The following is a 66,122-nucleotide window of genomic DNA, read 5'->3' on the forward strand; positions in this document are numbered from 1 at the left end:
TACTGACAAGAGTCTGACCATTAAGACTTTATTCCGTCATCATATTTGACCGACCAAAATGAACCACCTTACACTTATCTCGGATGATCACAATTTGTCACTTCTCAGCCCAGTTTGGCATCATATGAATGTCCCGCTGTGACGTCTGACAGCCCGCCACACTATCCCCAACACATACCTGAGAAATACCTGATCGCCTACTGCGGCATGAGACAAGGCAGGTGACAGAGTTTTATGCCAGGGTACACATTGCATCTACTGATCAGAAAGTCATTAGTTTCAAATAATTATCGGAAACCATAGGACGTTCGTATGGTTTAGATTCTAAATTGGAACAAGGAGAAGTTTACCTTGGATCAGAATGTATCTGGAATGTGTGGATTTGGAGAAGATGTTTTCTGGCAAATAGGCTCTTGGTAACTTAGAGCACAAGCGGTGCTTACTTCGTTGTAGCCGGGAAAGACCTATACTGTGAATAGACAATGGGTGCAGAAGTAGACCATTAGGCCCTTCGAACCTGCACCGCCATTTTGAGATCATGGCTGATCAATTCCTATCAATACCCGGTTCCTGCCTTGTCCCCATATCCATAAGATCCTTATCTAGTTCTTTCTTGAAAGCATCCAGAGTATTGGCCTCCACTACCTGCTGAGGCAGTGCATTCCAGACGCCCACAACTCCCTGGGAGAAGAAGAATAGTGGGAAGTGTTTAAGGATAGATGGATTTTGCGGTACAAGGCTGGGGAATACACAATGTGAATAGAGGGACCCCTCCCGTCCCCTTCACTCTTCCCTCCCTTAAAAATCTCCATGTCTCCGAACCGAATTCCCTCCCCCATACTCTTATTCGCATGCGTCATCCCGTCCTCCCCTATACCCCTCTCCATTACCGTCTTCCCATACCTCCACTACGCCCCCCAGTATATCTGCACCTCACTCCGCAGCACCACTCTCTCTCTGTGATCAGAGGGATGTGTGATGAGGAAGGGGAATATTGGAGCCAGTTGTCCCACCTCCTCCTTTCCACCGGATATTGACCTCTGGGTTCTGAATATTTCCACAGCTCTGCGTGGATACCACTCCCTCTAGTGTCCGCTATATCACCAGCAATATATTCCCATTCCGGCCTCTGCCCACCCCCCCCCCCCCTTAGTGTGTGTGTGTGTGTGTGTGTGTGTGTGTGTGTGTGTGTGTGTGTGTGTGTGTGTGTGTGTGTGTGTGTGTGTGTGTGTGTGTGTGTGTGTGTGTGTGTTTGTGTGTGTTTGTGTGGTGGTAGTTGCTGACAGCAGTTTGGTTGCTCTGTTTAATGTTCTGTGGCTCAGAAGGGAATGTGCGGGAGAGCAGAGACGAGCTGTCCTGACAGAGGAATCGGTAATTAGGTTACCAAACGGAGTCTCTGTGGAGAGAACGAGAGTCCTGGATGGTATGTTGCTGGGACCCATGTTCTGTGTTGCGCAGTTTTCATAGAATCATAGAATACTTACAGCACAATACAGGCTATTCGGCCCACAGGTGTTAGCCGAACATGCCCCTGCCTTAGAAATTAATAGGCCTACCTATAGCCCTTCAATAAGCTCCATGTACCCATCTAAATGTCTCTTAAAATAACCTATTGTATCCGCCTCAACCACGGCTGCCAGTCGCCACTTCCGCGCACTCAGCACTCTCTGAGTAAAAAGCATACCCCTGACATCTCATCTTTACCTACTTTCCAGCTCCGACAACCTGTGTCCTCTTGTGGCAGCCATTCCAGCCCTGGGAGAGAAAAGCCCATGACTATCCACAAGATTAATGCCTCTCAGCATGTTTTCCACCTCTGTCATGTCACCTCTCACCCTCTGACACTCCAAGGAGAAAAAGCCGTGTTCACTTGACATATTATCATAAGGCATGCTCCCCAATCCAGGCAACATCCCTGTAAATTTTCTCTGCACCCTTTCTATGGCTTCCACATCCTTCCCGTAGTGAGGCGACCGGAACTGAGAACAGTACTCCAGGTGGGGCCTGGTCAGGGTCATATATAGCTGCCAACTTACCTCTTGGCTCTAATTTGTATTCCACGATTGATGAAGGTTAATACACCATACGCCTTATTAACCAGAGTCAATCTGGACTCGGACCCCAAAGTCTATCTGATCCAGCACAGTACCAACAGTATTACCAGTAGTACTGTCAGATTATTGAGCTACCAAACAGAACCACTTCACAAGTGTCTGGGTTGAACACCATCTGCTACTTCTCAGACCAGTTTTATATCCAATCAATGTCCCGCTGTAACGTGTGATAGCCCTCTACACTATCCACACACCACCAACCTTTGTGTCATCATCAAACCTATGAACCCATTTGTCCACTTCCTTATCCAGGTCATTTATAAAGAACACGAACAGTAAGGGTCCCAGAACAGATCCTTCAGGCACCGCACTGGTCAACGAACCCCATGCAGAATATGACCCGTACACACCAACTCTTTGCCTTTTGTGGGCAAGTCGGTTCTGTATCAATAAGGTAGATAGTGTAGTTAAGAACGCTTATTGTTGTTAGCTTTCATAAGTCGAGGGATAGAGTTTAAGAGTCGCGATGTAATAAAGCAGTTCCATAAAGCTCTGGTTAGACCACACCTGGAGTACAGTGTCCAGTTCTGATCTCCTCAATGTAAGAAGCATTAGAAAGGGTACAGAGGAGATTTATCAGTATGTTGCCTGGTTTAGAGAATAGGAATTATGATCAGAGTTTAAGGGAGCTAGGGTTTTACTCTTTGGAGAGAAGGACGATGAGAAGAGACATGATAGATGTATATAAGACATTAAGAGAAATAGAGTGGACAGCCAGCTCCTCTGCCCCAGGGCTCCACTGCTCAATACAAGAGGACAAGGGTTTAAGGTAAGGGATGGTAAGATTCAAGGGGGATATTGGAGGAAGTTATTTTACTCAGGGAGTGGTTGGTGCGCGGAATGCTCTTCCTTAGTCAGTGGTGGAGGCAGATACACGAGTGAATTTTAATATTTAATAGCATACTAGACAGATATATGGAGGAGTTTAAGGTGGTGGGTTACATGGGAGGCTGCTTTGAAGGGGCCGGCACAAAATTGTGGGCCGAAGAGCCTGAAATAGGCTGTACCAAACCGTGACAAAAAAAATACGCTCTTTGTCGTAATAGAATCAAGACTCATGCTGACACCGACACGCCATTCACCATCCCATCAACAATGCTGTTACAGTAGCACGGTCACGACATTCACCGAGACACAGATACACTCCAGACCGCGACAGTGACATGGCAGTCGCCGTGACACACACGATACTGAGGTAGACCCACAGTGTCACATCAACAATACCTCAGCTTGACACAGAAGACGCATCTCTCTGTGCCAATTTCACCACCTTCTCTGTGACACTTATCACCATGACACTGACACAACGTTCCCTGCGACCCATTCGGTAGCGTGACGCTGACTCACGTGTCACTGCAAACGCTAAACATCCTTCACCTTCTCTCTCAGTATCACAGATTCGTCAGTCTAAGGTCACCTCCGACCGAAACCGTCATGAGATAAACTCAACCGTTGAATCCAAGGCTTCTCCGTTCAACTCTGACCTATCCGATCTTAACCGAGTGCACAACGATGTCCGTCACCAGTCCAATGAGATGGAAACGAAGTACAGATCTGTCAACGAAGCCAAGGCTCAAATCTGTGAATTGTTGACCAGCAGAAGAGGTGAGGCAATATCTCCCTCTTTCACCCGCTCCTCATCACAAGGCAGGCATGGAGAGAGGAACCGTCACCCCGTGCTTGACATCAGCAGTGTGTGAAGAGATGGTATGGAGGATGATTCACTCTGTGTTTGACCCTACGAGTGTGATGGGACTGCATGGAGGGAGTTTCCCTCTTTCACTGAATCCAGGAGAGTGTGATGTGACGTTGTGGATGTGGATACATTCTGTGTCTGAACACGGGATTGTGAGACATAACATTACAGCTTCACTCTATGTCTCACTCGGGAATGTCTGATGGGACAGCATGGATCCAGCTTCACTCCGTGTCTGATAGCGGGATTGTGTGACTGGACAGTGCCCAGAGAGATTCACCCAATGTCTGACCCTTGAAGTGTGTTATGGCACCGTGGAGAGAAGGGTTCACTCTGAATCCGGGAGTGTGTGACGAGACAGTGTAGCGGAGTCTTCACTCTGTGTCTGAATCCCAGAGGGAGGGTTGGGATGGAATAGAGGAACCATCACTATGTGTCTGAAATCGGGACTGTGTGATGGGAGAGTGTGGATGGAGCTTCACTCTGTGTCTTACTCAGGGACTGTGTGAGGGGATAGTGCAGGGGGACGTTCATACGATGTGACACCGGATTGTGTGATTGGATGTTGTGACACCGGATTGTGTGATTGGATGTTGTGGAGGGAGTCTGAACCCGTCAGTGTGCCATTGGAGTGCGTGGGCGGAACATCGCTTTAGATGCGCGTGATGGGATGGTTGAGAGAGACAGGAGGTGTGTGATGTAGGGAGTTCGTAATGAGGAAGATTTACACAGTGTTAGGTCGGGTGTGTGTGATGGGAAGGTGTGGAGGGAGCTTCTCTCGTTTTCTGATCCCTGTGTTATTTGATGTCTCCGCGTAGAAACAGCATCATACTGTGCTTGACCACGGGAGTATCCAGCGGAGGTGTTTTCAGCGAGGTTATCTCTGTGTTTATCGGCAGGACTGCGTGATGGGAGAGCATGCAGTGAGCTTCACTCCATGTTTGACGCAAGGAGGGTGTGATAGTCTGGTGGAGAGAAAGCTTCAGTCTGAGGCTGACACGGCCGTGTGTGATGGGACAGTGTGGTAGGAGCATCACTCTGTGCCTGACACTGGGACAGTATAATGAGACCGTGAGACAAATGCTTCAATCTTCGACTGTCCCCGAGAGAATGAGACCTGATATTGTGGATGGAACCCAAATTTCTTCTGCCCAATCAGGAAGTGTGTGATTGAATGGTCTGCAGGGGCTTTCACTGCCTTTCACTTTCACTTCCTTTTTCGCCTGTGTTGGGACGGTGCCGAGGTAGTTTCATTGCGACTCTGATCTCGGGAAGGAGTGATGGGACGGTATGGTGGGAGGTTCACTGTCTGTCTCTGAACCCGGGAGTGTGTAATCAGACGTTGCAGAGGGAGATTCACTCTGTGTCTGACTCCGGGAGTGTGTGATGGGACGGTAAGGAGGGAACATCACTCTGTGTCTGACCCCGGGAGTGTGTGATGGGACGGTGTGGTGGGAGGTTCACTCTGTGTCTGACTCCGGGAGTGTGTGATGGGACGGTATGGAGGGATCATCACTCTGTGTCTGACCCCGGGAGTGTGTGATGGGACGGTATGGAGGGACCTTCACTCTGTGTTTGACCCCGGGAGTGTGTAATGGGACGGTGTGGAGGGAGATTCACTCTGTGTCTGAACCCGGGAGTGTGTAATGGGACGGTGTGGTGGGAGCGTCACTCTGTGTCTAACCACGGGAGTCTGTGATGGGACGGTGTGGAGGGAGATTCACTCTGTGTCTGACCCCGGGAGTGTGTGATGGGACGGTGTGGAGGGAGATTCACTCTGTGTCTGACCCCGGGAGTGTGTGATGGGACGGTGTGGTGGGAGGTTCACTCTGTGTCTGACTCCGGGGGTGTGTGACTGGCCGGTGTGTAGGGATCCCTTTTCTATGTCTGTCTTCCGTCGGATGCAATGGATTGTACGCACGGAGATTCACTGTTCCTTGTTTCTCATTTCCAGAAGAAGGGTGTTACCCGGACTGGATCAGAAATGAAAACCTGTCTTATTTTATATCCACGGTTAACACTTCCTACGATGAAGCGAAGCAGTATTGTTCGAACTCTTATTCTACACTTCTTGAAATAAATTCAGCAGAAGAAGCGGTACGTGTCAGATCGACGGAAGATATACCCACACCAGAGTGAAGCTCCCTCCGCACCGTTTTTTCGCACATTCCCGTGGTCGAACACAGAGAGCTCCCTCCATACAGTCCCATCACACACTCCCGGGGTCAGACACAGAGTGATGATCCCTCCATACCGTCCCATCACACACTCCCGGGGTCAGACACAGAGTGAATCTCCCTCCATACAGTCCCATCACACACTCCCCGGGTCAGACACAGAGTGAATCTCCCTCCACACCGTCCTATCTCATTCTTCTGTGGTGAGGCACGGAATTAAGCTCCGACAACACGATCCCTGCAAATTCTCCTGGGGTCAGACATAAAGGAACACTCCTTAAATTTAGCTCGAATTCAATCGTTAATTATAGCGATTTATTTCCACAGAAATTCGTTTTCAAATCTGTACGCGACAAAGGCGGTTCATACTGGATTGGAAAATGCAAAGATGGGTGAGATTTGGGATCTTGCAAGTTTCTGAGAGGAAAGTGGGTCGTCGGATTGATACAGGCTGGGAGAGGCGAGTGGGCAGTGGATTTATTTTGGGGACTGGCACAGGCTGCGGGAAGGTTGTGTGCAGTGGGATTAGTTTGTGGTCAGACACGGGTGGCTAAATGGTGTGGACATTGGTATGAGTTTGCGGACAGTCATGGGCTGTGGGGAAAGTGTGGGCAGTCGGGGCATTTTGGAAACAGAGAAAGTTCTGCGGTGAGAGAATGGGAAATTGGATTTTTTGGGGGATCGACACGGGTTGTTGGTAGAGATGGTGCAGCAAATCCGATATAACTATATAACCATGTAAAAATTACAGCACGGAAACAGGCCATTCTGGCCCTTCTAGACCATGCCGAAAGCTCACTCTCACCTAGCGCCACTTACCTGCACTCAGCCGATAACACTCCATTCAATTCCTGTACAAAAACCTAATTTTTATTTGTTAAATGACAAAATCAAACATGCCTCTACTACTTCTATTTTAAGCTCGTTCCACACAGCTACCACTCTCTGAGTAAAGAAGTTCCAATGAAGTTCCAAAGTTCCGTGTAGCCCCGAAACTTTTGCCTATTAACTCCCAACTCACGTCCTCTTGTTCGAATCTCCCTAATCTCAATGGAAAAAGCCTATCTACGTCAACTCTAATTTTAAATACCTCTATCAATAACCCTCTCACCTTCTACGCTCTAAAGAATAAAGACTTGTTCAACCTTTCTCTGTAACTGACGTGCTGAAACCGAGGAAACGTTCCAGTAAATCTCCTCTGTACTCTCTCTAATTTGTTGACAACTTTCCTGCAATTCAGTGACAGAAATGTAAACAAAACTCCAAATTTGGCCTCACCAATGCCTTGTACAATTTTGACTTTACATCCCAACTCTTATACACATTGCTCTGATTTACAAAGGTCAGTATACAAAAAGCTTTTTCACCATCCTATCCAAATGAAATTCCACCTTCAGGAACTATGCACCATAATTCCAACATCACTCTGTTCTACAGCATTCCACAATGCCCTACAATTTACCATCTATGTCCTACTTTGATGAGTGCTACCAAAATGTAATACCTCACACATATGTTTTGAACTCCATCTGCCATCACTCAGCCCACTCTTCTAACTGGCCTAAATCTCTCTGCAAGCTTTGAAAACCTAATTCATTATCTACAACGCCACCTATCTTAGTATCATCTGCATACTTACTAATCCAATTTACCACCCCATCATCCAGATCATTAATGTATATGACAAACAATATTGGACCCAGTACAGATCCCTGAGTTACACCACTAGTCACCGGCCTCCAATCTGACAAACAGTTATCCTCCACTACTCTCTGGCATCTCCCATCCAGCCACTGTTGAATCTATTTTACTGCTTCAATATTAAAACCAAACGATTGATCCTGCCTAACTAACCTTCTGTGCGGAACCTTGTCAAAGGCCTTACTGAAGTCTACATAGACAATATCCACTGTTTTAACTTCGTCAACTTTGCTAGTAACCTCTTCAAAAAGCTCATTAAGACCTTCAACGCATAAATCCATGTTGACTGCGCCTGTTCACACCCTGTCTATACAGATAATTATATATCATCTCTAAGAATACTTCCCATTAATTTACCCACCACTGACGTCAAACTGACATGCCTATAATTGTTAGGTTTACACTTAGATTCCTTTTTAAACAATGGAACCACATGAGCATTGTGCCAATCCTCCGGCACCATCCCCGTTTCTAATGACCTTTGAAATATTTCTGTCAGAGCCCCTGTTATTTCTACACTAACTTCCCTCAGAGTCCTAGGGATATCTTTTCAGGACCCGAAGACGTATCCACTATTTTATGCTTGAAAAACTCCAGTACTTCCTCTTCTTTAATCATCATAGCTTCCATAACTACCCGACTTGTTTGCCTTATACAGTTCAAAATCCCTTAGTGAATACCGATGAAAATAATTTTTTCAAAATCTCCCATATCTCTTTTGGCTCCACACATATCTGTCCACTCTGATTTTCTAACGGACCAATTTTATCCCTCACTATCCTTTTGTTATTAAATTGACTGTAGAAACACATTGGATTTATTTTCACCTTACTTGCCAAAGCAACCGCATATCTTCTTTTAGCTCACTAATTTCTTTCTTAAGATTCTTTTTACATTTTTTATATCCCTCGAGCACATCATTTACTCCCTGCTGCCTATATTTGTAGCAGATCCCGCTCGGCTCTTTTTTTTCCGAACCAAGTTTCCAATATTGCTTAAAAAAACATGGCTCTCTCAAATGTTAACATTTCTTTTCAACCTAACAGGAACATAAAGATTCTATACCCTCAAATGTTCACCTTTAAATGACCTGCATTTCTCTATTACATACTTCATATAAAGGAAATTGTCCCAATCCACTCTTTCTAAATCCATTCGCATCTCCTCAAAGAGAGATTTCCTCCAATCAAAAATCTCATCTCCGGGTTCAGTCCTATCTTTCTACATAATTATATTGAAACTAACGGTATTGTGATCACTGGACCCGAAGTGATCCCCAAATCATCCCTCCGTCACCTGACCCATCTCATTCCCTAACAGCAGATCCAACACTGCCTGTTCTCTACTTTGTATCTCTATGTATTGCTGCAAAATCTATCATGTATACATTTTACACACTCCATACCATCCAGCCCTTTAAAAGATTCGGCTTCCCAGTCTATGTGTAGATAATTAAAATCTCCCAAAATCACAAACTTGTGCTTACTACAAATATCTGCTATTTCCTTACAAATTTGTTTCTCCAATTCTCGCACCTTATTAGTGGTCTATAATTGTTACTACACCTTTTCCATTCTTCAGTTCCACCCAGATAGCCTCCCTAGACGAACCCTCTAATATTTCCTGCCTAAGCACCGCTGTAAAATTTTCTCTGACAACCAATGCCACACCTCCTAATCTTGCGCCTCCAATTCATTCACACCAGAAGCAACGAAATCTCCGAATATTTAGTTGCCAATCACAACCCTCCTCAACAATGTTTCAGTAATTGCTACAACGTCATATTTCCAGGAATTAATCCATGCTCTAAGCTCATCTACCTTTCTTACAATGCTTCTAGCATTAAAATAGATGCATTTAAGAAACTCTCCAGCTCTTCCGCTCTGTTTATCCCTAAAGATGCCAAACAACTTTATTATCTTTTTTTTCCTACTTCCCTACATCTTCGGTCTGAGTGCACCCCTTATCTATCAACTGCCTATCCTTCCTCACACACTGTCTACAAGCTTCCTCTATTTCTGAACTACCCTCCTCTCTCCTCGTCTCTTCAAATTGAATCCTACCCCCAGCCAGCCCAGTTTAAAGTCTTCCCAGGAGCCTTAGCAAATCTCCCGGCCAGGATATTAGCCGGCCGAGGATTCAAGTGTACCCTTTCCTTTTTGTACAGGTCACGCCTGCCTCAAAATAGGTCTCAGTGATCCAGAAACTTGAATCACTGTCCCCTGTTCCAATCCGTCAACCACGCTTTTACCCTCCACCTCATCCATTCCTATTCTCACTGTCACGTGGTATAGGCAGGAATCCCGAAATTACTACATTTGAAGTTCTTCATCTCAATCCCCTTCCTAAATCCCTATAATCTCCTTTCAAGACCACTTCCCTTTCCCTACCTATGTCATTGGTACCTATATGTACCACGTTCTTTGGCTCCTCACACTCCCTCTTCAGGATATCCTGGTCACGATCAGAAACATCCCGGACCCTGACACCAGGGAGTCAAACTGCCATCCGGGTTTCCTGATTGCGTCAACAAAATCGCCTATCTGACCCCCTAACTACTGTCCCCTATTACTGCTGCCTTCTTCTTCCTTTCCCCACCCTTCTCAGCTACAGGGCCAGACTTTGTGCTGGTGGCGCGGTCACTGCCGTTTCCCCTAGGTAGGCTGAACCCCCCAAACAGTACTCAAACAGGAGTGCATATTGTCAACGGGTACAGCTACTGGGGTACTCTCTATTACGGGACTCTTTCCGTTCCCTCTTCTAACTGTGACCCACTTGGCTGCCTCCCGTGGCGCTGATGGGACCTGCCTGTAACTCATCTCTATCATCATCTCCCTCTCCCTGAACAGACGAAGGTCATCGAGCAGCAGCTCCAGTTCCATAACGCGGTCCCTTGGGAGCTGCAGCTCTGCGCACCTGGCGCAGTGTACACACCCGGGAGGCCGGGAGAATTCAGGACCTCCCACATCCGACACCGAGAACAACAAACCGCATTCACACTCATCATTTCCACTTTCCTCAAATAGCAGGAAACATTAAAAGCTAAACCTACCTTGTCTCGCCCGTTTCCGTCGAAGCCCGTTGGAGCAAAGCCCTTAAGCCGTCACTCTGCTCCCGGCTCACAGCGCTGCCCGCAAAACGACGCTGCCCGCTGAATACGGCTAAGTTCCTTTTTAATCTTCTCCCCCTTTCCTGTCCAACGTCACACGTCTGCGCAGTCCCGCTTCTCTTAACTCCGGCGAGAAGAAAATAAAATCAAAATGGCTCCCGCTGCACTCCCGTTCAGATCCGCAGACTTCCTTCTCCAAATGTGGGAACTGACATGAGCTCTGGGAAGAGAGTGCGAAGTCGAAGCTCTTTTGCGAACTGACCCAGGTTGTGGGAGAGAGTGAGGCAGTGGGAGAACTTTGGGGCCTGACACATGTCTATGGGGAGAGAATGAATGAGGGGTGTACTTTCGGGACAGACACAAATCTGTGGGGAGAAAATGGCTCAGTGGGAGTACTCTGGGGACTGAGACACGTCCGTGGGGAGAGCATGGGAAGCGGGAGATATTTTGGTGATTGACACAGGTCTCCAAGAAGAGGGTTGGGCAGTGGGATTATTTCAGGGACCGTCACGGTGCTGTTGGGATAGATTCAGGCAGTGGGTGAAGTTTGGACTGACACTGATCTGTGGGGTGGGAGTGGTGAGTGTGAGTACTTAGGCAGAAAACACAGGCCTGTGGGGAGACAGTAAAATGTGGGAGCATTTTGACGACTGACATGGGGCCTTGGTAGACACTGGCGCTGTGAGATATTTTGAGGACTGACACGGGCCTGTGAGGAGAATGTTGGGTACTGTTATTATTCTGGACTCTGACACCGATCTGCAGGGAGAGAGTGAGGGAAGGGATTACTCTGGTGACTGACACAGGTTTACAGGGAGAGAGTGGGTCAGTGGGAGTATTCAGGAGAAAGATACAGGGCTGTGCTGGGAAAGTGGGGTTGTGGGACGTTGGGGTGCCACAGGTAAATGTCGAGGGAGGGTATCAGATATTTTGGAGACTGATTGCTAGAGGTGCGTTGAAATTGTTTACCCCTCTTTGATAGGAAAGTGGCTTCGAATGTCCTGTACCGGATGAGCGGTGGAGTCCCCGAGTGTGGTATATGTACATAGTACACTGAGATTAAACATTGCCATGATGTTCGTCTGCGCTTCATCTGTGAGAAGTCTGCACCTTTGTGCCCGGATATTTAAGAAAAGATCCAGAATCTCTGTCAACAACTAATGAGACCGACTTGAATGTAATGATAAAACCCTCTTTCTCCACATTTCCCTTAACCACTCACACTACCCATTCCGCGCCGCTGCCCCTCACCCTTACCCTATTCTCCTATTTCCTTCTCTCACAATCTTACTCACCATCTTGCCCTCTCTTTAACCTCGTCCCTAAAAAGTCTCTGTCTCATCCCTCGACGCTCCCACCTCCTCCGTTTCACCCCTATTTGGCTTTTTCGATTTTTCTCCTCCGTTTCATCCCTATTTCGCTTTCTTGACTCCTTCTTCCCCAATTCGCCCTTCTTTTCCCCGTCCCTCCCGCGATTCTCTGCTCGGTTTCTACACTCTCCCCATTCACTTTCTCCATTTTATCTAAACCAACTCGCTCCCCGCTTTTGTCTTCAGAGACTGTCACCTCAATCATGTGCGTTAATGTTCTCGATACCCCAGTTCTGGGGAATGGAGTGCACGCATTCGCTTGATATGTGTCCCTCGTGGTTGTGTACACCTCTGTAAGGTCAGCGGAAAAAAGTCAGATTTCCAAACCTCGCTCCATAACTCAGTCCCTCCTGTCCCGGCAGCATACTCGGAAATCTCCCTCTGCAATCTTTCCAGTACTTTGAGATTTCTCTTAGAGCAAGGCAAGCAGAACTGAACTCCATACTCCAAGTGCGGCCTGACCGACGTCATCTGCAACTGCAACGTGACCTCCGACTCCCGTACTCAGTGTCCTGACTGATGAAGGCCAGCTTGTCAAATGTCCTGTCCACCTGTATCGCATCTTTTCTACCGGATTCACGGTCTCTTTTATTATCTGTGACTTAGACCACCTGAGATTTGTTCTTTTGAAGGATCAGTAGGGCGCAAATATGTAAAATTAATGTCAAATGTATAAATCTAATAAATGCCGCAAAAAAGCGGAGGTGGTGCTGATGCGTTCAAGAATATGCTGGCGGAGGGGAAGAAGGTGTTCCTGGTTCATTGAGTTTTCAGTCTCCTGTTCGTCATCAACTTTTCTTCCCAGACCACTATTCTCGTCACCATCATCCACGACTTCACCGACGGCCCTCCCCGTTTCCGCCACCGCCATCTTTTTTTCTGCACACCCTGTCTCCATCACCCCTCCATCTCCTACACTCCGTGCCGTCTCCGTTATTTCCTCCTTCCCGAAATCCTCTCCCCGTCTCCCTGAACGGCACCATTCCCTGCAGATCCCCCACTGTTCCATTAACACTCTCCCTCCTCTACACGTCATCCTTTCTCTCTGTTCATTTGGAATTATTGGGAGGAAGGGGGATAGGTGACGTCTGTTGTTACACCACCCTGCCCCCTTCCACCGGATATGGATCTCTCGTTTCTGAGCCTCTGCAATGTTCTCTGTGAACAGGCCAATCGTTTGTCAGTAACTGAGATCTCACCACCACATCCGTTCTCCCACCAAAGCCACCCCCTCTTGCAATTCTCTCCTGTCCCCTGCACACTCTTTGAACAGAAACAAATACCCATTCTCTGAGCCGGCACACAATTCAAGACTACTGGAACGACGGAGTTCTGGGGATTGGTGATAAGGAAGGAGCTTCGGAATATTGGAGTTTTGTCGGGAATTTAATTTGTGTGGAAGTCAGAGTGTTTATCACTTTGAATATTCAAGGAGGAGATTTTGGGTGACAGAACTGCTGTTTGATTTGTTTTCAGTTTAATTATTGTTTCTTTCTTTATAATTAAAAAGTCAGAGCAGTAGCAATGTCTGGCAGGAGAGTTGAATACTTCTTTGCGAGATGTGGAAAGGCAGAGAAACCTCAAGACTTCCCGACAACTTCACCTGTAAGAAGGTAATCGAGTTACAGCTTCTAACCCTCTGCATTACAGAGTTGGAATTTGAACTGGATGAACTCGGGATCATTCGGGAAGCCGAGGGGGTGATTGGGAGGACATATGGAGATGTATTTACACCCAATGTTTCGGATACTTGAAACTGGGTGACAGACAGGAAGGTGAAAGGGGTTAAACAATCAGAGCCAATGCAGAGAACCCTTCTGGCCAACCCGCTCAATAACAGGTAGACCGCTTTGGATACTTCTGGATGGGAGGAGAGAGATGCAAATGATCAAGCCGGGGAAAGTCTCACCGGTCAGAGATCTGGCACTGAATATGTTGCTGTGGCTAAGCAAGGAAGGGGGTGAAATATTGCGAGCTGTATCGCTAGGGTTGTCTTTGTTAGGGGAACGGAAAAATGTCACTGCGGACGAGAACGAGATTCCCCGATGGTATGTTGTCGTTATCGTCGCCGGTATGTAGATAGGAAAAGGGAGTCGGTGTGTGCAGGTGTGGCAAAAATTAGAAAGAACATTCAGTTTAGAATGTGGTTAAGATGTTAGGGTTGGAACGAGGTCTTCGGATATGTGAATCACTGGGCTCTCTTCCCTCGGAAAGTGCGACCTCTACAGACGAGACATTTTTATTTCATTTCAATTCAATTCAATGCATGTTTATTTGCAATTCCATTACACATGACCGTCATGGCCAAACTGCAAAATACAATACCAATGGTCACACAAGGTACAAATCACACATAATATGTATGAAATAGAAAGACAGCAAGCATATGTAGGATATCAGTGAAATACTCTCACGCTTTATGTACACGCGCACACCTGTCGCGCGCGCGCGGCCGTAAATATAAGCAGCTTGAGGTCTTAGGCACTGAAAAAGCCACCGAAATCTACCAACTAGAACAACAGCTCTTGTCTTCTGCCGAGCGGAACACTGGAGGGCAGCACCGTGTCCTGTCTGTCGGCCTCCACACAACGTCCCTCGTTGTGCATCTCCTTCGTTTTCTCCGCAACCTGGGCAACTCTCTCAGTTGGCACCTGAACCGGAGTGGAACTAATATCCCAGAGGGAAGGCTTGCCATAAAAAAGGGGTCGTTGCACTGTTTAAGTTAGAGTTGCAGGGGATGATTATCAGAATGTTTGAACAGATAGTTGAGTCATTGTTGGGACAGAGTTGTTAAGACCACAGACAAAGTCAGCAAGCAATATATTGAGCCTGCTGGGACTCATGTTCTGAGCTGCGTATGTTTCACTGCAGGAACTATTGTACGAAACGCAGATGAGCTCAGGGTAGGGGCCAACGATCGGAAGCACGACAGTTTAGCCATTAGTAAGACATGGTTGCAGGAGGGGCAGGTCTGTTAGCTCAGCGTTCCAGTTTACCGCTGCTTCAGCCGCTCTAATGTATATAAATCTTGGCTGAGTGGTGGATTTAAAGATGGAAGTGAGGAATAAGAAAGCTCTGAACTCGTTCAGGGGGATACATTATCGACCACCGAACAGTCTGGGGATTTAGAGGAACAAACCTGTGGAGCGTTCGGAGTCTGTTGTAAGAGACCTCAGGTTGTGACATCGGGTGAGTCTAACACTCCTGGTACTGACTGTGAGCCTCACATTGCGAAACGAGCACTGTGATGGCTTGTCAAATGTTTTCAAATAAGTTTCCTTAATCAGTACTTAGAAAGTCCCAATGAGAGAGTGCAACACTTGATCTCATTCTATCGAATAGGACACGCCAGGGGATAGAAGATAGTGTAATGGGACCACTTTCCCTCTAGTGATGGTAATGATATTACAGAAGAAGTTATTATGGAAAAGGATAGGTCTAACCTCGAGTTAAGTTTAGTTGTTTTTGAGGTTTATAAAACGAGACGCAAATAGACCAATTAGCTTGTATCTTTTACCCCCAGGTTGGAAATCTCTAATGCCAGAGGATCCGCGTTAAGGTGAGAGGGAGAACGTTCAAAGGAGATGGATTTGGCAAGTTTTTCTTGTCACAGTGATTAGCGGGTGATTGGAACGTGCTGGTGGTGGAGGGAAATCCATAGAGACGTTTAAGTGGTTCTTTAACAGACACATGGGTGTGCAGGGAATGGAAGCAGAAGGATGTTGTGTCGGTAGAAGAAATTCAGTTTAATTGGTATATCACAATTATTGGACCAAAGGTTCTTCTCTGTTGTGTGATTTACGTTCTCTGCTCTGTAGAAAGTCCAGAGTGATTTGAACTCATCAGATGGGAAGAGCAGTGTGTTAGGGTAGAGGGAACGACCAATTCACAGACGACATAGGCTGTGGGAGAAACTCACACCGACACTGTAAAACCCCTTACAGTTTTTCTGTGGAACCGACACAACCATCATCGTGACTCCCACACACTAACAGACACTGCACTGCAACGAGGAAACTTCCTCGCTGTGTGCATAGCTGCCTCCCTCTACAAAGCCTCTCCCCGAATCCGTCAAACACTCCCTCTCCTACAATATTCTCCCCGGTCACCCAATCCCTCCACTACACCACTCCCGTCTCCGTCACCTGTCCATCCCTTACGAGCTGCCCCCACTCCATGACACAGTCCATGCGCTGCAGATATTCTCCGTTTGGGTCACCTCCAACGTTCACTACGCTCCTCCCCGTCCGCGGGAACCACCCCATCACTTAAACCCCAACACGACGAAATCTACAGATGATGGTAATTGAAGCAACACACACAAAATGCTGGTGGAACGGAGCAGGACAGGCAGAATCTATACAGAGAAGCACTGTGGATGTTTCGGGCCGAGACCCTTCGTCAGGACTAACTGAAAGAAAAAGATAGCAGGAAATTTGAAAGTAGCAGGGGAAGAGGGGTATCCGAAATGACAGGAAAAGACATGGAGGCGGTGCGTGAAGCAAAGAGGTGGAAAGGTGATGGGCGAAAGTGATACAGAGCTGGAGAAGGGAAAGGATCAGGAGACGGGAGGCCTATGGAGGAGGAAAGGGGGAGGGGCGGAGCAACAGTGGGAGATGGAATACAGGCAAAGAGTGATGGGCAGAGAGAGAAAAGAATGGAGGGGCAATAAATAAATCAGGGATGGGGTAGGAAGGGGAGGACGGGAATTAACGGAAGTTAGAGGAATCAATGTTCATGACATCAGGTTGGATGCTACCCTGACAGCATATAAGGAGTTGTTCCTCCAACCTGATTATGACTTCATCTTGACAGTAGAGGAGGCCATGGATAGACATATCAGACAGGGAATGGGACGTGGAATTAAAATATGTGCCCACTGGGAGATTCTGCTTTTTCTGCCGGACCGAGCGTAGGTGTTCAGCGAAACTGTCTCCCAGCCTGGGCCGGGTCTCACCAATATATAAAAGGCCACACCGGGAGCACCGGACGCAGTATACCACACCAGCCGACTCACAGGTGAAGTGTCGCCTCACCTGGAAGGACTGTCTGGGGCCCTGAATGGTGGTGAGGGAGGAAATGTAAGGGAAGGTGTAGCACTTGTTCCGCTTACAAGCATAATTTACTGGAGGGTGATCCGTGAGAAGGGATGCGAGAGGCGACACATGTGAAAGGGACTCGCGTAGGGAGAGATACCTGCGGAAAACAGGAATAGGTGGGAGGGAAAGATGTGCTTGGTTGTGGGATCCCGTTGGAACTGGCGGAAGTTACTGATATTAAAAGTTGGACCGGAGCCAGGTGGGGTGGTAGGTGAGTATAACGGGAACCCTATTCAGAGTGGGGTGGCGGTCGGATGGTGGTAAGGGCAGATGTGCGAGAAATGGGAGAGATGCGTTTGAGAGCAGAGTTGATGGTGGAGGAAGGGAAGCCCGTTTTTTTTAAAAAAGGAAAGGATCTCCTTCGTCCTGGAATGAAAAGCAGATGCGGCGGAGACGGAGGGATTACGAGAAGGGGCCCCGTCTTCATCAACATATCCTTCTTCGGCACTACTCCCTGTCTCTGTTACACACTTCGTACAAACCACCAATTCACTTTCAGTCAGCCGTCCCTCCCTTACAGGGTACCACGTCTCCGTGACTCATTCCCTCCGCTGCACACGTCCCGCCTCCCTTATTCCCTAATTTCCTGGGGTAACTCCCAAGTCTCCGTTACATCCGCAGTCCCCTAAATCTACGCCATCTCTGTCGCCGACTCATTCGTCTCCCTTACTACGTTCACAGGAAATTGTTGGGACTATGAGGGAGAGAAGACGTCTGTTGCTACACTTTCCGCCTTCCACCGGATCTCTTTCCAGGTCCTGAGCGTCTCCACAACGATACATGCACAGGCCGGCCGTGTGGTTCCAACACCACTTGAATCAGTGTCTGAAATCTCCTGGCCTCCACTCTGCACCCCTTCTTTCCTTTACCCTCAGCACACCATCCAGTCACACATTCACACACCTTCTCCGAGAGTCACACACAGTTCGAGAGCACTGGAACGCCGAAGTGAGTGGAGAGACCGGGGGGAGAGTGAGCTTCGCATTGTTTCTGACTCCAGTAGAGTGTGCTTCCAATGGTCCTGAAGATACTTCACATGTTTGAGCCCGGGAATGTGATGGATTAATATTTGGGGAGCTTCTCTGGTTTAATATCCAATGGAGTTTGTTTTGAGACGGTGTGGAGGCAGCTTCCCACTGTGCCTGACACCGGGGATTTGAGATGGCAATGCATGGAGGGAGCTTCACTCTGACCCGGGAAGTGTGTGATGGACCGTGAGGAAGCGTCACTCAATTATTCCAGTTGTATGTGATAGGATTATATAGAGGGAGCTTCGCTCTGTCTCTGTCTCATAAATCAGTAGATTCCGGCGTTGAAACAGACTCCAATCAGTGATAGGAAGTAGGAAATAAGAGACATGTGGAGACAGACTTTGTTAAGTCCTCAAAACACAGCAGAAATCGGAAGGTTGAACATGATACGACTGGTGCTCGGAGCTCAGTACATTTCAATGCTGGATGTTTCAAAGTGAGCTCAGGGCACGTATCAACACATTGAGTAATGATATTGTAGCCATTGCTGAGACTTGGTCGCAGGAGGAGCAAGCAGGACTGTACCATATGCCGGGAATCCCTATTTTAGACATGAGAAAGCAGAAGGAATTAAATGAGGAGGGGTGACATTACTGGCCAGAGAAAATGTCACCGCAGTGCACAGGCAGAACAGGCAAAAACAAGAGAGAGGCATTATGGGTGGAAATGAGGAACAAGAAATATACAACCATGTACGAGATGCTACGTTATAGACCAGCCACCAGTCCGTAAGATTGGGATGAATAAATCTGCCGAAAGATCGCAGACTGTTACAGGAAATATAAGATTGTGGGAATAAGTGATTTCAGCTTTCCACGGAGACTGAGTCACATACTGGAAAAGGAAGATTGGCATAGAGATGGTCAATGTGTCCAGGAAACTTTCCTAAATCAGTTCGTAAATGTCTAAAGAGAGGGAGCAATACTTGCTATCTTACTACTGAGTGCGACAAGGCAGGTGTCAGAACTTTGTGCAGGGGCACTCTTTCTATCTGATGATCATAAATACGTCAGTCTCAAGGCAATTATGGAAAAGAGTAGGACCAGACCTTGGGATTAGATTCTTCAAGTTCACCGAGGGAGAAGGAGAACAGGCAAATCATTTAGGGATCAGAAAGGGTGTGGAAAGTGTGGATTTGGGCATGCTGCGTTCTGGAAAGGTTTACTTGGTATTTTGGAGCCCAGTGTAAAAGGGTCCGGATTATCCTGTGAATAGTGGGAAGCTTTCAAGGAGAGATGGACTTTGGTGAAGAAGGCTGGGGTACAGTTGAATGGGACAGTGCGCCAGCGTACTCAATGCGACACTGGAAAACCACTGGAAAACCACTCATGGTGTCACGGCCGCACACCCCACCGTAACTGAAACACAAACCTCGCCGTGACACCGACACTTCCTTCATCGTGAGAACCAAACACGGAAATGCCCTGCATCCTAGCACTGACACAACACTCTCCGTCTCCATTATACACTTCCCGTCGGAAAGACCTGTGATCCCCGTGACACACGCCCTCTGCATCAACGTGACGAACTCTATCCACTAGAGCCCTCCACAGCTGCCCCCTTCACAGGTTCTGAGCCTCTCCAAAACTCAGAATACACAGATCGGTCGTGTGGACAGTCAGCATAATTACTAAAGCAGGTGCATGTCCGGCAGAGCATTATGGGCCGGGGGGTCTGTTTTGCGCTGCAGATCCTCTATGTTGTTTTTCTATGTTACCCAGCACGTCGGCGTTCAGTGGTTTCGAAGTGTATTTGTCCTTCGGGGTTTTTTGTATGTCGCTGACCCGATGCTTTGCAGTGGGAGGAAGAAGGGGGGACGGGGAAAGGACGTCACTGAAAGGGGGTTGAGATTACAGGATTTGGATAAGTTGAGGAAACCCTATGGAGAGAATGAGTTTGGAGGAGAGCAGTTTATTGACTCGAAGGGAGAGGGCTGGTTCACATCGGTGGGGTTTGAGTGTTTGTCCTGAGGTCGTGGACTCACGCAGACAGATCGTCTGAAGCGCCGACGGTGAGCAGGAGCAGTGGGGGCGTCTGACCCGTAAACAAGGCAGCATCCCCTCACACCTCTCTCTCTCTCTCTCTCTCTCTCTCTCTCTCTCTCTCTCTCTCTCTCTCTCTCGCTCTCTCTCTCTCTATCTCTCTCTCTCTCTCTCTCTCTCTCTCTCTCTCTCTCTCTCTCTCTCTCTCTCTCTCTCTCTCTCTCTCTCTCTCTCTCTCTCTCTCTCTCTCTCTCTCTCTCTCTCTCCCTCTCCTAATCTCCTACCCCTCTATCTTTCTAACCCACCAGTCCGTCCAGTCGGGTTACTCTAACTCCGTCACTCGTAATTTCCCTCCCTCTCACCTCACTCCCAACACTCTTCTCTCATTCCTCTACCCACTCAGACCACGGACACACAGTTCCCTCTCTCTCACTGCAGACCCCCAGTCTCCCCACTCTATCCCTCCAACCATTTCTCTGCACTCTCACTATTCTTGTCTCAGTCGACAACCCTCTCGCACACACTCATACCCTCTCCAACCACACATGCCGCCTTCCCACCCGCTGCTCTCGGTTCCTCTCTTTAGCAGCTGTTCAACTGCTGCTTGTTGGTGTCGATCTGACTCCCTTGTCAACATGAGCTTCCTCTGACAACGGTCACTTCCCCTTCTGACCTCAGAGAGGCAGAGAATCCTCACAGGATGGACGGCAGCGAGACTTACATGAACGTGAAGTTCACAAGCACGTACCCAGGGTCACCTACTCGAGGTGAGTGGAGCAGAGAGCCAGAAGGAGGTAGTTTAAATCTATTTCTCTCCACGAGTGTGGAAGGAGCTTCACTCTACATCTGACCATGTAAGGAGAGCCGTATGAGGCAACAATGTAGAGGGAGCATTTCTCAGTGTCTGATCCCGAGGGTGTGTCATGGGACGTTGCGAAGAGGCGTTCAAGTCTGTTCCTGACCCCGGGAGTGTATGGTGGGACAGTGTGGAGGGAGTTTCACTCTGTGTCTGACCGCGGGAGTGTGTGATGGGACGGTGTGGAGGGGGTTTCACTCTGTGTCAGACCCTGGGAGTGTGTGATGGGGCGGTGTGGATGGAGATTCACTCTGTGTCAGACCCCGGGAGTGTGTGATGTGACTGTGTGGAGGGAGATTCACTCTATGTCTGACCCCGGGTGTGTGTGAGGGGCGATGTGGGGGTAGCTTCACCCTGTGTCTGACCCCGGGAGTGTGTGATGGGACAGTGTGGAGGGAGATTCACTTTGTGTCTGACACCGGGAGTGTGTGAGGGACGGTGTGGGGGTAGCTTCACTCTGTTTCTGACCCCGTGAGTGTGTGATGGGACAGTGTAGAGAGGATTTCAGTCTGTTCCTGACCCCGGTTGTGTGCGATCGCAGAGTATCGAGTTCGTTTCTGGCCTTGGACTGTGCGATACGACACTGTCTGGGGAAGATCACTGTGTCTGAACCCGGCAGTCTGACCCTGTGTATGACCCTGGCGCGGTGTGGAAGGAAATTCACTGCGTGTGTGATACCGTGAGTGTGTGATGGGACGGTGTTCCGTGAGCCTCAGACAGTTTCAGATACTCATTGATTTTCTCTCCCCTGAACCTAATGTATCGTACTTGGAACTTAAAGTCAAACCTTTCCCTGAGCTCCTTCACTCGTTTTTTCTCTCTCCCACACCGTCCTTTTCTTCCTGTATTCCCTCTACCTTTTGCCACCTCATCCACTCCCCCTCCCTCGTCCTCTGTCGTTTTTGTTCCTCATCTCACCCTCTGATTTCCCCTCTCTCCATTTTCTCTCCATCACTGCCCCACCTCTCTCTCTCTCCCCCCTCACCACTCTCGCTCGCTCGTTCTCCCCGCTCTCTAGCTATCTCTCAACATCTCTATCCCCATCCACATTTTCTCTTCCCTCTCATTTTTTTTCCACTTGCACAATCCCCTCCACTCTGTGACACTCCCCGGTCTCGCATTCGCTCTCAACTTTGCACACTTCCCCTCTCAATCACTCCCTCAGTCTCTTCCACTTCCATCAAGCATGTTTCAACCATCCCATCGATCCAATTTAGTCCCTCTCTCCTTCTGTTCTCCTTCACTTCTCTTGCTGTCTCCCATCCCTCTCTCCCCCTCTGTTACCTCTTCTTTCCGTACTCCGTCTTCCCCTCTCCCGCCACCCCCCATTCTCGAACACTCTCTCTCACATTCTCTCGCATTTTCTCCCAGACGGTCTGACCTCCACCTACTCACAGCTGAACATTGGGAAAGGCGAACCAATCATCGATGAGGATGAGGATTCTCCCGTAGCCTCGGGACCCGGCGATCTGCCAGTCACTGCACAGACAGGTCAGAGTTCTCGACAATGACGTCATTCTGGAGAAGTGGCGCGACATGTGCCCAAGTACCCAAGTTTCTAATGCTTCCGCCTCGACCGCTTCACAGTCAGCTCGTTCCATAGACTGACCTGCATCTCGGTAACAAAATGCTGTCAATCGATTCGCCAATTAAATATCTTTCCCCCCTCACATTAGTCATGCGCGCTCTGGTCCACGATTCCCCACGTCGCGGAAAAAAATATCACTCTGTCTGTTCCCCTCGTGGCTTCAGAAACCCTTGAAGGTCATCCCTGCCCTATGAGTAACTCAGTCCGTGGAGGCCCGGCAACATCTCGCTCAGCTAGCTCTCTTTCCTGTTCTGTTGCATCTTTCCTAGAGCAGGACGATCAAAGCTGAATAACGTACCCCTTGTGCTGCCTTACCGACGCCCTGTACGTGGCCTGCAGACTCTCGTGGTCTTATGGTCTAATGTTTTTCTAGAGCGGAATACCATTTGCAACATAATATCTACCATCCCGTCCTGATCAGTCCTGCTGAATTCAAATTAGTCAAACAGATCTCTGATTTTCATATCTTCCTCCAGAATAGACAACCATCTCGGCCTTGTTAATCGCCGTGTTATAGTCTATCACCGCTCCATTTACTCTCCGTGCCTGATCTGTCTTACCCGGTGAAACCAGCCTGACAACTGACCCTGGGTCTCACTCTAACTTCCAGCCGCGCTATCTTCCCCTCTCCATCCCTCTATCAGTGCTCAGTGTTCCTTCTCTGCCTCTGCCAACCCTCTCTTCCAGCTTCTGGAGTTAACGACTTCCAGGGACCTTGTGAATGGATGTTTTAAAGTCAGTGTGCAGTATGCCTAACAATTCGAAAAATCAGTCAGTCAAATCCCCCGGTCCCCACACCATTATACAGAGTGACCTCCAAAGTGGAAACGTGAATTCATCATTGAGTTCCCCACACATTCTCGTCTACTTCCCTGTTCTCATAAACTGTTCTGGTTCCTCATTCATAATATAGAAACTGCTCCGCCCGTGACCCTGAGAAGCTGCAGAGCTCTGCGGACGCAGCTGAGCACAACTCCGAAACCAGCCTCCGCTCCATGAACTCTGATTGCACTCTCTGCTGCCACGGGAAAGCAGCCAGCATCATTAAATTCTACCTTCACTCACCCCTCCCCACCCGTTCTTCTTCTGCACCAAACCAATGGGAGGATTGATATCACCAGGTCATAGAATAGAGAGATCTACAGCACATTACAGACCCTTCGGCCCACAATGTTGTGCCGACCATCTAACCGACTACAGAGACGGCCGAGAAATGCCCTAGCCGCAAGGTCGACATATATCCAATGTGTTAGAAAAGAAGGTTTCATACAATAATAGAACGAGGTGAAATATAGTACAAACATAACCCTCTGTCTTCTCCCTTTCTGTCTGCAATTCTCGCTCCCTCTCTCCTCCTCCCACTACCCCTGCCTCTCTCACTCTTTCGCTATCGCTTTCACACTTCTCACTCCCCCTGCACTGTCCTCTCTCCCTCTTCTCTATCCGTCTCCCCCGTCCTAATGCTTCCCCTTTTCCCACTTCCCATTCTCTCCATTTCCCACCCATTGCTCTTATTTCTCACCCTCTTTCCCTCTCCATCTACTCATTCCACCCTTTCTCTCCTCCTCGGATTCCCCGTGTTTTTCTCTCAACTCACTCTCTCCCTCACGTCCTCTCAGTGCTCTCTCAACCTCACATAATACTCCCCCCCTCTCTCTGTTCAATCTTTCTGTTCTCACTCGTCCCATTCTAAAAAGACCTCTCTCTCTCTCTCTCTCTCTCTCTCTCTCTCTCTCTCTCTCTCTCTCACTCTCGCTCTCTCTGTCTCTCTCTCTCTCTCTCTCTCTCTCTCTCTCTCTCACTCTCGCTCTCTCTCTCTGTCTGTCTCTCTCTCTCTCTCTCATTCTCGCTCTCTCTGTCTCTCTCTCTCTCTCTCTCTCACTCTCGCTCTCTCTGTCTCTCTCTCTCTCTCTCTCACTCTCTCTCTCTCTCTCTCTCTCTCTCTCTCTCTCTCTCTCTGTCTCTATCTCTCTCTCTCATTCCTTCGTTTTCTCTCTCAGACGGTTTCAGCGCCACCTACTCAGTGCTGAGGCTTCGGAAAGAAGAACGTCTCATCGATGAGAATGAATATCCTCCCATCGCCTCGGGACCCACCGAAATAACAGTGACTGCACACGCAGGTCAGAGTTCACAGTGATTACGTCATTCTGAAGGGGTCACGTGCCTGCTTAGAGAGTTCAGGGAGTTAGGAGTGAAGCTGAAAGGCAGGACATCCAGGGTAACAATCTCGGGATTGCTACCTGTGCCACGTGCGAGTGAGGCGAAGAATAGAATGGTTATGCACATCAATACGAGGCTGAGAGCATGGTGCAGGAAGGAAGGGTTCAGGTTTTTGGATAATTGGTCTTTGTTCCAGGGACATTGGGAACTGTTTCGAAGGGACGGTCTACAACTGAACCGGAGGGGTACTAACATTATTGCAGGAGTGTTTGCCAGTGCTGCTCGGGGGGGTGGGCTTAAACCAGATGTGCAGGGGGCAGGGATCCAGATCCAGAGGGTTGGTCAGAAGGAGCATGGGGTTAAATGTGTAGAAGGTTTGGGTGACCTTGAGAAGGTCATCAAAATTCAGGGTGCAATTAGCCCGATGGAAGTTCAAGGAGCTGGGTTAGGTACCGTAGACAGTGTTTTAAGCAAAGAGAGGAGGAATGGGCTAAGAAATCTATTCTTGAATGCGCGTAGTGTCAGAAATAAGACAGATGAGCTTGAAGCTCAGATAAAAATGGGGAACTAGGATATTGTTGGGATAACGGAGACATGGCTGCAAGGGGTTCAGGCCTGGGAATTGAGTGTACCAGGGTATATGTGCTATCGTAGAGACATAAATATGGGAAGAGGGGTTGGGGTGACCCTGTTGGTGAGGAATGAGATTCAGTCCTTCGCAAGAGGTGACATGGTAACAGGGGAAGTAGAGTCTGTGTGGATTGAGCTGAGGAACAGTAAGGGTAAAAAGGCCATAATGGGTGTTGTGTACAGGCCCCCAAACAGTAACGTGGATATTGGGTACAAGTTGATTAGGGAGTTAACATTGGCATGTGCTAAAGGTAATGCAGTCGTTATGGGAGATTTCAACATGCAGGTGAACTGGGAGAATCAAGTAGGTGCTGGACCCCAGGATAGGGAGTATGTGGAGTGTCTAAGGGATGTATTTTTGGAACAGCTTGTGCTTGAGCCAACCAGGAACGAGGCTATTTTGGAATTGGTGATGTGTAATGAACAGGAATTGATAAGTGATCTTGAAGTAAAGGAACCATTATGAAGAAGTGATCATAACATGATAAGTTTTTATCTACAATTTGAGAGGGATAAGGGCCGATCAGATGTGTCAGTGTTGCAATTAAATAAAGGAGACTACGGAGCCATGAGGGAAGAGCTGGCCAAAGTTAAATGGTCAGTGTTCACAGTGATAACGTCATTCTGAAGGGGTAACGTGCCTGCTTAGAGAGTTCAGGGAGTTAGGAGTGAAGCTGAAAGGCAGGACATCCAGGGTGACAATCTCGGGATTGCTACCAGTGCCACGTGCGAGTGAGGCGAAGAATAGAATGGTTATGCACATCAATGCGAGGCTGAGAGCATGGTGCAGGAAGGAAGGGTTCAGGTTTTTGGATAATTGGTCTTTGTTCCAGGGACATTGGGTACTGTTTCGAAGGGACGGTCTACAACTGAACCGGAGGGGTACTAACATTCTTGCAGGAAAGACAGTGGATCAGCAGTGGCAGATATTCTTAGGCATAATACAAAATATGCGAAAGCAGTTAATTCCAATGAGAAGGAAGGATTCAAAGCGGGGAAGGGGCCACAGTGGTTGACAAAGGAAGTCAGAGAATGTATAACATTAAAGAAAAAGAAGTATGACAGGGCTAAGATGAGTGGGAATACAGATGATTGGGAAAGTTTTAAGGAACAGCAGATCTTAACTAAAAAAGCAATACGGAGAGAAAAAATCAGGTATGAGCTCAGGCTAGCCAGGAATATAAAAGGGGATAGCAAAAGCTTTTTTAGCTATGTGAAGAGAAAGAAGAACATAGTTAAGAACAATGTTGGCCCCTTGAAGAATGAATTGGGAGAAATTGTTATGGGAAACAGGGAAATGGCAACAGAATTTAATGTACTTTACATCTGTCTTCACTAGGGAAGACGCAAGCAATCTCCCAGAAGTTTGGATGGGCCAGGGACATAGGGTAACAGAGGAAATGTAACAGATTGACATTAGGAAAGAAACTTTGATGAGTAGACTGGTAGGACTGAAGGCTAATAAATCCCCGGGTCCAGGTGGTCTGCATCCGAGGGTTCTAAAAGAGGTGGCTCAGGAAATTGTGGATGCATTGGTAATCATTTTTCAATGTTCCTTAGATTCAGGATCAGTTCCTGAAGATTGGAGTGTGGCTAAAGTTATCCCACTTTTCAAGAAGGGAGGGAAGGAGAAAACGGAGAACTATCGCCCTGTCAGCCGAACGTCAGTTGTGGGGAAGATGCTTGAGTCCATTATCAAGGACGAAATAGTGGCATATCTTGATGGCAGAAATAGGATTAGGCCGAGCCAGCATGGATTTACCAAGGGCAAATCAGGCTTGAATAATCTGTTGGTGTTTTTTGAGGGTGGAACAAGGATGTTAGACGAGGGTAAGCCAGTGGATGTTGTGTACCTAGATTTTCAGAAGACATTCGATAAGGTGCCACATAGGAGATTGGTGTGTACAATCAGAGCTCATGGCATTGGGGGCAGGGTTTCAACATGGATAGAAAACTGGTTGGCAGATAGAAAGCAAAGGGTAGCAGTGAATGTGTGTTTCTCGGACTGGCTGGAGGTGACTAGTGGGGTACCACTGGGCTCTGTATTGGGACCACAGCTCTTTACGATTTATGCCAACGATTTAGATGAGGGCATTGAAAACTATATCAGCAAGTTTGCTGAAGATACTAAACTGGGTGGCAGTGTGACATGCGAAGAGGACGTTAGGAGAATACAGGGAGACTTGGATAGGCTGAGTGAGTGGGCAGATACTTGTCAGATGTCATTCAATGTGAATAAATGTGAAGTTATCCATTTTGGAAGCAGGAACAAGAGGGCAGAGTATTGTCTGAACGGTGTAGAGTTAGGTAAGGGAGAAATGCAAAGAGACCTAGGAGTCCTAGTTCATCAGTCAATGAAGGTGAATGAGCAAGTGCAACAGGCAGTGAAGAGGGCAATTGGAATGTTGGCCTTTATTACAAAGGGAATTGAGTACAAGAGCAAGGATATCCTATTGCATTTGCACAGGGCCCTGGTGAGACCACACCTGGAATATTGTGTACAGTTTTCGTCTCCAGGTTTGAGGAAGGACATTCTGGCAATTGAGGAAGTGCAGCGTAGATTCACTTGGTTGATTCCTGGGATGGCAGGGCTGTCTTACGCAGAGAGATTGGAGAGATTGGGCTTGTACACACTGGAATTGAGGAGATTGAGAGGGGATCTGATTGAAACGTTTTAGATAATTAAAGGATTTGGTAGGATTGAGGCAGGAAATATGTTCCAGATGTTGGGAGAATTCAGTACCAGAGGGCATGGATTGAGAATAAGAGGTCAGTTATTTAAAACAGAGTTGAGGAAGAACTTCTTCTCCCAGACAGTTGTGGAGGTGTGGAATGCACTGCCTCGGAAGACGGTGGAGTCCAATTCTCTGGATGCTTTCAAGAAGGAGCTAGATAGATATCTGATGGATAAGGGAACCAAGGGATATGGGGACAAGGCAGGGATTGGGTATTGATAGTGAATGATCAGCCATGATCTCAGAATGGCGGTGCAGACTCGAGGGGCCGAATTGTCTAATTCTGCACCTATTGTCTATTGTCATATGCCCAAGTATTCAGGTCCTAAAGCATCTGCACCGATCACTTACTCTGCCAGCTCCTTCCAGCACGGGTAAAAACAAAGTCGTCACTCGGTCCCCTGTCAAATCTCTTTCTGCTATCATCTCTGTTTCTCGATTAAACATATAACCATATAAAAATTATAGCAGGAAAACAGGCCATCTCGGCGTTTCTAGTCCGTGCCGACGCTTACACTCAACGTGTCCCAGTGGCCCGCACACAGCTTATAACCCTCCATTCCTTTCTGTCCATATACCTATCCAATTTTACTTTAAATGACAATACCGAACCTGCATCCACCACTTCCACTGGAAGCTCATTCCACATAGCTACCACTGTATGAGTAAAGAAATTTCACCTCGCGTTACCCTTAAACTTTTGCCCGTAACTTTCAAATCATGTCCCCTTGCTTGATTCTCCCCTATTCTCAATTGAAAATGCCTATCCACGTCAACTCGATCTATCCCCCTCTTTATTTTAAATACGTCTATCAAGTCTCCCCCAACCTTGTACGCTCCAGAGAATAAAGACTTAACTTGTTCAACTTTTCCCTGTAACCTGGGTGCTGAAACACAGGTAACATTCTAGTAAATCTTCTCTGTACTCTCGCTATTTTATGAGTTCTTTCCTATAATTCGGTGAATAGAACTGCACACAATACTCCAAATTCACCCAAGGCCTTTAACAATTTTTACATTACATCTCACCTCCAATACTCAATGCTCTGATTTATGATGGCCAGCATACCAAAAGCTGTCTTCCCCACCCTATCCACATGAGATTCCACCTTCAGGGAACTCTGCACAATTATTCCTAGATCACACTGTTCTACTGCATTCTTCAATGTCCTTCCATTTACGGTGTAAGTCCTATTTGGATTATTCCTAACAAAATGTAGCACCACACATTCATCAGCATTAAACTCCATCTGCCATCATTTAGCCCACTCTTCTAACTGGCATAAATCTCCCTGCAAGCTTTGAAAACCTTCTTCAATATCCACAACGCCACCTTAGTATCATCTGCATAATAACTAATACAATTTACAACCCCATCATCCAGATCATTAATTTATATGACAGACAACTTTGGACCCAATAGAAATCCCTGACGCACACCACTAGTCACCGGCCTCCAACCTGACAAACAGTTATCCACCACTGCTCTCTGGCATCTCCCATCCAGGCACTGTTGAATCCATTTTACTACTCCAAAATTAATACCTAACGATTGAACCTTCCTAACTAACCTTCCATGTGGAAACTTGTCAAAAGACTTACTGAAGTCCATATAGACAACATCCACCGATTTACCCCCGTCAACCTTCTCCGTAACTTCTTCAAAAAATTCAATAAGATTTGTGATACATGACATTCCACGCACAAATTCATTCCGACTGTTTCTAATCAGACCCTTTCTATCCAGGTAATTATACATACCGTCTCTAAGAATACTTTCCATTAATTTACCCACTACTGACATCAAACTGACAGGCCCATAATTGCTAAATTTACTCTGAGAACCCTTTTTAAACAATGGAACCACATGAGCAATACGCCAGTCCTCCGGCACAATCCCCATTTCTCATGACATTTGAAATATTTCTGTCAGAGCCCCTGTTATTTCTACACTAACTTTCCTCAAGGTCCTAGGAAACATCCTTTCAGGAACCGGCGATTTATCCACTTTCATATTCCTTAAAAGTGCCAGTACTTTATCCTCTTTAATCGTCATAGTTCCTATCACTTCCCTACCTGTTTCCTTACATTACACAATTCAATATCCTACTCCTTAGTGAATACCAAAGAAAATCAATTGTTCAAAATCCCCCCTTTCTCTTTCCGCTCCACACATAGCAGTACACTCTGATTCTCTAAGGGACCAATTTTATCCCTCACTGTCCTTTTGCTATTAACATAACTGTGGAAACCCTTCGGATTTACTTGTACCTTACGTGTGAAAGAAACCTCGTATCTTCTTTAGCGTTTTTAATTTCTTTCTTAAGATCCTTTTTACATTCTTTGTATTCCTCGAGCACCTCATTTACACAATGCTGCTTATATTTATTCTGGATTTCCCTCTTTTTTCGAAACAATTTTTCAATATCACTTGAAAACCATGGCGATCTCAAACTTTCAACCTTTCCTTTCAAACTAACAGGAACATAAAGATTTTGTACCCTCAAAATTTCACCTTTAACTGGCCTCCATTTCTCTATTACATCCTTCCGATAAAACGAATTGTCCCAATCCACTCCTCCTAAGTCCTTTCGCTTCTCCTCAAATTTAGCCATTCTCCAATCAAAAATCTCAACCGTGGGTCCAGTCCTATCCTTCTCCATAATTATATTGAAACTAATGGTAATGTGATCTCTGTACCCGAAGTGCTCCCCAACACTTACGTCCGTCACCTGACCTATCTTATTCCATAACAGGAAATCCAACACTGCCCCTTCTTCAGTCGGTACCTCTATGTATTGCTGTAAAAAAAGCTGTCCAACACACATTTTACAAACGCCAAACCACCCTGCCCGTTTACTAAATTGGGTTCCCAGTCTATCTGAGGAAAATTAAAATCTCGCAGAATCACAAACTTGTGCTTACTACAAATATCTGCTATCTTCTTACAAATTTGCTCCTCTAGTTCACGCTCCCCATTAAGTGGTCTATAATACACCCCTATAAGTGACACTACACCTTTCCCATTCCTCAATTCAACCCAAATTTCCTCCCTAGATGAGCCCTCTAATCTATCCTGACAAAGCACTGCACTAATATTGTATCGGACAAGCAATCTCCTCCTCTTGTCCTTCCGATTCTATCACACCTGAAGCAAAGAAATCCAGGAATATTTAGTTTGCAATCACACACCTCCTGCAACCATGTTTCATTAATAGCTACAACATCATATTCCCAGGTATCAATCCATGCTCTAAGCTCATTTACATTCGTTACAATACTCATAGCATTAAACTAGATGCATTTAAGAAACACTCCACCTCTTCCTCTCTGTTTATCCCTAACAATGCGATCAACTTTATTACATTTTTCTTCCTTCTCCCCTACATCTTCGTTCTGAGCGCTCCCCTTCCCTATCACCTGCCTATCCTCCCTCACACACTGTCTACTAGCCTTCTCTATTTGTGAACTAACCACCTCTTCACCAGTCTCTTTAAATTGATTCCCACCCCCCAACCATTCTAGTTTAAAGTCTCCCCAGTAGCCATAGCAAATCACCCCGCCAGGATATTGGTCCCCCTTCGATTCAAGTGTAATACCTGCCCCAAACTTCAATCCCTGCCCCCTACTCTAATCCGTTAGCCACGACCTCTGGCGACTCACCTTCCCACCTCAGAATATATTGGACGCGTTCAGAAACATCCCGAACCCTGGGAAAAGGGAGGCAAACTACCATCCGGGTCTCGTGATCGCGTCCATAGAATCGCCTATCTGACCCCCTAACTATTGAGTTTCCTATTACTGCCGCCTTCCTCTTCCTTTCCGTTCCTTTCTAAGCTACAGGACTGGAGTGTGTGTCGGAAGCACGGCCACTCTTGCTTCCTCCAGGTAGGCCGTCTCCCCCCAACAGTACTCAAACAAGAGTACTTACTGTCAAGGGGTACAGTCACTGGGGAAATCTCTGGTACTTTACTCTTCCCCTTCCTAACCGTGACCCACCTGCCTGGCTTCCGTGGTCCCGGTGTGCACACCTGCCTGTATCTCCTCTCTATCCAACTCCTCACTCTCCCTGACCAGACGGTTGTCATCGAGCCGCAGCTCCAGTTCCCTAATTCGGTCCCTCAGGAGCTGCAGTTCGGCGCACCTGGCGCAGATGTGGAGGGTAAGAGGCTAGGAGGCTAGACCAACACACTGCCCTGACACTCATACTTCCCCTTTCTTCAAATAACAGGAAAAACTGAAACCTAAACCCACCTTGCCTCACCCTTTTCCACCTAAACCCGCTGAGCCAAAGCCCTTAAGCCTTCAATCTGCTTCCCGCTCACCAACTGCCCTCACGACACTGCTTGCTGGTTAAGGCTGTGTCCTTTTTAAACCTTCCCGTTTCGCTGCCCGACGTTACACGCCTGCGCTGTCCCGCCTCTCTTAACTCCGATGAGGACAAGAAAAAATCAAAATGGCTCCTCCTTTTTCACGTCTAAACATAGAGAAACCCGAAATATCGCGCAGTCCTGCTTGCTCTTCCTACAAGTAATTCTGAAACAAATGTCTCCAATATCATAATGCATTGTTCACAACGGCCTTTCTTTAAACCTTCCTGGAGTCACATATACGCTGCTCAGGACACTGGTCGCAACATGCTCAACCTTTTGATTCGAGCTTTTTTCTGAGATCTTTACAACTTCAGACCCCATAAGGACTTTACTATCTACCCTGGAACTGTGCGCTGGAATCCCATGCCCCCTGCAACTCGAGTTTAACCACTCTCCCCAAAAGCTTCATGCACTGTTCTGGAAATCCTTCCCGCTGGAGTATCAGTTGCCCTCCAGTTTAGGTGTAAACGGTCTTCCGTCTCTTCTGTACACATCCCAACTTCCTTGGAAAAAACCACAATGATGTCAAATTTTTAATCCATCCGTTCTATACCAACTCTTGAGCCAAGTGCTAATCTGTATGGTTTCCCTATGTCTCGACTCACTGGGACGTGTAGTGGTCCTGTCCTTTAAATTACCAGCTCGCTTTTGTCCGAATTAAACTGCATTGCCACTGCTTAGCTCACTTCCCCAACTGAGTGATATTTCCCTGAAATATCTTCACTATTAACAACGCCACCGACGTTAGAATCGTCCGCAAGCTCACCAGCCGAGTCTTGAATAATCTGCTACAAATGGTCAAAACAGTTGACAAAGATCTCTGGTCCGACCCCTGAAATGCTAGTTAACACCACTAATGACGGAATGACAGCGTGCAAAATCATCGGTTAGTGTGGGTTTAGCATTTTGTAAGGATTATATAGGTCGGTAGAAAGTGAAGGGCTGAAGGGCCTGTTTCCCTCGGGATCAATATAGTTTGTCTGTCTGTCTGATCTTCAACCCTAAAGCTATGTCCCTTCAACAAATAGAACATTACGGCACAGTACAAGCCCTTCAGCCCTTCATGTTCTACCGACCCATATAATCCTTAAAAAAGCACTAAACCCACAATACCCCATAACTATTTTTCTTTCATCCATGCCCCTATCCAAGAGGCTTTTAAATACCCCCAATGTTTTAGACTCCACTACCATTCCTGGCAAGTCATTCCAGTCTCTCACAACCGTCTGTGTAAAAAAACTTACACCTGATGTCTCCCCTCATCTTCCCTCCCTTAATTTTGTACATATGCCCTCTGCTGTTTGCTATTGGTGCCCTGGGAAACAGAAAGTGACTATCCATCCGATCTATGCCTCTCATAATCTTGTAGACCTCTATCAAGTCCCCTCTCATTCTTCTAAGCTCCAAAGAGAAATGCCCCAGCTCTGCTAACCTTGCTTCATATGACTTGTTCTCCAAACCAGGCAACACCCTGGTAAATCTCCTGCGCATCCTCTCCATAGCTTCCACACTATTCCTATAATGAGGTGATCAGAATTGAACATTATACTCTAAGTGCGGTCTCACCAGAGATTTGTAGAGTTGCAACTTGACCTCTCTACTCTTGAAATGAATCCCACTGTTAATGAAGCCAAGCATCCCATCGACCTTCTTAACTACCCCATCTACCTGCGCAGCGACCTTGAGGGATGTATGGATTTGAACCTCAAGGACCCATTGTTCATCCACACTCCTAAGTAACTGAACATTAATCCTGTACTCAGTCTTCTGGTTTGTCAGCCAAAATGCATTACCTCATAATTACCCGGATTGAATTCCATCTGCCACTTTTCTGTCCAACTCTGCAGCCTGTCTATATCCTCCTGAAACCTTCGACAACCTGCAGTTTCATTCACCGCTCCTCCAATCTTCGTGTTATCCGCAAACTTACTCACCCAACCTTCCGCCTATCCATCAAGGACATTTATAAAAATCACAAACAGCAGGGATTCCAGAACAGATCCCTGTGGCACTCCAGTACTCACTGACCTCCAGTCAGGATACTTTCCTTCCACAACTATACTCTGCTGTCTTCCTTTTAAGCCAAGCAACAAATGTTCCAGTTATTCCGTGAATCAAATACCTTGCTGAAGTCCATGTAAACCACATCCACTGCCCTACCCTCATCAATTTATTTTGTTACCTCTCCAAAAACTCAATCAGGATCTTGAGGTACGATCTTCCTGTCACAAAGCCATGTTGACTATCCATGAGTAGACTGTGCTTCTCCAGCGACCTCTTCTTTCAATTTCCACAACAACCTGTGGTGTAACATATCCGGCCCGGGGGGGTTTATCAACCTTGATGTTTTTAAGAAGATCCAGCACTTCTTACTGAATCTCCACGTTGCCTGGCATACAGGGCTGCTCTATTTCGGCCTCACTCTGATAAAGTTCCTTTTCACTTGTGAATACTGAAGCAAGGTATTAACTTAGGACTTCCCCAACCTCCTCCGCCTCCAGGCACATGTTGTCATATTTATCCTTTAGCCAATTGTATATCCAGCTGGTCAGCCCTCACTGCGTCGCACACCATCTTCTAGAGTGGTGTGCCTTCTAGGACATTGTTCACAGCCCTGTTAGTCTGTGTATGCTGCATCTGCTGTCGGTGCCAGGTCTTTCTTTCCAGATTAAAGAGGCCCGATTACACTCCCGGTGTCTCACACCATCTGGCATCTCCCGCGCTCTTCTATCTTCCAATCCCCCTATCGTCCCCCTCCCTTCCTTTATATCTGCTCCATTACTTCTCCGTCTCTCCCTACACCCCTGTCTTCCGTCTTCCAGATCGATATACAATCTGAGACCTGTTTAATTGAACGTTCATTATGCCTACCAATCTGCACAAATCAGTTAGGCAGATCTCCCTGTGACCCACACCATTCCACAGAATAGCCTGTAAAGTGGAAGCATTAAACGCCTCATTGATTTCCCGGCATATCACATCTACCATCCTGTACTCATGAACCGCCCTGCTTCCACAACCAAAATACTGCACAGCACTGTGGACACAGCACACCACATCTCTGAAACCAGCCTCCCCTCCATGAACTCCGTTGACACTTCCTGCTGACCCTGGAAAGCTATTAACAAAGCGGATGAGCTTAAAGCGTAGATCAGGACGTGGAGATATGATGCGGTGGCCATTACAGAAACTTGGAGGGAACAGGGACAAGAATGGTTTCTTTAGGTGCCGGGTTTTAGATGTTTCAATAAGGGCAGGACGGCAAAAGAGGTAGGGGCGTGGCAATCTTGATCAGAGATAGTGTCGCGGTTGAAGAATAGGTGAATACATTGCAGGGATTTTCCACGGAGTCTCTGTGGTTGGAGGTTTGGAACAGGAAGGGGTCAATAACTTTACAGGGTGTTTTTATAGGGTGCTCAATGGTAACAGGAATATCGAAGAGCACGCTGGAAACACACGCTGGAAAGGTTTAATAATAACAGAGATTTCATGATGGGAGATTATAATTTTTCAAATATCGATTGGCATCTCCCTATAGCAAGGGGATTAGTTGGGGCCGAGTATGTTAGGTGTGTTCAGGAAGGTTTCTTGAAACAACATGCATATAAGCCTAACATAAGAGAGGCTGTAATTGATTTGGTACTGAGTAATGAACCAGTTCAGATGTCAGATCTCTCAGTGGGAGAGTATTTTGGAGATAATGTTCACAATTCTATCTCCGTGACAATAGCATTGGAGAGAGAGAGGAACAGACAAGTTAGAAAAACTTTTAATTTGAGTAATGAGAATTATGATGCAATCAGGCAGGAAAATAAATGTTTAAATTGGAAACGTATGTTCTCGGGGAAAAGTACGCAAGACATGTGGCAAATGTCTCTGGGATATTTGTGTGCAGTTCTGTACAAGTACGTTCGAATGAGACAGGGAGGTTATGGTAGGGTAAAGGAACCGTGGTGTACAGAGGCTGTAATAAATCTAATGAACACGAAAGAGAAAGCTTACGAAAGTTTCAGAGGGCTTGATGATGTTAGAGATCTCGAAGATTGTAAGGGTGATAGGAAGGAACTGCAAATTTACTTTTCAGCTTCCAAACTCTATCTCACGGTTGATGAAGGCAAATACACCGCACGTCTTGTTAACCACAGAGTCAACCTGCGCAGCTGCTTTGAGCGTCGTTAGGACCCCAAGATCCCTCTGATCTTCCGAATTGCAAAGAGTGTTGCCATTAATACTGTATTCTGCCATCATATTTGACCTACCAGAATAAACCACTTCACACTTATGTGGGTTGAACTCCATCCGCCACTCCTCAGCCCAGTTATGCATCCTATAATTGTCCCGCTGTAACCATTGACATCCCTCCAGCCTATCCACAACATTTCCAACCGTTGTGGCATTACAATAGACAATAGATAATAGACAATATCTGCAGAAGTAGACCATTCGGCCCCTCGAGTCTGCACCGCCATTCTGAGATCATGGCTGATCATTCACTATCAATACCCAGACCCTGCCTTGTCCCCATATCCCTTGATTCGCCTTACCATCAGAAATATATCTAACTCTACTTGAAAGCATCCAGCGAATTGACCTCCACCGTCTTCCGAGGCATTTCATTCCACACCTCCACAACTCTCTGGGAGAAGAAGTTCTTCCTCAACTCTGTTTTAAATAACTGACCTCTTATTCTCAATCCATGCCTTCTGGTACTGGACTCTCCCAACATCTGGAACATATTTCCTGCCTCAATCCTATCCAATCCTTTAATTATCTTAAACGTTTCAATCAGATCCCCTCTCAATCTCCTCAATTCCAGTGTATACAAGCCCAATCTCTCCAATCTCTCTGCATAAGACAGCCCTGCCATCCCAGGAATCAACCTAGTGAATCTACGCTGCACTCACTCAATTGCCAGAATGTCCTTCCTTAAACCTGAAGACCATAACTGTACACAATATTCCAGGTGTGGTCTCACCAGGGCCCTGTTCAAATGCAAAAGAACATCCTTGCTCTTGTACTCAATTCCCCTTGTAATAAAGGCTAACATTACATTTGCCCTCTTCACTGCCTGTTGCAATCTGCCCTCTTGTTCCTGCTTCCAAAGTGGATAATTTCACATTTATTCACATTGAATGACATCTGCCAAGTATCTGCCCAATCACCCAGCCTATCCAAGTCTCCCTGTATTCTCCTAACGTCCTCTTCGCATGTCACACTGCCACCCAGTTTAGTATCGTCAGCAAACTTGCTGATAGAGTTTTCAATGCCCACATCTAAATCGTTGACATAAATCGTAAAGAGCAGTGGTCCCAATACAGAACCCTGTGGTACCCAACTAGTCACCTCCAGCCTGTCCGAGAAACACCCATTCACTGCTACCCTTTGCTTTCTATCTGCCAACCAGTTTTATATCCATGTTGAAACCCTGTCCCCAATGCCATGAGCTCTGATTTTACTCACCAGTCTCCTATGTGGCACCTTATCGAATGCCTTCTGAAAATCTAGGTACACAACATCCACTGGCTTACCCTCGTCTAACATCCTTGTTACACCCTTAAAAAACTCCAACAGATTAGTCAAGCATGATTTGCCCTTGGTAAATCCATGCTGGCTCGGCCTAATCCTATTTCTGCCATCCAGATGTGCCACTATTTCGTCCTTAATAATGGACTCAAGCATCTTCCCCACGACTGACGTTAGGCTAACAGGGCGATAGTTCTCCGTTTTCTCCTTCCCTCCCTTCTTGAAAAGTGGGATAACATTAGCCACTCTCCAATCTTCAGGAACTGATCCTGAATCTAAGGAACATTGGAAAATGATTACCAATGCATCCGCAATTTCCTGAGCCACCTCTTTTAGAACCCTCGGATGCAGACCATCTGGACCCGGGGATTTATTAGCCTTCAGTCCTACCAGTCTACTCATCACAGTTTCTTTCCTAATGTCAATCTGTCTCAATTCCTCTGATATCTTATGACCCTGGCCCATCCATACATCTGGGAGATTGCTTGTGTCCTCCCTGGTGAAGACAGATCTAAAGTACGCATTAAATTCTGTTGCCATTTCCCTGTTTCCCATAACAATTTCTCCCAATTCATTCTTCAAGGGGCCAACATTGTTCTTAACTATCTTCTTTCTCTTCACATAGCTAAAAATGCTTTTGCAATCCGCTTTTATATTCCTGGCTAGACTGAGCTCATACCTGATTTTTTCTCTCCGTATTGCTTTTTTAGTTAAGATCTGCTGTTCCTTAAAACTGTATTCCCACTCATCTTAGCCCTGTCATATTTTTTTTTAACGCTATACAATCTCTGACTTCCTTTTTCAACCACTGTGGCCCCTTCCCCCTCTTTAAATGCTTCCATCTCATTGGAATGAACTTCTTTTGCATCTTTTGTATTATCCCCAAGAATATCTGCCACTGCTGATCCACTGTCTTTCCTGCCAGGGCATCCGCCCATTTAACTTTGGCCAGCTCTTCCGTCATGGTCCCGTAGTCTCCTTTATTTAATTGCAACAATGACACCTCTGATCTGCCCTTATCCCTCTCAAATTGTAGATAAAATCTTATCATGTTATGATCACTTCTTCCTAATGGTTCCTTTACTTCAAGATCACTTATCAATTCCTGTTCATTACACATCACCAATTCCAAAATAGCCTCGTTCCTGGTTGGCTCAAGCACAGGCTGTTCCAAAAATACATCCCTTAGACACTCCACAAACTCCCTATCCTGGGGTCCAGCATCTACCTGATTCTCCCAGTTCACCTGCATGTTGAAATCTCCCATAACGACTGCAGTACCTTTAGCACATGCCAATGTTAACTCCCTAATCAACTTGTACACAATATCCACGCTACTGTTTGGGGGCCTGTACACAACACCCATGAGGGTCTTTTTTACCCTAACTGTTCCTCAGCTCAATCCACACAGACTCTACTTCCCCTGTTCCCAAGTCACCTCTTGCTAAGGACTGAATCTCATTCCTCACCAACAGGGCCACCCCACCCCCTCTTCCCATATTTCTGTCTCTTCGATAGCACTTATACCCTGGTACACTCAATTCCCAGGCCTGATCCCCTTGCAGCCATGTATCCGTTATCCCATCAATATCGTAGCTCCCCATTTTCATCTGAGCTTCATGCTCATCTGTCTTATTTCTGACACTACGCGCATTCAAGTATAGAATTCTTAGCCCATTCCTACTCTCTTTGCTTAAAACACTGTCTATTGTACCTAACCCAGCTCCTTGAACTTCCATCGGGCTAATTGCACCTTAAATTTTGATGACCTTCTCAATATCACCCAAACCTTCTACACATTTAACCCCATGCTCCTTCTGACCAACCCTCTGTGGATGTAACTTTTCCAACACATGATCTGTCTCACCTTTCTCCTTTACACAATTAATATTTGGGAAACGTGTATTCCCCACCTGTCCCTTATCCTTCATTATATCATCTTCTCTCGTAATCTGGATCCCTGCCCCCTGCACATCTATTTTAACCCCACCCCCCCACCGAGCAGCACTGGCAAACATTCCTGCAAGAATGTTAGTACCCCTCCAGTTCAGATGTAGACCGTCCCTTCGAAACCGATCCCAATGTCCCTGGAACAAAGACCAAGTATTCAGAAACCTGAACCCTTCCTTCCTGCACTATGCTCTCAGCCTCGTATTGATGTGTATAAACATTCTATTCTTCGCCTCACTCGCACGTGGCACAGGTAACAATCCCGAGATTGTCGCCCTGGAGGTCCTGCCTTTCAGCTTCACTCCTAACTCCCTGAACTCTCTAAGCAGGACCCCCTCACTCACCTTACCTACATCGTTGGTCCCTACCTGGACCAATACATCTGGGTTCATGCCCTCGTTCTCAAGAATAGCCTGCATTAGAAAAATTACCATCCCGTTCCTCCCCTTCCTCATCCAGGTCATTTATAAACATCACGCAGAGTAAGAAACCGAGGACAGCTCTCTGAGGCACTCAACTGGTGACCGACCAATGCAGAATGTGAGCTGTCTACAACCGCTCTTTGCCTTTTCTAGATTCACAGAGTAAACTCCCCTTGCTTAACACGCCTCCTTACTTTCTCAGTAAGCCTTGCATGGAGTACCTTGTTAAATGCCTTGCTGAATCCAAAGACAATGCGTTTAGTTATATCCTCAAAATTTCAGTCAGGCTCGAAAGGAACGACCTGCCCTTGCAAAAACCATGCTGACTACACCTAACCATATTTTACCGCTTCCAAATGTTCATAAATCCAGTCTCTCAGGATCTTCTCCATCAACCTACACACCACTGAGGTAATATTCGCTGGTCAACAATTTCCTGGCCTATTTCTACTCACTTTCCTAAGTAAAGGAACAGCATCCACAACCCTCAAATCAGCGGGAAACTTTCCTGTCCACATTGATGATCTAGAGATCATCGCCAGAGGGTCACCGATCTCCTCCCTCGCCTCCCACAGTAGCCTGGGGTATATCTCTTCCGATCCCGGCGCCATATCCAACTTGATGTTTTACAAAAGCTCCAGCACATCCTCTTTCTTAATATCGACATGCTCAAGCTTTTCAGTCTGCTGCAAGTCATCACTACTATCACAAAGATCTTTTTTCTCAGTGAATACTAAAGAAAAGTACTGATTAAGTGCCTTTGCTATTCCCTCCGTTTCCGTACAACCTTTCCCACTGTCACACTTGATAGATCCTAGTCTTTTACGTCTTATCCTCATGCTCTTCACATACTTGTTGTAATGCCTGGGGGTTTCCTTAATTCTGTACGCCAATAACTTCTTATGGCCTATTCCATCTCCCCTCATTTCCATCTTAACCTCCTTCCAGTTAACCTTATAATTTTCTAGAGCTCTAACATTTACTTAGGTCTCTGAAACTTTTGTAAGCTTTTCTTTCCTTCTTGAATAGATTTATTACAACATTTGTACACCACGGTTTCTGTACCTTACCCTACCCTACAGGAGAAGCAGCTTGACGCACGTGGCGCGGATGTGGCCGTCCGGGAGGCTGGGAATCCCACATCTGACACGCAGTATAGAATACCGGCCTCACAGACACACGGTCTGTTCTATTCCTCACAGGTAGCTTGCCTAACCTCGACCCGTTATCGCCGAAGCCCGAATTAACCAAAGCCCTATCGCTTTGTCTCAGATCACTCCTTTGATAACCGCTCCTTTGTTGACCGCTCCGCGAGGCAGTGTCTCCCTCTTGTGGCTGAACATTCCCGGCTATCCAACTCATGATTGGTACTCCAGTTACAGCCACTTACAGGCCACGTTCAATTGCCTCCCGCTCTCGAATCCCCCTTTTTTTAAATAACCTTCGCAGAGCTTCGAGAAATTCCGCTTCAGGAAGTGCTGTTGCCGCCGCCGATAGCAAAGTACATTTCCTCCTTTAATCTCTCTCTCTCTCTCTCTCTCTCATTCTCTCTTAGACGGGCTGAACTCCACCTACTCATTTCTGAAACTTCCGGAAGACGAATATCTCGTGGAAGAGTATGAAGATCCTCCCATTGCCTCGGGACCCGCCGGAATGTCAGTGACTGCACAGGCAGGTCAGAGTTCACATTAATGACGTCACTGTAAAAGTGGTCACGAGCTTTGCGCACAAGTGTTCAAGTTTTATGTATCTGCTTCGATCAGTTCCTCTGGCAGATCTTTCCACAGACGGACCACTGTCCGGGTAAAATCAAAAGTTGTCACTCTTCCCCAACTTAATGCTATCACGTTTGGTCCCCGATTATCCAAGCCTAGAGAAAAATGATTATGTTTATTCACCTTGACTATGCCACATGTGGTTTTACACAACTCCGTAAGGTCAGCTCTGTGCTCCGAGGTAGAAAGTCTCCGTAATTCAGTCACTCAAGTCCCTGCAATGTCCTCGCAAATCTCCTGTGCACTGTCTCCAGCTCAGTGGCATCTTATCTAAAGGAGGACGACAGCAAGGGAACACTTTACTCCAAGGGTGGTTTCACTGACGTTTTGTGCAGTTCCAGCGTGACCTCCCTACATATGTATTCATCTAACCATCTGATGAAGGGCGGTACGACAGACATTTTCTTCAACGCCCTGTCTACCTATGACTGCACTTTCCAGGAACCGTGTCCCTGTACCACTGGGTCGCTCTGCTCTACAACACACCCCCAGGGTCCCCGTCTACCCGTGACTTCACTTTCAGAGAACCTAGTATCTCTAGCTCTGGGTCCCTCTGCTCTGTAATATTTCCGAAGGCTCCTCACGTTGACCGTGTAGGTTAGAACATAGCACATAGAAAAAAATATATGCCCTTCCACACACAAAGTTCTGCTGAAAATGTCCCTACTTTAGAAATCACTAGGCTTGCACATAACCCTCCAGTTTGCTAAGCTCCATGTACCTATCTTAAACTCTCTTGAAATACCCTATCGTATCCGCATCCACCACCGGTGCCGGCAGCCCATCTCACGCACTTACCACTCTTTGAGTAAAAAGCTTACCCTGACATCTCCTCTGTACCTAATCACCAGCAGCTTAATCCTGTGTCCTCTTGTGGCAGCCATTTCAGCCCCGGGGAAAAGCATCTGACTATCCACAATAACAATGCCTCTCATCATCTTGTACACCTCTATCAGGTCACCTCCAATCCTCCGTCACTCCAAGGAGAAAAGGCCCATTTCACTCAACTTATTCTTATAAGGCATGCTCCCTAATCCAGGCAACATCATTGTAAATCTCTTCTGTATCATTTCTATAGCTTCCACATCCTTCCTGTAGTGAGGCGACCACAACTGAACACAGTACTCCAAGTAGGGTCTGACCAGGATCCTTTTAGCTGCAACATCACCTTTCGGTTCCTTAACTGAATTCCACGATAACCAAAGAGTCAACCTGCCCCGTTGCTTTGAGCGACCTATGGATTCGGACCCCCAGATCCTTCTGATCCTCCACACTGCTAAGAGTGTTACCATTAATACTATATTCTGCCATTATATCTGACCTACCAAAATGAACCGCAACCACTTCACACATATCTTGGGTGATCTCTAACATTACCAACCTCTCTAAACTTTTTGTAATTTTTTTTTCTTCTTGACTTGAATTATTACAGCCTTTGTACACTACAGTTCCTGTACCCTACCATAACTTCATTGTCTCATTGGAACTTACTTATAAGAAATCCACACAAATAACATCATTTCTTCCATACTTTTCCCTGAGAACATCTGTTTCCAGTTTAAGCTTCCAGTTTTCTGCCTGATAGCCTTATAATTCCCCTTACTCCAATTAAACGGTTTTCCAACCTGACTTTTCCTATCTATCTCCAATGATATTGTAAAAGAGATAGAATTATGATCACTATCTCCAAACTGCTCTCCCACTGAGAGATCTCACACCTGACCAGGTTCATTTCCGAATACCAAATCAAGTACAGACTCTCCTCTTCTCGGCTTGTGCCACATATTGTGGCAGGAAACCTTCCTTGACACAAGTTCTACGCTGTTGTTTGTCTTCCTGAAATACCATAGCTCAAACTAAATTGCAAATGCTGCTGTTCGGCCACATCCCGGGCTAATCGAGATCCCACTATAAGAGATAACTACCTTCACTGCTTAAAACGCCAGCAACGTTAATGCCATATGCTAGTCTACCTACCGTGTATTTTATAATCTGCTTTTAATGGCTGATATAGTTGACAAAGATCACTGGTCCCACCACCGACCATCCGTGAACACCGCTAGTGACGGGCCTCTGGTCTGAGAAATGAACTGCTACCCTAAACCTTGTCTCCTATCGCCGAGTCAATCGTATACGTAATCAGCCATCCCTCCCTGACCGGCACGCAATCTCCTAGAACGGTATACCATCTGGGGCTTCTTAAAAAATCTATGTGCATTAAATCCAGCACATCTACCTGATCAGTCCTCCGCAATAAAATTAGTCAAACAAGAACTCCTTGGATTCCACGCCATGTCCAGACCAATCTACCATCTGAGACCTTGTTGACAGCTTTGTTCAAGCCTCTGAATGGTACATCTACTACCAATTCCTGGTCTGTCCTTCACAGTCAAATCCGCCCCAGAAATCTATTTGGGTCACAAGCCAACATCCCCCTAATCTCTTTTACTCTCCCTATCTTTCACTCTACAGCCCAGTCTCACCACTCCATTCCTTCTCGGTCTTTCTCTGCATTCCTCTCTCTCTCATTTTCAAGAGTGATCTGCCATCTGGGATCATGATACGGGACATGTCAAGCGTGCATTATGTCTATCAATCCGATCATCTCAATCCTTCAAACCCCTCTGGGTCCCCACACCATTACACAGAGTAGTCTACCAAGTGAAAAAAAAATACAGTTTTATTTTCTTCCCTGTTCACCATGTCTACTACCCTGTTCTCATGAAACGTCCTGGTTCCTCACTAAAAATATAAAAACTGCCCCGCCCATGACCGCAAGAAACTGCAGAGCGTCGTGCAAAGAGCTGAGCCCAGCTCCGAAACCGGCCACCCCTCCATGAACTCTTTCTACACATACTGCTGCTCCGATAAAGCACCCAGAGTCATCAAAGGTCACCGGTACATTCTGTCCTCTGCACCCTCCCATCGGAGGGAAAATGGGAAATCATGTATCATGGCGCTCAAGGACAGCTTCTACACTACAGTAATCAGACTACTGAACGGACCCCAAATACGATAAGATGTACTCTTGACCTCAAATCTAGATCTTCGTGGCTTTTAAACCTTATAGTCTGACGGCATTGCAATTTCTATGTAATTTTGATACTTTATTCTGCGTTCTGTGACTGAGTAACCTTGTTCTACAATGAAGTGACCTTATCTGTTGCTGTGGGTGGGATCTGTCCTCTCTGTGATGTATATGTGGATTACTTCTAATTATCAGGATAGACAGGGTCTGAAAACCAACAGTCAACATGGATTTGTGCGTGGAAGTTCATGTTTGACAAATCATATTGAATTTTTTGGAAATGTTACTAGGAAAGTTGACAAGGGTAAAGCAGTAAGGCCCTGTCATGGTTCCGCACGGAAAGTTAGTTGGGAAGGTTTAATCGTTAGGTATTAATATTGAAGTCGTAAAATGGATTCAACAGTGGCTGAATGGGAGATGTCACAGAGTAGTGGTGGATAACTGTTTGTCAGGTTGGAGGCCGGTGACCAGTAGTGTGAGTCAGGCATCTGTACTGGGTCCAATGTTGTTCGTCATATACATTAATGATCTAGATGGTGGGTTGGTAATTTGGATCAGTAAGTATGCAGATGATTCTAAGGCAGGTGATGTTGTGGATATCGAAGGAGGTTTTCAAAGCTTTCAGAGAGAATTATGTCCGTCGGAAGAGTGGGCTGAACGGTGGCGGATGGAGTTTAATGCTGCTGAGTGTGAGGTGCTACATTTTGGTAGGAATAATCAAAATAGGACATACACGATACGTGGTAAGTCATAGAGGAATGCAGTAGAATCTAGTTATCTCGGAATAATGGTGCATATTTCCTTGAAAGTGGAATCTCATGTGGATAGGTTGGTGAAGAATGCTTTTTGTATGCTGGCCTTTATAAATCAGACCACTGAGTATAGGAGTTGCGATGTAATGTTAAAATTGTACAAGGCATTGGTGAGACCATTTTTCCAGTATTGTGTACAGCTCTGGTCAACGAACTATAGGAAAGATGTCAACAATATAGAGAGAGTACAAATGAGATTCACGAGAATGATACCTGGGTTTCAGCACCCAATTTACAAAGAAAGTTTGAACAACTTCGGGTTTTATTCAATTGAGCGTAGAAGGTTGAGAATGAACTTGATAGATGTATTTAAAATTATCAGGGGGATAGACAGAGTTGACGTGGATAGATTTTTTTTTTAATTAAGATTAGGGGAGATTTCCACAAGAGAGCATGAGTTGAGAGTTAATGTCTAAAAATTTTAGGGTGGACCTCTTCACATAGAGTTTGGTAGCCGTGTGGAACGAGCTTCCAGTATACGTGGTGGAGGCACGTTCGATATTGTCATTTAATAAAAATGGACAGGTATATGGACAGGAAAGGACTGGAGCGATATGGGCGGAGTGCAGGCCGGTAGGATTTGGTGGGAGTAAGCGTTCGGCATGGACTAGAAGGGCCGAGTTGGCCTGTTTCCCTGCTGGAATTGTTATATGATTATATGTAAATTGCAGTCAATTAGATAATCAGATAGTAATATATAAACGATCTGGATGGGAATGTAGATGGGTGGTTTGGTATGTTTGTAGATGATACGTTGATGGGTGTTGTGTTCGTTTAGAGGACCTGCGAAGAATTCCGCGGGACTTGGATCAGTTTCTGATATGGGATGGAGGAATGGCAGATGGTGTTTAACCCGGACAAACTTAAAATGTTGCACCTTGGTTTGCGAAATGCTCAGAGATGGCACAAGATCATAAGAGTTACAGAGGGTATCATTCCCAAATGTGAAATGTGTAACACCAGAGAGAATGCATCCCGGACAGCATTGCCGGCCGAAGGGCCTGTTCCTGTGCTGTACTGTCTGGTCTACGATGCAGGATGTTATAAACACACAAGGTCTTGTTGAATGTTCAGGTTCTCACAGGTCTTGGCCGGAGACAGCAGAGTTCCCAGTGCGGAACCCTGGGTAACACCACCAGTCAGGGACGTCCGTCGGCCTCTGTGTTCTGTGGACAGGCCAGTACGGAAACTCAATTCAAAATACATTGTGAATCCCAGTCAACAAATCCTTGTGAATGGATCTCCCATGAGAGAGACTTTGTCAAAAGCCCGTCTGCAGTTAACTCTTTATCTCTCCATTGAATCGCGTGATCAACCCGAGATCCATTTCCCAGTCGACAGTTAAGCGTTCCGTCGCTAACTGTCTCCTGTCCCTTCACATCTATCGCCCCAAAGTAAAATACCTCACAATTAACTGAGCTAAACTCCGTTTGCCATTTTCCACCCAGATCTACAACTGATCCATACTCCACCGAATCTATTGGTAATCTTCCGCAGTGTCCACAACATCACCAATCGTTGTGTCGTCTGAGATTTTACAGCTTTCCCTGTCTATTTTCATACAGGACAGTCATACCCATCACAAACAGTGGATGTTCCGGTTGTATATGTATACCATTTCCCACCATCTTTTATCTTTTTTTCTAATTTTTTTTTATTATAGAGAAACAGTTCAGAACCGGCTCTTCCAGCCATTCAGGCCGCATTGCCCAACAATACTCCGATTTTTTTTTCCTTTTTAATGACAGATATATTTTCAGTAACCAATTAACCGAAAAACCGGTCTGTCTTTGTGCTGTGGGAGGAACCCAGATCGCCCGGAGGAAATCCACTGGCTCATGAGGAGTATTGGAAACTCCTTGCAGGCCGCGGCGGGAATTGAACCCGGGTCGCTGGTACAGTAAAGCCCTGCGCTAACCATCACGTGCCCGCACTCCTCTTCTCCTTGCCAGCAGCCAGAAAACAAAGAAACACAATGGAGTCCACGAAAATCCCCACAACATGTTCATCCCCTCAAGACTGTCATAATCTTGAAAAAGGAACAAAGCGGGCGAACAATGATACTGCTACGGAGAATAAGAAACCAGTGACACTCTCTCTTCCCACTCTTTCTCACCCCTCTGTCTCGCTCCAACCCCTCTCTCCCACTTTTTTTCTCTCGTCATTCCCTCTCTCTTCCCCACTTTTTCTCTGTCTCTCTCACACATCCCACTCCCCATTCACACCGAACATCGCTTCCTCTTCGCACGCGGCCATTTCCTAGTTCCTTTCTCTTCTCGTTTTCTGTCCCCCATTTGATCACATTTTCCCGACCATCGCTCCCCACACCATTCCCTGAATTCTCCTTCTGTTTCCCTGAATGGCATCTCCTCAGGTCCGCATAAACATCAGCCGAAGGAGAACATCGGAAATAGACCGGATCGTAAGATCTGCCTGCTCTGCCTAGTTACGTTCGTTCTCTTCGTGACAGTGGTCGGGCTGTCGGTCTATGGTGAGTCGAACGGACTCCGGCTGGAGTCAGACCGTAAACTAACAGTGTGGAATAAAACATGACTGTAAAACTCTGAATCCAGACAGCCAATTCCCCGTGCATCCCATGTATTCCCATATTCTGGATAAGCCTCCCCTGAGGGCTCAGATAAACACCCACAGTTCCAAGTTAATCGATGACATTCGGAAGACGTGTCAAAATCTCTGGAATCAGAGAGACACTTGTCAGTCCGGGGAAGTCAAGGGATTGGACTCTCAGCGATGAGGCTCAATGTAACTGAGATTGAGAGAGGGAGTCGGTGATCGTGGTGGAAGGAGAGACCGCGGCTGGTGGGTGGAAAGGAGTCCCAGTGGGGGACACGGCTGAATACATACACTGAAAGAGAGCATCGGAAATAGATCGAACTGCAGGATCTGCCAACTCTGTCTAGTTACTTCCGCCATTATCGTGATTGTTGACAGGCTCTCGACACAAGGTGAGCCGAAATGGCTCCAAAAGTAAATAAATTGTTATTGTACAGCACCACAGTGACATCGACACGCCCTGAACAGTGACACTGAGACACCAGTCTCTGTGACACCAACACGCATCTCACCCTGCCCCGACCAGCTCCGCACCGTGACAAAGACTCACACGTCACTGGAACACCCCTCACCGAGACGATTGCGCCCCTCAACATAACACAGATGCACCGCTCACTGACGCAATTACCTTCACCTCACCCTGGCACAGGCAGACACCTGATCGTGATACCGGCTCCGAAATTCACAGCGAAACCTCAGTGACATCGACGCACACCTTGGCGTGACACTGTCACACCTACCGTAGACATGACATGCCACTCACCGTGAAACAGATACACCCCTCTCTGTGCGACCAGCGCACCCCAAACCATGTCACAAGTACTATAACCACCGTGACACCCCCACGCCCGTCACTCTGAGATTTCTCTCGCAGTGACATCGAGAAACACTTCATTATGAACCGCCTCAACTCTCGACAGTGCCCCTAAACACCTATCACAGTGTCACCGACACTTTCATCAGAGCAACTCGGATATGTTCCCCAAGATAGTGACGCAGACCCCCATTGGAAAATCAACACAATCTTCACCGGGACATTGATATACCCCTCAGCGTGCCACAGACACGACCCTCAAAATGGTGCCGACTCCTCTCACTGTGCCATCAGCACATGCTTCACTGTGACACCCTTCACCGTGACACTGACACAACACTCTCTGTGACCCGTTCGGTAGCGTGACGCTGACTCACGTGTCACTGTAAAGGCTAAACATCCTTTACCATCTCTCGCAGTGTCACAGATTCGTCAGTCTGAGATCACATCCGACAGAAATTACCAGGAGTTAAACTCAACCCTTCAATCCAAGATATCCGAGAATTCCCACCTGAATTTCTCCCGGAGAACCTGTCTGAAAAATCTCTCTGCGCTCAACTCTAATCTATCCGATCTTAAACGAATGCACAGCTATCTCCGTCACCAGTTCACTGAGATGGAAACGAAGTACAGATCTGTCAACGAAACCAAGGCTCAAATCTGTGAATTGTTGACCAGCAGAAAAGGTGAGGCATCATCCCCTCTTTAAGCCGCTCCTCATCACAGGACAGGCATGGAGAGAGGAACCGTCACTCTGTGCTTGACATCGGGAGTGGGTGACGCGTCTGTCTGGAAGAAGTTGTATTCTGTCACTGAACCCAGGAGAGTGTGGCGGGATGTTGTAGAGGTGCATTCACTCTGGGTCTGACCACGGGATTGTGAGACGTAGCATTACAATTTTATTCTATGTCTGACTCCGTGAATCTCTGATAGGACAGTATGGATCCAGCTTCACTCTGTGTCTGACAGAGGGATTGTATGTTGGGACAGTGCCCAGAGAGATTCACCTCATGTCTAACTTCTGAAGTGTGTTGTAGCACCGTGGAGAGAGAGAGTTTCAGTCTAAATATAGGAGTGTGTGACGGGACGGTGCAGCTGGGGCTTCACTCTGTGCCTGAATCTGGGAGTGAATTATGGGACGTTGCAGAAGAGGTTTCACACAGTTTCTGATCCCGAGAGTGTCTGATGAGACGTTGTGGAAGGTGTTTGGATAAAAAAACAATGACTTAAAGGAAGAAAGCAGAGTGTAGTTGTGAAAGGAAAGTATTCTTCCTGGAGGTCGGTAATTAGTGGAGTGTCGCAGGGATCTGTCCTTGGACCCCTGCTGTTCGTGAATTTTATAAATGACCTGAAAGTAGAGGTGGAAAGATGGTTGAGTAACTTCGTGGATGACACGAAGATTGGAGGAGCTTTGGATGGAGCTGTATGTTGTCGAAGGTTGCAAGAAGATATAGACAGGCTGCAGAGTTGGGCATAAAAATGGCAGATGGAGTTCAATCCGGACAAGTGCGAGGTGATGTATTTTGGAAGGACAAGCCAGAAGACTGAGTACAGAATTAATGGTCAGTTACTTAACAGTGTGGGTGAACAAAGGGAACTTGGGGTTCAATTCCATACATCCATCAAGGTCGCTGCACAGGTTGATAGGGTAATTAAGAAGACCTATGGGATGCTAGACTTCATTAAGAGGGGGATTGAGTTCAAGAGTAGAGAGGTCATGTTACAGCTCTACAAATCTCCGGTGAGACCGCACTTAGAGTATTGTGTTCAATTCTGGGCACCTCATTATAGGAAAGATGTGGAAGCTGTGGACAGGGTGCAGAGGAGATTCACCAGGATGTTGCCTGATTGGAGAACAAGTCATATGAAACAAGGTTAGCAGAGCTGGGACTTTTCTCTTTGGAGCGTAGAAGAATGAGAGGGGATTTGATAGACGTCTAGAAGACTATAAGAGGCATAGATAGGATCGGTGGTCTGTACCTGTTTCCCAGGGAACCAATAGAAGAAACACCAGAGGCATTGATACAAAATTAAGGAAGGAAAGATTAGGGGAGATACCAGGGGTAATTTTCTTTTTTACACAGAGAGTTGTGATTGCCTGCAATGACCTGCCAGGGATGGTGGTGGAGGCTAAAACATTAGGGGTATTTAAGAGCCTCTTTGACAGGCACATGGATGAAAGAAAAATGGAGGGTTATTGGGTAGTGTTGGTTTAATACATTTTTAAGGGTTATATGGGTCAGCACAACATGGAGGGCTGAAGTGCCTGTACTACGCTGTTGTGTTCTATAGTTTTATGGTTCTATGGAGAAACACGGAGAAACTTCCACCGGAGGAGTGTGACTGGACGGCGTGCAGGAAATTTCACGACACGTCTGAATGCTGGAATGCGTGATGAGGCCATTGAGGAAGAGATTCACAGGCAGTGCGTGACGAGACTTTGTGAGATGGGACGGTGTGGAGGGAGATTCACTCTGTGTCTGACCCCGGGAGTGTGTGATGGGACGGTGTGGAGGGAGATTCACTCTGTGTCTGACCCCGGGAGTGTGTGATGGGACGGTGCGGATGGAGATTCAATCCGTGTCTGAGCCCGGGAGTTGTGTGATGGGACAGTGTGGTGGGAGATTCACTCCGTTTCTGACCCCGGGAGTGTGCGATGGGACTGTGAGGTGGGATGTTCACTGTGTGTCTGACCCGCGGAATGTGAGATGGGAAGGTATGGCGGGAGATTCAATCTGTGTCTAACCCCGGGAATGTGTGATGGGACGGTGAGGAGGGGGATTGACTCTGTGTCTGACCCCGGGAGTGCGTGATGGGTCATTGTGGAGGCGGATTCACTCTGTGTCTGATCCCGGGAGTGTGTGATAGGAAGGTGAGATGGGCGATACACTTTGTCTGACCCCGGGAGTGTGTGATGGGAATGTGTGAAGTGAGATTCTTTCTGTGTCTAACCCCGGGAGTGTGTGTTTGGACGGTGAGGAGGGGGATTGACTCTGGTCTGACCCCGGGAGTGTGTGATGGGACGGAGTGGAGGGAGATTCACTCTGTGTCTTGACCCCGGGAGTGTCTGATGTGAAAGTGTAGAGGGAGATTTACTCTTGTGTCTGACCCCGGGAGTGTGAGATGGGACCGTGTGGAGTGAACTTCACTCTATGTGTAACCCCTGTTGTTTGAGATGGGACAGTGTTGAGGGAGATTTACTCTCCGATAGTGATTCCTGAGCATTTGCTGTTGAGGAGGGAAATTACAGTCAATCGTCTGAGATGCTTGGTAAATTGTGGACACCATCGAAAAGAACAAACACAGGACAGAAAATGTTAACTTTTAATGTTTGGAGTATAATGGATAATGCGGCGCTTCTTTGGCAAGAGATCAAGCGTGTTAATAAACGGAGACGTACACAGAGAGGCGGTTACATCCAAGGTGGAGGACACAGGAAACTGGGTGACAGCCGGGAAGCCAGTTCAGTGGTCATCCTCATCAGCAGCCGGTATAACACTTCAGATGCAGTCGGGCATACGGACTAAATTTCTGGTAATTTTACACAATGAACAGGATACATATGCCCCAACGAAGAAGAGGTTCTTACAAGATAAGAGTAGGCATCCGTGGCTGACAAAGGAAATTAAGGATTGCAGTTAGGCCAGGGAAAGCTGATGTAAAATGGCAAAAGTGAGTAGGAATTGGATGACTTGAAAGCTTTTAAAATCATACAAAAGGCAACAAGAAAGGCTGTGAAATAATAAAAAAAAAACAAGCTGGAATACAACTGGAATATGATGGTAAACTGGCCAATATTATAAAACAGGACGCTATAAGTTTTTTTTCTAATTTCAGTTTCTAGGTCCCCGTTGTTCTAGTGAGACCATGGACTTTCGCCTGGGAAGGTTTCCAGGGCGCAGGCCTGGGCAGGGTTGTATGGAAGACCGGCAGTTGCCCAAGCTGCAAGTCTCCCCTCTCCACGCCACCGATGTTGTCCAAGTGAAGGGCACTATGACCCATGCAGCTTGGCCCCTTTGACATCGCACAGCAATGTGTGGTTAAGTCCCTTGCTCAAGGACACAACAGACTGCCTCAGCTCGAACCAGTGACCTTCAGAATTTCTCCGGGTGTCAGTAATCGAACGGTGCTCGAGGAGCTACACTGTGTCTGATCACTGGTGTGGGCGATTGGACACTGTCACAGTAGCTTAACTCTGTGTCTCCCTGTGGGAATGTGTGATGGGACGGTGTGGAGTGAGCTTCTCTCTGTGTCTGCCCGCAAGAGCGCGTGGTTTGACAATGGGCAGCGTGCAGTCTGAACCCATGTGTGTGTAATGCGACTGTGGAGAGAGTGAGTGAGAGAGAGAGAGAGAGAGAGAGAGAGAGAGAGACACTCTGTTTCTGATCCCGCGAGTATGAGATGGGGGGACGATGCGGAGGGAGGTTCTCTCTATGTCTGGCCGGAGGTGTGCGTGATGGGACGGTGTGAAAGGAGCGACACCTGCTGTCTGAATCCGGGATTGGACGTTGTTAAGGGAGTTTGAATTTTCTGATCCCATTCGGTGCAATGGGTGTTATGGAGGGTGAATCACTGTTTTTTGTTCCTGATTTGTAGAGCATACGTGTCCTCAGAACTGGATCGATAACGAAAATCGGTGTTATTTCATATCTTCCTTGGAGAAAACTTATGATGGAGCGAGGGAACATTGTTCAAACTTGGATGCAAGGCTCCTCGAAATAAATTCAAAAGAGGAAGAGGTAAGTGATTCCCAGGGTGTAAGATAGATCGAAACATTCCACACCGTCCCATCACACCCTCCCGGGGATAGACACAGAGTGAAACTCCCACGAGGACCAGTATCTGAACCCGGTTTATCATCACTGGCGTGTGACGTGAAATTTGTTAACTTAGCAGTAGCACTTCAATGCAATGCATAATTTAACAGAGAGAGAGAAAATAATAATAAATATAAAATAAAGCATAATAAAAATGAACAAGTAAATCAAACACGTACATTGAATTGATTATTAAAAATGTAAAATAACCGGAAATGATCTACGTTATAAAAAGTGAGGTAGTGTACAATGTTTCCAGTCCATTTAGGAATCGGATGGCAGAGGAGAAGAAGCTGTTCCTGAATCACTGAGTGAGGGCCTTCAAGCTTCTGTATCTCCTACCTGATGGTTACAGAGAGAAATGGGCATGCCCTGGCTGGTGGAGGTCTTTAATAATGGACACTGCCTTGCTGAGACTCCGCCTCCTGAAAATGTCCTGGGTACTTTGTAGACATGCGCCCACGATGGAGCTGACTAGAATTGCAAACTTCCGCAGCTCTTTCGGTCCTGTGCAGTAGCCCCCTCCATACCGGACAGTCATGCCCCCTGTCGGAATGCTCTGCACGGTGCAATTATGGAAGTTTTTGATTGTGACAGAATGAAGTCCCTTCACGGCGTCCCGTCAGACTCTCCCTGGGTCAGGCACAGAGTGAAGCACCCACAAAGCCGTCCCATCACCCATTCCTGGGATATGACACTGGATGTTTCCATGTCTATGCCATCTCTTCAAATTTTCCCGTGGCCAGACATGGGGAGAGGCGCAATGTCACCGTTAGGTTCTACCAGCATGCTTTGCCTGGTGTGTGAGGGCGATACTGCCGTCGGCCAGGCCAATCCGAGAAAAACTTGTTTGTGTGGTCGTGTTGCCCGGTTACAAATCAATCCCACGAAATAACGAGCAGTTCACCATTTGCAATTAAACGGTTGGGCTTTATGATTCTTCATTTAACTACAGGGTTAGTCTAGAAAACAATTTTACCATTTTAACGAAACAGTCCAACGCGCTCCTTGGAGCTCACTGTTTTCCCGTCCGTCCGTTCTCCATCGATTTCTCCTGAGTGTGGTCGACTCCCGACCCCATTCCAAGTCCGCTCAGACCTGCAGTCTACGATTACCCCATTCTGGCATCTTCTCTTTCCATCTTCTGCCGAACAAAAGCCCGCGAGTTCCCCGCTCACGGGCTCACAGGAAAGAAAACCCCTCCCATCAGCGGACGCCACACATTACAAAGCACCCGTTATCTCTCGTCATAACACAAACACACTGCTGCTACAGAGAAACCATTACATTAGCAGTGAAACATTTCCCAGGACGTTGAATGCATATTAATGGAAAGGATTTCACTTCACAGGAATTTGTTTCCACCTCTGTCGGCGATGAATACAGAACTTACTGGATTGGAAAATGCAGAGACGGGTGAGGTTTGGACTGTTACAGGTCCGTGGTTTGAGAGTGACACGAGGCCGTGGAGAGAGAGATTGGGTCAGTGGGATTAGACTGTTGACTGACCCAGGGTTGTCGGGCGAGGGTGATGCATTGGGATTGATTTGGGAACTGACTCGGGATTGTCGGGGAGAGGGGTGTAGTGGGATTCGTACGGCCGTGGATCCGGGGCTGGGTGGCGAGCGCAGATCAATGGATTAGTTGTTTTCGACGATCTCAGGTTGGCTGCTGCATCTGTTTTGTCTCTGTTGAAATTGTCTAACCCTCTTTGACAGGAATGTGGGCTCTAATCTTCTGTACAAGTCCTATAGCCGGCCCAGCTGCAGAAAATGCGACGGATCCTGGACATACGATTGCAAAATAAAACACAGATTCCTCTGCGAGAAGTCGGATATTCCTGCAGAGATCCGAGGTCTTTGTCAACACCCCGTGGGGAGAACCTAAATCAAAGGAATGTATCTCAATTCTCCCCATTCAATCTACCCCACTCTCAAACCCCTACCCTTTTACTCCTTCACACCCACTCCATCGTACACCAGTCTCCTCCTCTAATCGCATCCACATTCTCCCCCACTACTCTCCCTCTCCCCATCCAGACCACTCTTCACCCTTCCTGCCCCTCTCTCCTCCGCTCGCCACAATTACTCCCTCTTTCTACTCTTATCTTTGCCATTCTCCCCAACACATTCTTCTTCTGCTCTGGCTCTCTCCCCCTCGGACCCCATTCTCGGCCTCTCCTCTCTCCGTTCTCTCCACACACTCTCACCTCAATTCTGTGAACTCTGGCTCTCAATTCCCCAACCCAACCCAATGTGCACATTTACCCTCCTTGTGCCCCTCCTGGCTTCATACCCTCGCTCCAGGAACTGTAGACACATCCTTTCTGCTTGCCTTCTGTCCGTAACTCAGACCGTCGAGACCCGGCAACATCCTCGTAAATCTCACCCCGCACTCTTCCCAGCTTAGTGGCAGCTTTCCTACAGGAGGGGGACCAGAAGTGAACACCGCCCTCCAAGCGCGGCCTCAACGACGCCTTGTACAACTTCAAGGTGACTTCGGTACGGTGCAAAATTATCGTAAATAGGGAGATGTAAAATTAACGTAAATAGGGAGAACTAATAAATACTGCAATGAAGGTGAATACCGAGGGAGTGTTTAAGTGTTCACGGAGAGTTCGCAATCTGATGGCGGAGGGGAGGCAACTGCTTGTAAATTGTTGAGTTTTCAGGCTCCTGTACCCCCTCCCCGATGGTACCGATGAGCACAGGGTATTTCCCGGCTGGAGGCGGTATTCCGGACGCATTCATTCTTGAACATGTCCTCGATGGAGGGGAGGGTTGTTGACGGGCAATAATTGGTAGTCAGAGCCCTAAAGGGAAAGTGACAGCTAACCACACTCCGGGGAATGGACGCGCCGAGACCTGAATGCCTGCCGCTCTTCGGTCGGGAACTTGGCACCTTCTTCGTGTTTGAGTGAATGTGCTATCTCCACCCAGATTGATTCCACATTCTGCTCCAAAGATCCTATGTCGTCTCCAAATATCGCCCTAACATCCGCCTCAATCAAGAGCGCTACACCACCTCCTGAAATTCCTGCTAATCCTTTCGTATTCCCTGATATTCTTGGATATTGAATTTCCAATCCTCTTTACTTTGCAGCCACGTCTCTATAATGACCACTAAATCAGTCCCCTTTGTACTGATTTGTGCCACGATTTCACTGACCTTATTTGGAAAACTACGGACTTTCAGATAAAGTGATTTTACACTCATTGTGCTTTTAAAATCATGTCATCTTTCTCACTTTACACTTGAAGTTTCTTCGCTTCACTTCACTCCACACTTACTTTTCTCTTTTTTTATCTTTTGATTTTACTTTAACTTCATCCACATTTTTCTCTTTTACTTTATCCATACTCCGCCAATCTGTTGTACACAACCCCGCGTCATGTGGCTCTCTGGGATCCCGGTCCCATCACGGTTCAGGTGTATCCGTCCCATTGGAACAGCTCCCTCCTTCCCAAGTACTGGTGCCAATTTCTCATGAATTCGAACCCACTTCTCCAACACCAATCCTTGACACACGCATTTGACTGTCTAATCTTCTTTACATTAAGCCAATTTCACATGTCTGAGGCTGTAATCAGGAGATTACCTCCTTTTTGCTTTAGCTTTTTTTTTAAGCCCGTAGCTGGTTAATTCCTTCAGCAGAAACTTTTACCTCGATCTACTGATGTGTTGTACATACACAATGACTTGGTTTACACCGCCGCCTACGACAAGGAATTCCTTAAACCACCCCTCTTTGGCAGAGGAAATCCCTCCGAACATACGTTCTAAATTCTCATCCCTGCATGCTGAGGCTGCCCACGCAGGCCTTAGTCTCCCCCACCATCTCTCTCTCCATTCACTCGATCGAGGACTTTCAACTTTTGACGGGTGTCAATGACGTCACCTCTCTTTCTTCTGAATTCCAGTGAGTACAGGCCCAGATTCATCAAACTCTCCTCAACCCCGGAATCATTTTCGCGAAACTCAATTTCACCCTTCAGAACGTCCACCCATCCTTCCCTATATAAGGTCCACAATTAGGGCCATAATACCCCGGATCAGGCCTCCGAAAAACACCTTAAAATTAATTGATCGTCTTCATATGTTAGTCCTCTGGAAAGCAATGAATCCGTTGTATTTGCCTTCGTCACCACGGACTCCAACAATAAATTAACCTTAAGGAAATCCTGCACAAGGACTCCCAAATCATTTTCGGCCGTAGATTGTTGAATTTTCTCTCCATTTCGAAAATATTCTGCATTTTTATTTATTTTACCGAATTGCAGGACCAAAAACTTCCCGGCACTCTATTCCATCAGCCATGGCTTTGCCCGTTTCCGCAATCGGTCTCAGCCCTTTTGTAGCCCCTCTGCTACTTGAACCCTACCTGTGGATGGGAAATGTTATGGCCGATCTGCATTGACTGCGGTTTCCTCATGAGTTAGTTAAACATTCGGTTGCACAGGGAGATACACTGACCCAGGGTTTGGAGATTGTTGATTATAACTGAGGAAATGATTGTTTTGAACGCTGAGCTGTTGTCAACAAAACCGCAGCCTGATGGAGATATTCCAATTCTCCAGACTGACTGAGGCCACTTGGAAGCAGGAGAGTCCAGCCATTGCAGACCGCTTGTGGAGAGAGACAAGGTCAACGGGGTCAACGTGTTGACTGTGCACAGATGCTAACATCCAGGAATTTTTTAAATAATTCGAGAGGCTTTCCAGGTGATAGATTGAACGTATAGAGAGGTAGTTACACGCACGGTGCAGGACAAAAGAAACTATAGCTAGAACGAGGGGGCGCTTTTTTAATCTGCTTGGAAGCAGTTACAGAGGAGATGCCAGGGTTTTTTTTTAGTGCAGAGTGCGTTGAATTGGCTGCCGGCGCTAGTGGCTGTGGCGGATACGATAGGGTCTCATAAGAGACTCCTGGACAGGGGCATGGAGCCTCGAAAATATAGTGTTATGGGTTACCATTGGTGATTTCCAAGATAAGAGCATTTTCGACAATGCTTTGGGGGCCGATGGGCCTCTATTGTGCTGTTTGTTGATCGGAAATGTTGTGACCGAGCTACACTGACTGTGGTTTCCGAATGGGGAAGTCAAACATTCTGTTGCAGAGGGAGGGAGATGCACTGCCCCGGATGCGGAGATTGTTGATAACAACTGAGGATGTGATGTTCTGAACTCTGAGCTGTTGTCAATAAACAGCAGCACGGTGTGGGTATTGCAAATGTCCAGATTGTCCAAGGCCCAATGGAAAGCAAGACAGATCGTGTCCCACTTGGCTACCAATGGCATGGCTAGGAGGAGTGACGAGGGAGTAGAGGGATAAGTGTTAAAGTATCTCCAGGGTAGTGATCTCAGTATTGAAACCCGAGCAGAGTGCTCGCCGGGCCAGAGCCAGTGAGATTGTACAGTTTTCACACATGGGTGTCAACTAGCTCCAGAGGGATGGGCCCAAAGTGCCAGAACACTTATTGGAAAGGCAGTGGAGACGGATGGTGATAGGAACTCATACAGAGGTGGTAATCAGATGGTTGAGATCGGTGCACATATTGTCCTGGGGTGCACACATTTCAATGCAGAAGGATCGGCATTGGCTGCAAATAGTGCTGAAGATGAGGTAACTGTTTTTACAAACCGAGGCAATTTGTACTGAGGAGAGGCTGTTGAGGGGAAGACATTGCAGTCAATCGTCTGAGATTCCTGGTAAATTGTGGACACCATCGAAAAGGATGAATACAGGACTGAAGGCATTAATGTGCGGATTATAATGGATAAAGTGGTGTTTCCGTGGTAGGATGCAAGGAGTGGGAATGAATGGAGACGTACTCAGGTTTACTACCGGTTGCTCTGCAGGGGCTCTGACAGGAATATTTCAAATGTCATTAGAAACGGGGATGGTGTCGGAAAATTGGCGAATTGCTCATCCGATTCTATAGTTTAATAAGGGTTCTAAGAGTAAACCTAGCAATAATCGGCCTGTAAGTTTGATGTCAGTGAATGGGTAAATTAGTGGAAGGTATCCTTAGTGATGGCATATATAATTATCCGAATGCACAAGGTCTGATTAGGAACAGTCAAAATGGATTTGTGCGCGGAACGTCATGTTTGACAAAAACTATTGAATTTTTCGAAGAGCTTACAAGGAAAGTTGACGAGTGTTAATTAGTGGATGTTGTCTATATTGACTTCATTAAGGCCTCTGACACGGTTCCACACGGAAGCTAATTTAGGTAGGTTCAATCGTTAGGTATTAATATTGAAGTAGTAAATGGATTCAATAATGACTGGATGGGAGATGCCAGAGTGTAATGGTGGATAACTGTTTGTCAGGTTGGAGGCTGGTGTCTAGTGGTGTGTCTCAGGGATCTATACCTGGTCCAATGTTGTTTACCCTTGGTAATTTCCAAGATAAGAGCATTTTCGGCAATGCTTTCCTGGCCGATGGACCTCTGTTGTGCAGTTTGTTGATCGGAAATGTTGTGACCGAGCTACACTGGCTGTGGGTTCGCAATGGGGAAGTCAAACATTCTGTTGCCGATGGAGATGCACTGCCCCGGATGCTCAGATTGTTGGTAAGAACTGAGGAAATAATTCTGCTGAACTCTAAGCTGTTGTCAATAAACAGCAGCCCGGTGTGGGTATTGCAAATTTCCAGAATGCCCAAGGCCCAATGGAAAGCAAGTCAGATCGTGTCCCACTTGGCTACCAATGCCATGGCTAGGATGATTGACTAGAGGGATAAGGGTTAAAGGGCAGGATCTCCAGGGTAGTGATCTCAGTATTGAAACCCGAGCACCGTGCTTTCCGGGCCAGAGCCAGAGAGATTATACAGTTTTCACACATGGGTGTCAACTAATTCCAGAGGGATGGGACCAGAGTGCCAGATCAGTTAGCGGAGAGGCTGCGGAGATGGATGGTGATAAGAACACACACAGAGGTGGTAATCAGATGGTTGAGATCGGTGCAAATATTGCCCTGGGCTGCACACATTTCAATGCAGAAGGATCGGCATTGGCTGAAAATCGTGCTGAGGATAAGGTAACTGGTTTTACAAACCGAGGCAATTTGTACTGAGGAGAGGGTGTTGAGGGGGAGACATTGCAGCCAATCGTCTGAGATGCATGGTGAATTTTGGACACCATCGAAAAGGATGAATACAGGACTGAATGCAGTAATGTGCGGATTAAAATGGATAAAGTGCTGTTTCCGTGGCAGGAGGCAAAGAGTGGGAATGAACGGAGAATTATTTAGGTTTACTGCCGGTGACTCTGCAGGGGCTCTGACAGGAATATTTCAAATGTCGTTAGAAACGGGGATGGTGTCGTCGGATTGGCGAATTGCTCATCCGGTTCCATTGTTTAACAAGTGTTCTCAGAGTCAACCTAGCAATGATCGGCCTGTAAGTCTGACGTCAGTGATGGGTAAATTAGTGGAAGGTATCCTTAGAGATGGCATATATAATTATCCGAATGCACAAGGTCTGATTAGGAACAGTCAAAATGGATTTGTGCGCGGAACGTCATGTTTTGATTTTTTGAAGAGCTTACAAGGAAAGTTGAGGAGTGTTAAGTAGTGGATGATGTCTATATTGACTTCATTAAGGCCTCTGACATGGTTCCACACGGAAGCTAATTTAGGAAGGTTCAATCGTTAGGTATTAATGTAGAAGTAGTAATTGGATTCAATAATGGCTGGATGGGAGATGCCAGAGTGTAATGGTGGATAACTGTTTGTGAGGTTGGAGGCCGGTGTCTAGTGGTGTGACTCAGGTATCTATACTTGGTCCAATGTTGTTTGTCATATACATTAATGATCTGGATGATGGGATGGTAAATTGGATTAGTAAATATGCAGATGATATTAAGATAGGTGGCGTTGTATATAATGAAGTCAGTTTTCAAAGCTTGCAGAGAGATTTAGGCTAGTTAGAAGAGTGAGCTGCAAGATGGCAAATGGAGTTTAATGTTCATAAGTGTGAGGTGCTACTTTTTGGTAGGACTAATCAAAATAAGTCATACATGGTAAATGGTAGGGCATGGGCGAATGCAGTAGAACAGAGTTATCTAGGAATTATGGTGCACAGTTCCCTGAATGTGGAATCGCATGTGGAGAAGGTGGTAAGAAATCGTTTGGTGTGTTGGCCTTTACATATCACAGTATTGAGTATAGGAGTTTGGATGTAATGTTAAAATTGTACAAGCCTTTGATGAGGCCAAATTTGTAGTATTGTGTACAGTTCTGGTCACTGGAATGTTATCTCGGTTTCAGCATCGAAGTTAGAGAGAAATGTTGAACAAGTTAGGTCTTTATTCTTTGGAGCGTAGAAGTTTGAAGGAGGGGACTTGATAGAGGTATTTAGCGTTATGAAGGTTATAAATAGAGTTGACGTGGATAGGCTTTTTCTATTGAGAGTAGAGGAGATTCAAACAAGAGGACATGAGATGAGAGATGGGGGCAAAAGTTTAGGGGTAACGAGAGAGGCAACTTCTTTACTCAGAGAGTGGTAGCTGTGTGGAACGAGCTTCCAGTGGAAGTGGTAGAGGCAGGTTAGATTTAGTCATTAAACAAATGGACGGGTATATAGACAGGAATGGGATGGGGTTATGGGCTGAGTGCAGGTAGGTGGGACTAGTTGAGAGTCAGCGTTCGGCACGGATTAGAAGGGCCGCGATGGCCTGTTTCCGTGATGTAAATTGTTGTATGGTTATGTGGTTAATAAATCTCCCCCTCTGTTTTATGCATCTTCTCTGTGACTTCAACACTGTTTGTTGATCGGAAGTGTTATGACCGAACTACACTGACTGTGGTTTCCCCATGAAGAAGTCGAACATTCTGTTGCAGAGGGAGATGCACTGTCCCGGATCTGGAGCTCGTTGATAAGAACTGAGGAAATGTTTGCGCTGAACTCTGAGCTGTTGTCATTAAATCACATCCTGACGTCGGTGTTGCAATTGTCCATATGGTCCAACGCCCTGTGGGGGGGGGGGCATGTCAGATCGTGTTGCATTTGACCTCCCATGGCATGGGTGGAACGAGAGATGAGGGGATACAGGGAGTTAGATTAAAGGTCAGGACCTTCACGGTAGTGATGAAACCCAAGTCACGTGCTCGTCAGTCAATAACCAGAAAGTTTATCCATTTCACACTCATGGGTGCCAACCGGTTCAAGAGGGATTGGAGCCAAAGTGGCAGAACAATGACTGGAAAGATCGTTGTGGCGGACGAGCGGAGAGAGTGATATCCCAGTGGTTGGCTGTTTGGCAGTAAGTCTGCCTCTTGACTCGGAAGGGGTGGGGAAGAAAGGACAAGCTGTGGTGATCGAGGATTCGTTAGTTAGTGGGACAGAAAGGATGTTCGCTGTGCCAGAATTCGACTCCTGAATGGTGTGTTGCTTCCCGCGTGCTAGGGTGCGGGTTATCTCACACCGAGTCCTCAGCATTCGTAAGTGATGTGACCAAAAGCCTTAATTCTGTTTACTGAAGAGGTGTGATTAAATTGGTTCTCAGTTTTCTGAGGGAGAAGCATAATTCACATGTATCAGTATCACAGACGGGTGGGGATAATGGCTGGGATGACTGCAGAGAAGAGATGGCTGAAATTTCAGGTAATTGTCCATAATGAGCAGTTTCGATATGTCCCACAGAATAAGTTATTCTCAAATGGCAACGGTAGGCAACAGTGGCTGAGGAATAAAGTTAAGGCCTGGAAAGAATATATAAGGTGGGAAAAGTGAATGGGAAGCTGGATGATTTGAAAGCTTTGAAAATCCAACAAAAGGCAACGAAAAAGACTATAAAATGGAAATAAAAGTGTGAATATGATTGCAAAGTATCCAATAATATTAATCAGGATACTATAAGTTCATTTTTCAGTGAGGCCAAGGTTAATAGGAAGCTGAGACTTGATTTTGAGCCACTGGAAAATGATGCTGGTGAGGTATTAATGGGTGACAAAAATGGCGGATGGGCGTAATTTGTACTTTGCAAATGTCTTCACGATGGAGTAAACTAGCAGTGTGCCAGAGACCAGTCAGGGTCAGGGAGCAGGCGTGAGTGCCATGGCGATTACAAAGGGCAATATGCGAGTAAAACCCAAAGGTCTTACGTCGATAAGTCGCCTGAAACAGACAACCCACATCTTAAAGTCCTGAGAGAAGTTGCCAAAGGAAAACTGATGCATTGGCCATAATCTTCAACATCACTTAATTCCCAGAGGGCTGGAGGATTACAGATATCGCTCCAATCTTTGAAAAGGAAGGAAGGCTAAAAAAATGAAATGATTGGCCAGTCAGCCTAAGTTCGGTTGTTGAGAAAATGTTGGAATCTATTATTAAGGATGGATGTTCGGGGTTCCTGGAGAGGAATGATGAAGTAAGTCAAAGTCAGCATGGTTTCTGTTGAGCGAAAATGTTGCCGGACAAATCTATTAGAGTTCCTAGAGGAAGTAACAAGCAGAGCGGACAAAGAAGAGGTAAAGGATGCCATTTGTTTGAATTTTCAGAAGGAATCTTTTGAGGTGCCACACAAGAGGCTCCTTAACAAGACAAAATCCGAAGGCGTTACGGGACGGATACTGCCATGGATAGAGGAATGTCTGGCAGGCAGAAGACACTGAGAGGGAATAACAGGGGTCTTTTCTGGTTGGCTGACGGTGTCTGGTGGTGATCCTCAGTTGTCAGTAATCAGCCCACTATTTTCACATTGTTTGATAATTATTTGTATAATGATTTGAATGGTTTTGAGGCAAAGTTTGCCAATAATACGAAGACAGGTGGAGGGGTATACAGTGCCTTTTGGTAAAAGGAACATAAGGTGATTTATTTAAATGTGGAGAAGTTTCAAACATCATAGGTGCAGAAGGACTGTTTGAGTCTGGGGTAAGAAGGCAAATGCAATGTTGGCATTTATTTCGAGAGGAAACGAATATATATAGAAAAGGGAGATAACGGGGAGGCTTTATAAGCAACAACAAGGCCGCACTTGGAGTATTGGTAACATATTTGCGTTGCATATCTGAGAAAGGATATGTTGTCATTGCATAGGTTTCGGACGAGGATTACGGGGAAAATTCTGGAAATGAAGGGGTTAACATGTGAGGAGCGTTCGGCAAATTTGGTCCTGTACTCACTGGAATTCAGAATAATGCAGGATAATCTAATTGAAACTACCGAACGTTGAAAATACTAGACTGGGTGGATGTGGAGAGGATGTTTCCTTTGGTGGGGATATCCAGAACAAGAGGGCACACACTCAGAACTGCCAGGTGACCTTTTAGAACAGAAGCAAAGAGCAGTGCTTGCTGCTGGTCAGAAGCGAATGTGCGGAATGTTCTGCCAGAAACCATGTTGGAATCCAAACCCGTCATTATATTTATGGGGACAGCTTGACAGTTTCCTTACGCAAAGCAGGTGTCTGGAGCTGAGTGCGATGCGGGATCAGCCATGATGGGAACGGCAAAGCAGTTTCGATGGGCTGAATGGTCTAATTCCTTGTATATGTCTTCTGGTCGTCTGATCTCCAATGCCAGTGATTCGACTTTCATCCAAGGGAACCAACACTGCTCATAATACTACAAATGAGACCTCTTCAGTGCCTTGCAAAGCCTAAAAAAATAAATCATTACCCTTATAGGCTGATCGTCTGGAAATGATTGCGATCATTGTATTTGTCTTTCTCACCACTGACGACACCTGTAAATTAAATTTGAGGGGATAATGCACCAGAACTCCAAATCCCATTGCGCCGCAGATTGTTGATTTTTTAAAAAAATAAAATAGTCTAC

General features: G+C 46.5%; 1 protein-coding gene across 1 annotated transcript; it reads left to right on the forward strand.

Annotated features, from left to right (window-relative positions):
- The first annotated feature begins 20,979 nt into the window (after positions 1–20,979).
- Positions 20,980–56,920, forward strand: LOC132389038 (C-type lectin domain family 12 member B-like). Its single transcript, XM_059961450.1, has 9 exons — positions 20,980–21,046; positions 22,507–22,626; positions 24,724–24,843; positions 42,072–42,191; positions 48,506–48,622; positions 49,939–50,205; positions 54,116–54,258; positions 55,688–55,752; positions 56,055–56,920. The coding sequence occupies exons 1-9, from the start codon at positions 20,980–20,982 to the stop codon at positions 56,221–56,223; spliced, it is 1,188 nt and encodes a 395-aa protein (XP_059817433.1). The 3' UTR covers positions 56,224–56,920.
- Positions 56,921–66,122: the final 9,202 nt, after the last annotated feature.

This window comes from Hypanus sabinus, unplaced genomic scaffold (genome assembly GCF_030144855.1).
Source record: "Hypanus sabinus isolate sHypSab1 unplaced genomic scaffold, sHypSab1.hap1 scaffold_465, whole genome shotgun sequence".
In the NCBI taxonomy this organism is placed as follows: Eukaryota; Metazoa; Chordata; class Chondrichthyes; order Myliobatiformes; family Dasyatidae; genus Hypanus; species Hypanus sabinus.

Excerpts from the sequence above, each read along its gene's own strand:
- LOC132389038 (XM_059961450.1), top strand. The coding sequence starts at position 20,980 with ATGGACGGCAGCGAGACTTACATGAACGTGAAGTTCACAAGCACGTAC. Across the intron at positions 48,623-49,938 it reads GGTCGGGCTGTCGGTCTATG|TGTCACAGATTCGTCAGTCT; the intron begins GTGAGTCGAACG and ends CATCTCTCGCAG. Across the intron at positions 50,206-54,115 it reads ATTGTTGACCAGCAGAAAAG|AGCATACGTGTCCTCAGAAC; the intron begins GTGAGGCATCAT and ends CCTGATTTGTAG.